This window comes from Diachasma alloeum, unplaced genomic scaffold (assembly GCF_001412515.2).
Source record: "Diachasma alloeum isolate Michigan unplaced genomic scaffold, Dall2.0 Dall_scaffold_00558, whole genome shotgun sequence".
Taxonomy (NCBI): Eukaryota; Metazoa; Arthropoda; class Insecta; order Hymenoptera; family Braconidae; genus Diachasma; species Diachasma alloeum.
In genome coordinates this window covers 179,964-235,797 of record NW_021680690.1, presented here as the reverse complement: position 1 = coordinate 235,797, position 55,834 = coordinate 179,964, and the positions used below count along the sequence as shown (strand labels likewise).

The 55,834-nt window shown below is 38.5% G+C and overlaps 11 protein-coding genes across 15 annotated transcripts; 6 read left to right on the top strand and 5 right to left on the bottom strand.

Moving 5' to 3' along the window:
• The first annotated feature begins 752 nt into the window (after nt 1–752).
• Nucleotides 753–4,276, top strand: LOC107043292 (DNA repair protein XRCC1). 2 transcript variants are annotated; one of them, XM_015264721.1, is made up of 3 exons: nt 753–1,093; nt 2,034–3,411; nt 3,988–4,276. In XM_015264721.1, exons 1-3 carry the CDS (start codon nt 1,006–1,008, stop codon nt 4,130–4,132), a joined length of 1,611 nt encoding a protein of 536 aa, XP_015120207.1. In that variant the 5' UTR covers nt 753–1,005; the 3' UTR covers nt 4,133–4,276. The 2 variants fall into 2 exon arrangements, with proteins under 2 accessions (XP_015120207.1, XP_015120208.1); XM_015264722.1 differs by having other exon boundaries at nt 1,017–1,101.
• Nucleotides 4,277–5,887: 1,611 nt separating this feature from the next.
• LOC107043340 (conserved oligomeric Golgi complex subunit 2) lies at nt 5,888–10,124 on the top strand. Its single transcript, XM_015264798.1, has 3 exons — nt 5,888–6,979; nt 8,125–9,041; nt 9,291–10,124. The coding sequence occupies exons 1-3, from the start codon at nt 6,065–6,067 to the stop codon at nt 9,559–9,561; spliced, it is 2,103 nt and encodes a 700-aa protein (XP_015120284.1). The 5' UTR covers nt 5,888–6,064; the 3' UTR covers nt 9,562–10,124.
• Nucleotides 9,903–14,978, bottom strand: LOC107043341 (alpha-soluble NSF attachment protein). The gene is made up of 5 exons (XM_015264799.2): nt 14,711–14,978; nt 13,272–13,468; nt 12,433–12,698; nt 11,883–12,056; nt 9,903–11,337 (listed from the first exon to the last, which is right to left on the bottom strand). The coding sequence occupies exons 1-5, from the start codon at nt 14,800–14,802 to the stop codon at nt 11,188–11,190; spliced, it is 879 nt and encodes a 292-aa protein (XP_015120285.1). The 5' UTR covers nt 14,803–14,978; the 3' UTR covers nt 9,903–11,187.
• An 869-nt stretch (nt 14,979–15,847) lies between these two features.
• Nucleotides 15,848–19,358, bottom strand: LOC107043339 (28S ribosomal protein S18a, mitochondrial). 2 transcript variants are annotated; one of them, XM_015264797.2, is made up of 3 exons: nt 18,957–19,358; nt 16,571–16,707; nt 15,848–16,180 (listed from the first exon to the last, which is right to left on the bottom strand). In XM_015264797.2, exons 1-3 carry the CDS (start codon nt 19,057–19,059, stop codon nt 15,926–15,928), a joined length of 495 nt encoding a protein of 164 aa, XP_015120283.1. In that variant the 5' UTR covers nt 19,060–19,358; the 3' UTR covers nt 15,848–15,925. The 2 variants fall into 2 exon arrangements, with proteins under 2 accessions (XP_015120283.1, XP_015120282.1); XM_015264796.2 differs by lacking the exon at nt 18,957–19,358 and adding an exon at nt 17,840–18,226.
• On the top strand, nt 17,804–24,708 carry LOC107043338 (male-specific lethal 3 homolog). 2 transcript variants are annotated; one of them, XM_015264795.2, is made up of 5 exons: nt 17,804–18,129; nt 18,323–18,391; nt 21,517–22,286; nt 23,320–23,814; nt 24,467–24,708. In XM_015264795.2, exons 1-5 carry the CDS (start codon nt 18,028–18,030, stop codon nt 24,540–24,542), a joined length of 1,512 nt encoding a protein of 503 aa, XP_015120281.1. In that variant the 5' UTR covers nt 17,804–18,027; the 3' UTR covers nt 24,543–24,708. The 2 variants fall into 2 exon arrangements, with proteins under 2 accessions (XP_015120281.1, XP_015120280.1); XM_015264794.2 differs by lacking the exons at nt 17,804–18,129; nt 18,323–18,391 and adding exons at nt 18,921–19,246; nt 19,440–19,508.
• Nucleotides 24,709–26,124: 1,416 nt separating this feature from the next.
• LOC107043297 (fat storage-inducing transmembrane protein) lies at nt 26,125–27,635 on the bottom strand. Its single transcript, XM_015264730.1, has one exon. The coding sequence runs from the start codon at nt 27,440–27,442 to the stop codon at nt 26,294–26,296; it is 1,149 nt and encodes a 382-aa protein (XP_015120216.1). The 5' UTR covers nt 27,443–27,635; the 3' UTR covers nt 26,125–26,293.
• A 1,606-nt stretch (nt 27,636–29,241) lies between these two features.
• LOC107043282 (eIF-2-alpha kinase GCN2) lies at nt 29,242–37,409 on the bottom strand. The gene is made up of 4 exons (XM_015264708.1): nt 37,021–37,409; nt 31,805–35,790; nt 29,800–30,573; nt 29,242–29,422 (listed from the first exon to the last, which is right to left on the bottom strand). The coding sequence occupies exons 1-4, from the start codon at nt 37,072–37,074 to the stop codon at nt 29,296–29,298; spliced, it is 4,941 nt and encodes a 1,646-aa protein (XP_015120194.1). The 5' UTR covers nt 37,075–37,409; the 3' UTR covers nt 29,242–29,295.
• Nucleotides 37,410–40,790: 3,381 nt separating this feature from the next.
• LOC107043295 (importin subunit alpha-8) lies at nt 40,791–43,787 on the top strand. Its single transcript, XM_015264728.1, has 2 exons — nt 40,791–40,912; nt 42,655–43,787. The coding sequence occupies exons 1-2, from the start codon at nt 40,862–40,864 to the stop codon at nt 43,579–43,581; spliced, it is 978 nt and encodes a 325-aa protein (XP_015120214.1). The 5' UTR covers nt 40,791–40,861; the 3' UTR covers nt 43,582–43,787.
• Nucleotides 43,788–44,857: 1,070 nt separating this feature from the next.
• LOC107043285 (ribokinase) lies at nt 44,858–48,250 on the top strand. The gene is made up of 7 exons (XM_015264710.2): nt 44,858–45,170; nt 45,771–45,903; nt 46,441–46,567; nt 46,655–46,816; nt 46,892–46,983; nt 47,489–47,677; nt 47,948–48,250. Exons 1-7 carry the CDS (start codon nt 45,121–45,123, stop codon nt 48,122–48,124), a joined length of 930 nt encoding a protein of 309 aa, XP_015120196.1. The 5' UTR covers nt 44,858–45,120; the 3' UTR covers nt 48,125–48,250.
• Nucleotides 47,484–52,295, bottom strand: LOC107043284 (serine/threonine-protein kinase RIO1). The gene is made up of 5 exons (XM_015264709.2): nt 52,091–52,295; nt 50,476–51,046; nt 49,149–49,802; nt 48,447–48,692; nt 47,484–48,358 (listed from the first exon to the last, which is right to left on the bottom strand). Exons 1-5 carry the CDS (start codon nt 52,156–52,158, stop codon nt 48,257–48,259), a joined length of 1,641 nt encoding a protein of 546 aa, XP_015120195.1. The 5' UTR covers nt 52,159–52,295; the 3' UTR covers nt 47,484–48,256.
• Nucleotides 52,296–52,391: 96 nt separating this feature from the next.
• On the top strand, nt 52,392–54,941 carry LOC107043301 (translation machinery-associated protein 16). Of its 2 annotated transcripts, XM_015264736.2 has the most exons (6): nt 52,392–52,472; nt 52,578–52,630; nt 53,581–53,672; nt 53,745–53,885; nt 53,963–54,105; nt 54,766–54,941. In XM_015264736.2, the coding sequence occupies exons 2-6, from the start codon at nt 52,628–52,630 to the stop codon at nt 54,885–54,887; spliced, it is 501 nt and encodes a 166-aa protein (XP_015120222.1). In that variant the 5' UTR covers nt 52,392–52,472; nt 52,578–52,627; the 3' UTR covers nt 54,888–54,941. The 2 variants fall into 2 exon arrangements, with proteins under 2 accessions (XP_015120222.1, XP_015120221.1); XM_015264735.2 differs by having other exon boundaries at nt 52,392–52,630.
• Nucleotides 54,942–55,834: the final 893 nt, after the last annotated feature.

The window sequence follows — 55,834 nt, the reverse complement described above, 5'->3', positions numbered from 1 at the left end:
GGGGGGTTGGTAGGAGTGGACGGATTTTGGCGGGAAGGCGGGAAGCTTCGGATGGGAGTGGGTTTTAAGCGGGAATCGATGATTCCCGCGTTTTGGAGGGGGCGGGGGAATTAATGGGGGGTTTAATAGAGATGTGGGGTTTTTGGGAGAATGATATGTAATAGGGGACTATTGCACTTGATGTCTCGGACATGAGGTGATTAGAATGGCGGTTGGTCTGGAGAAAATGGAATTCGATTTTTCTATGTAATTTATTTTCTTCAGATATTTTCTACAGAATTTCCTGAAATTTTCTAAATTTTTTTCACTATTTTTCTCATCTTCTCGTCAAGAAAATCTCATGAAAACACTTGGAAACATTTGGGCCGAGGAAATTGTATAGAAATTATTTCGAAAGAATAAATCGAATTCTTCTGACTTTTTCTATTAAATTTTTTCATGAGTGTTTCTTAGGGGAGAGCACGTATGAAAAAATTTGCGAATTCGTTGGACAATTCTATTGGATTTCTATTGAAATTTTCAATAGAAAATATTCTATTATACAGAATTATATAGAAAAAATCAACAGAAACCGATTTTTCTACACAACTTATTCTATTGAGATATTTTCTGTAGAATTTCCTCGGCTCAGTTTTTTATTTCTAATTTTTTTGCTTTATTTTCTTGATGAAAAGAAAAAATTTGTACGAAAAAAAAAATTAGGTCTTACCATATGTTTTCATCCATTCCCTTCCTTACCAACAGTGCAAAAATCGCGCGAAAAGTACGTGCCACGCAGTTCTATCAACCGTTCACCAGAAGCACCTCCAAATTCCGCATAAACAAAGACGATCCCAGAAAAAATAAGTCTTCCTTAGATCTCCAGCCCCGGGTCCCGGACACCCTTTGCACCTCCTGGAATCAACCCTGAGCCCTCAAAGGAAGAGTGCCATCGGTAGCCGAGAGGTTCGGTGCCCCTAACCTCTCTCGACCCCCCAAAAACCAAAACAATACCAGCCCTCCAAGATGATAATCCCCTTTTCAAAAATTCTGAGTTGCTCCTCGGAACACCCGGACTTCCCGGCCTCGAATCTTCTGAAGAACCCTCCACCAGGTAATCCAGTGAGTAAGAGAAGAAAGAGAAGTTTATAGGTCTCCACATCTCTGCTAAATCGCAAAATATTATTGAATACAATTTTTTAAGATGCAAATTTCTTTTTTTTCATTTAATTTCTTTTTTTGATTTTGTTTTTTAATGTATATAATTTTTTATCTAGTATAGGGGAGGTTGGGGTAACACTTGACTTTTTTTAAATGTTAATGAGGGGTTGAACTGTTGATAAAATTTAATAATTTTTTTTCAATACAGAGAACAAATTTTTCCCTTTGTGACGAGGCTAAACTGAGCTCAATTAATAAATTTGTTTCTGAGTTATGAATAATTTTAAACAAGTCTAAAATGTCCATTTTACCCCACCCTCCCCTACTAAAGAACGAAAAATGTTAGACGGAATAGCTTGCCTTCAAAAAAGGTTACAATGGATTTCTTATTAAAGAGAAAAGGGATGTCCAATCGAAATTATTATATAGAAAAAATCATTGAGAATTTCACTTTTCTATTCATATTTCTATCTCTCAATATTATAAAAATCCAAATCGACTTCCGGTGATGAAAATTTGGTACTTGAAATTAAGACTCCAAAATTGCGGCTCACAAGGGTCAAAATAAGGGTCATGAGGCTCAAAATAAGGGCCTGAGTGTCAAAAGAATGGTCGCGAGGGTCAGATTAAAGTTGACGTCAGTCGGATTGAGGGTCATGAGAGTCATAAATCCGAATAAGGGTCATGAGGGTCAAAATAAGGCCCTGAAGGTCAAAATAAGGGCCATGAGGGTCAACAGAATCGTCAAGAGGGTCAGATTAAGGGTCAAAAGGGTCAAAATAAGCATCATGAACGTCAGAATTCCAACAAAAATTCAGTAGAATTTTCCATCGAATTCCCCACATCCTCCGACATTTTCTCGTGCACGACTCACTCCCAATCCCTGTTGGCAGGCCCCTGGAAGTGCGAGAAGCCCGGAGTCCTCCTGACCTACGTAATCTTCAAGTTCTCCGAGGAGATGTGCATAACTGGCCTGGACATCTCCAACTACCGTTCCTGCATAGTAATAGTGACAGCCTCCACCGAGTCCGACCCAGACAACTGGATTCCCATCGTCAACCACCAGTTTCTCACCCACGACGAGGCAGCCAACAACAAATTCCGTGACCAGGTTCAGCTCTTCACGAAGAAGGAGCTCAATTCCGAGACATTGAAGGTCAAATTCAGCAGAGCCAAGGTGACATGCATGCAGTCAGCGAACACCAAAACCCTCTTCGGCCTGTCCTCCATCATCCTGAGGGGTGAGGCCCCCCTCTCGATGGACCTCAACGTCCTGGGGAGGTTCAAACTGAAGACCGAGGACCCCGAGAAACCCAAGAACGACTTCAAAGCAAAATTCCTGAGACTCTTCCCCGAGAAACAAAAAGACTACAGGGAGCAGATCAAGGAGAAGATCAAGGAGAATGGGGTTGATGAGTTCAACAAGCGACAGGAGGAGGGGGGAACGCCCAAGAGGAGGCCCCTGCTGGAGAAGCTGGAGGCTGGCAGGAGTGAGGAGGTCTTCGGGAAGAGAAACGTCAAGGACGAGGAGGAGACGAAAGCGGTGAAACGAACGCCCTTTGGAGACGTTATTCCAGACAAAGATAATTCCAAAAAAGATGACTCTAGCAGGAAGGGAAAGGAGACGTCCAGACGACGCAGCAGCTTCATTCATGATGATGATGGGGAGGGGGAGGGGAAATCCAGTGTGAAGGGGAAGGATGAGGAAGAGAGTTCTAGCAGGAAGACGAAAAATGAGAGGGCTGGCACGTCCAAACGACGATCTCACTTCATTGATTCGGATTCCGACGAAAATGACGAGGAGAAAAATGTTGAAAATGCGGAGAAGAAGAATGCCAATGGGAGGAAAAAGGGAACGAGTGCAGATGACAGGACGAGCACTGCATCGTCCTCTGGGAAATGCTCGGTTTGCGAGGATGGGGTGCAGGACAGGCCTTGCCAGAATTGCGGTAAACTTCCGAAACAGAAAACCGTGAAGACTCCCCAGCCGAAGAGGCCGCGAGTCGAGGGGAGACGCAAGAAAGAGTTCTCCAAGTTGATGGGGGATGTCACCTTCTCGTTGAGTGGGTACGTCAATCCTCAGAGGGACGAGATCAGGAGGAAGGCGCTTAAAATGGGAGCTCGATATGTCGCTGATCCCAATGTCACGAGCAATAAGTGCTCACATCTGATATGCGCCTTTAGGAATACTCCCAAGTCGCAGCAGCTGAAGGGACACTCGAAGATCGTGTCTCATCTGTTTGTTGAGGAGGCTTTTGATAACAAGAAGAGGTAGATGGGAATTTGAGGAGGGACAATATTTAGAATGACTGAAACATGCTGAAAGACATGTACGAAAAAAATTCGTAGAACAAGGGGGAATATTCGCTGGGAATTCTGGGGTTTATCTGCACTTTTTTCAATGGAAATGGTCAGTGGACAATGTTCTACGTTTTTTGGTCGATTTTTTCAGTGCGAAGGGAAGGAAAATAGAGTGGAAGAAACTTGGAACATTCATGTTTAGGAATTGAAAATAGTTTTCATTAAAGTAGTTTCTATTGGTTTTTTTATTTAAGAAAATGTCTATAAGAAAATGAAAAAACTGGGAGATTTAAAATTGTTTTCCATTGGATATTTTCTATAAAAAAAAAGTGCAGTAATGCTGGGGAATTCCTCAATAGAATGGGCCAAAAACAAATGATAGAAATTTAAAAAAAACTGAACTAAATTAATTTTTTTTATTAGAATTGATAGAAATTTTGATAAAAAATCAATGGATTTTTTTCTATGAATTTTTTTCGTGCGAGCAGACTTTATGGTAATGTTGAAAATGTATTTGATGATTCTCTCCCTTTTTTTGTCATCCAGATTTCCCTGGAGACGCTACGCAATGGAGAAATCCGAGCGAAAGCAGCCGGAAAGTGAAGAGGAAGTCGAGGGGACAGACTCCCCCGTGCCTCCGCCAAGTCCTTATGAGCAGCAGACTGACCCCGAGTCCGAGGAGGACTACTGAAACCCCAAATCAACTCTTTACTCATAACTAAACGAAAATCGTGAACTGGCTTCACTTGTACATATCGACAATCGAATTTTTCTACATGTTCCCCCACCTCTTCCCCGAAGAGAACGTTGTTTAAGAATGAATTTGTAAAAATCATTGTTATCTCTATATTTTTCATTAAAAAAATAGCCTCTCCCAGGGAAACCAATTGGAATGAATGAATGAATGCAACTCAGGTTAATGAAATGGTTGGGGGTTTATTGATTATGCAGTCGAGGAGACAATGCGTCTTGCACAAGAGCTCCGGAGAGGGCTTCTCGAGATCTGTTCGATGATAGACAAATGAATCGGGATTCGAAGGGGAATACGCAACAGTATGTGTCCCATATTCCGTATCCCCTCTCACTCCAAAGTGTCAGATCTTGGATTTTTTCAGGAGAAAAGTCGACTTAATTAATTTTTTCGCCGAGTGAACGTTGATTCTGTATTTATTGGCCTGTCTGATACCAATGAAACCCTCGGGGGCGACAGAAATACAGAAATAAAAAAAAAATTTCACCCGGGGCCGAAGGGTCAGACCTTGGATTTTTCCAGGGGAAAGTCGACTTTCGCCAAAATCGAATTTTTTGGTCGAGTGAAAGTGGATTCCGATAATTCAGGCAACGGGCTATCCAGAACTCTCAAAAGTATGTGCAATAAGTCAAAAATGAGAAAAAAAAATTTTTACCTGGGGCCGAAGGGTCAGACCTTGGATTTTTCCAGGGGAAAGTCGACTTTCGCTAAAATCGAATTTTTTCGCCGAGTGAACGTTGATTCCGATAATTCAGGCAACGGGCTATCCAGATCTCTCAAAAGTATGTAGAAAAAGTCAAAAATGAGAAAAAAAATTTTTTACCTGGGGCCGAAGGGTCAGACCTTGGATTTTCTCAGGGCAAAGTCGACTTTCGCCAAAATCGAATTTTTTGGCCGAGTGAAAGTGGATTCCGATAATTCAGGCAACGGGTTATCCAGAACTCTCAAAAGTATGTGGAAAAAGTAAAAAATGAAAAAAAAAATTGTTCACCTGGGGCCGAAGGGTCAGATCTTGGATTTTCTCAGGGGGAAAGTCGACTTTCGCCAAAATCGAATTTTTTGGCCGAGTGAAAATGGATTCCGATAATTCAGCCAACGGGCTATCCAGATCTCTCAAAAGTATGTGGAATAAGTCAAAAATGAGAAAAAACATTTTTTACCTGGGGCCGAAGGGTCAGACCTTGGATTTTTCCAGGGGAAAGTCGACTTTCGCTAAAATCGAATTTTTTCGCCGAGTGAAAGTCGATTCCGATAATTCAGCCAACGGGCTATCCAGATCTCTCAAAAGTATGTGGAAAAAGTCAAAAATGAGAAAAAAATTTTTACCTGGGGCCAAAGGGTCAGACCTTGGATTTTTCCAGGGGAAAGTCGACTTTCGCCAAAATCGAATTTTTTCGTCGTGTGAACGTTGATTCTCAATTATTACATCGTCAGTTTTTCAAAATTACTAGTCAACTGAGTGATCCTGAAACACTCCAAGATGCATTACATTCATCTGCTACCGAATTACAAGTGATTTACCATCGCCATTTGTTTATAAATAACAGTCTCCGGCTGTCGACCTATTGCTCCAGTTCGATTCAGTTTGTAATTCCCCTTGAATGAGAATTATCCCGCCCTCTCTTGCCCCCCCCCTTCCTCTCACCTCTCTAAAACCCCAGATCTAGTGACTTCCCTCGTTCCAGTGTTCCCTAGACGCCTCCACGACAGCAACAAATCTTGAAATCTTCCCCTGATCTGTCAAACCCCTAACCCATTCAGCGCCTTCCTCTTCATTAAAAGTGACACAACCATTACGAAAAAACAACAACATCCCTCAAAGTTCCCCCGTCTCGCCCCCGCCATAAAAACCTCCCCCCAAAGTTCCGAAAAATGTCGAAACCCCCAGAATTCGCGCTTCCCCGTGCCCCGGAGGAGCTCAGTTTCAAGTCCTCGGACTTCATCGCCCCGGACTTCGACGTCGACAACTTCCTCCACGACCACCGCAAACTCGCCACCCTCGAGACGATGCGCGACGACCTGGGGGTCTACCTGAAGATCCTGCGCTCAGCGATGATCGAGCTAATCAACAAGGACTACGCGGACTTCGTGAACCTCTCGAAGGACCTGATAGGCCTGGACAAGGCGATAGATCACCTGGAGTCGCCCCTGGGTCAGATCCGCGAGGAAGTGCTGCAGATCCGGCAGACCCTGGAGGCGGCGACGGTGGAGATGTCGGAGGGGCTGAGGGAGCACCGGAGGATCAGGGAGGAGAAGCAGTGCATGCACAGTCTGGGGAGGGTCTACAAGTCCCTGACGAAGTTGCGGGTGATGCTGGGGGGTGGGGGCGACCGCCAGCACCAGCTGGACCGCCTGGAGCGAGCGGCGACAGAGTACAATCAACTGAAATTTCACTCCTCGAGGTGCAGACAGTACCTCTCGGCGGAGGTCGAGGCCAATGTCCAGGAACTCGAGGACGCCCTGATGACGACGTTGTCGGATCAGCTGGTGGGCATCCTCCAGGAGGGGGAGGGGGCGGAGGGGCGGCTGGGGAGGTGCCTCAGGGTGTACCTGAGCTTGGGGAGGGTCGGGGAGGCCGAGGACTTGGTCAGGAGGAGGATTGTCGGCCCTGCTGTTGAGGATGTTATTGTGGAGAAGAATATTTATAATGAACCCAGGGGTCTGCAGGGACTCTACGATAAACTCCTGGAGGTGCTGAGCGGGGGCATGAAGGGCCTCATCGCAATCGAGGGGAGCTTGGAGGCCCATCAGGGGAGGGGATTCAACTTCGTCGTTAATTCTTATTGGGTATGTGAGGATTCATTTCGTGGCGTTGGGAATTTATTCTGGTGAAGTGTTTGCGGGAATTATGGGGAATTGAGGGGGAAATTCTGGTGGAAATTCTGTTATTTTTTTGACGGTTTCATGCGCAGGATAAAGTTTGGTAGAAAAAGCGAATTCAGCAGTTTTTGCGGGATTCTGTTAAAATGGTCGTTGGAAAATATTCTGTGTAAAAGTTGGTGAATATATTCTATTGAGATGTTTTCTGGAGAATTTCCTTCAAAATCTCTACGTTTTTCATTATATTTTTCTTTTCTTTTCATCACGAAAGTCAAACAAAAAAACTTAATTTTGAGCCGAGGAAATTCTATAGAAAATATCTCGATAGAATAAGTTGTATAGAAAAATCGAATGCTATTGAATTTATCTATAGAATTTTCACTATTCAATATTTCAGTAGAGTAGATAAAAAATTAATAGAAAGTTCGATAGAAATCCAATAGAATTGTTTTTTACAGTAGATCTGCAGGTTTTTTTCATTCTATTTTTCTTTTCTTTTCATCAAGAAAGTCAAACAAAAAAACTTGGTAATTTTGAGCCCAGGAAAGTCTGCAGAAAATATCTCAATAGAATAAGTTGTATAGAAAAATCGAATTCTATTGAATTTATCTATAGAATATTTTCTATAGAAATTTCTCGGCTCAAAATTTCTACGTTTTTTTTTCATTCTATGTTTCTTCTCTCTTCATCAAGAAAGTCAAACAAAAAAAACTCAATTTTGAGCTGAGAAAATTCTATAGGAAATACCTCAGTAGAATAGACCAAAAATGAATAGAAAGTTCGATAGAAATCCAATAGGATTATTTTTTCCAGTACATCTGCACGTTTTTTTCACAACAAATGTCCAATAAAAAATAAAATAAATATTCTATACACATATTTTCTGTAGAATTTCCTCGGCTCGACTTTTTCATGAGAGAAATTCCCAAGCAAACACCTCAACCGAAAAGTTGTCTCCAAACATCAAATTTTACCTATGATTTCTATAACATATTTTATTAAAAATTTATTTTTATTGCGAATTTCCAATAGAATCAGCGAAATGCTAATGGAATTGTAGATGGATTTGTAGCTAGATTTTTCCCTAAAACCCCTAACAAAAAAAATTACAGATAGAAGTGGAAGAGAAAATCGAGTTACGACTGAAATCGATCTTCGCAGCTGGCAACCCCGACCTCTTCCACCAGCGGTACAAGGAGACCCTGGACTACCTGAAGAGGATGGAGAGCCACTGCAGCAGTCCCCGGATCCTGTCCGAGCTGAGAGCTCACCCTCTCTACCTCCAGTTCCTTAAGAAGTGGAATCTCCCAGTTTACTTTCAGATTCGTTTCCAGGAGATAGCAGGGAGTGTCGAGCAGACTCTGGGGCAGTCAGCGTCACCAGGGGTGATGAAGCCTCGTGGGAGCCCTGATGAGTTCACCCTGAAGCCAACCGAGGTCGCCTGGAGGTGCCTGGAGAGGTGCTGGAGCGATGGGATCTTCCTGCCCCAGTTGCTGCATCAATTCTGGAAACTCAATCTCCAGATTTGCTCGAGGTTCAGGGTCTGGGTGGGGGGCAGCCTGAGGCAGACCTGGATCTGGAGCAATGAGGGGACGACCCAGGGGACCCCTGGAGCCCCCAGCAGACTGGAGTTCCTGGTGTATCTGCACTCTGATGTCATGAAGTTCGAGGGAAAGCTCGAGAAATTGCTGGCTTTTGCTGAGGAGAAGCTGGGGAGTCTCGTTTGCTCTGTCGAGGAGGTCCTCAGGGCCTCCGTCGAGGAGATGAGGGCAGGCTTGAGGGCTGACTTGCCGGGGATCAGTGAGCAGATCGTCAGGGAACTCCTGGGGAAGAGCCTCGAGTGCCTGAAGCAGGTCAGCGATATCCCCAGGCTATTCAGGAGGACCATGAGGGAGAGACCCACACAGGCTTGCGCTTACGTCAGGACTGCTGTCGGCGGGCTCAAGGAGTTCCGGGAGATGTACCAGGGCGTCGGACAACAGGTGGTCGACCAGTGGATGCTCATGGCGCTCTCACGATTAGCTGAACAGTAAATATCACTGATGAAAAAAAATTATTGAAAAAACTCGAAAAATTCTGGGTTTTTCCATCATTCTAGACGATAATTGCAGGGTTTTTACATGAAGATGTTCAGTGGGGAATATTTTACAGAGGAAATTATTAGAATTTGATTTTTATATGGAATTTAGTCTGTGGAAATACTTTAATTTTTTTTTTTAGAGAATAATCTCAGGTTTTTAGTTAAATTTGGTTGATTGAGTTGGATAATCTCTTTCAGGTATTTTGTTTCGGTCAAGGATGTGCTGGAGTCAGTGCAGAAGACCGAGGAGAGCCTCAGGAGGCTCAAGAAAATCAGGGACAAGTCGTCAGGTGCACCTCAACCTGAAACCCAGGGAATTACCGATGACGAGAAAATCAGGGTGCAGCTGGAAATCGATGTTCACACGTTTTGTGATTCTGTCAAGTCCTTCAATATCGATGTCTCGAGTATTGAGAAGTTGGAGGAGTTGAGATTGATTGTTGAGGCTGCTGTGAAGAATAGAAGTTGAAGGAAAGGAAAGGACAATTAATCCGAAGGATTAATTCACTAACTGTTTAGCAAATGTCTCTGGAATTTTAATTTATGCCTTCAAACCACAATTCATACGATTTAAAGTGACTGTCTTCAGAACAAAAAGCGCTATCAAAGAATATTGCGAGAAAAACATTTGTAAAATATGTTCTTCTATAGAAATTCATCTTATGAAAAATATAAAAAATCGTTTTTGATATTTTTCAATTGATCCACTAGTTTCAGAGACATTTGTAAAATTGTCTTCGACTATTTCGTTAATATCTTAAAACGAAAATTTAGTAAAACTACTGTTAAATAAAATTGTACACATTTTTCTAAATGTTAATTTATGTTTATTGTTTACGCCCGTATACAAGAGCATACGTGTGAAATTGTTCAGTGTACGAGTATAGTACATGATATATTTTTAAAATGAATATTAATAAACCCCTGGATATCAAACCCAGGCGTCGAAAGAATTCAATAAATCCCGCAAATCATTGGATTATAGCCAGTTAATTACTTATCTAATAATAAAAATTGCATTTTTAATCCTTATTCGTATTCATCATATCGTTACCCCATTGGATGAAGTTAATACAGTGATTAGCGTGATTAGTGACGCCTCATGTATCATTTGCAATATTTATACGCCTACTACGTGGCCACTACCCAAATTAATTATCTTTAATCGAAATAACACTCGCCTAATTTTTTTTCTCAATTTTTTTTCTTTTTTATAATGTATGCACTGGCATTATAACACTTGATAAATGGCTGATGATAGGATTTTTCAGTGTCTAATGAAAACGAAGAGCAATTGTTTCAATACTCAACAATTGATTAGAAATTAATTAAACATTAGTGGAGTGAAGGGGTGACACGTGCTCACTAAATCAACTTCTTCACCATTACAGGAACTAATGGCTCTGAGAGAAAATGTCAGTTAATTTTTTCCACTCATTAACGACGTAACTGCAAAATAAAAGATGAACAGTTATGAGAATTCCTCGTTAATTATTAATTCCAGATAAAAATGAGGGAATGTTTTTCGTGAAGAATAAATTCTCTGAGAAAAATCTCTCGACATTTTCCACTGAAATCACTTGTGAACGAGGTAATTTCATAATTGTGACAATTATGATTTTTTCATCAACTTAAAAAAATGAAATCATGATGTTACGTCTCACCACTTCACAACGAATGTCTTCTCACACCTAATTAACAATAAAATACATCACTCAGCAGTAGATCCACTCGATTCACAGATAATCAACGCTAATGAATACAACAACTCATAATTACAGAAATGCTATACAATAAATTAACAATCATCAGAATTCATTGTTACGAATATCGATAAACGTCTCTTTCTCTCATTCCCCAGAGTTCGCCCTGATAATGGGGGGAGGGGCTGATAGCATTTGTTATCACTGAGTATCTGATGTCTGGAAGGTGAGAAAGAGGTGATAATTCCAAAATAATGAGGTTCAACTACTTTAATTCATCATTTAATCAATGAATTGTAAATTATAATCGCAGGGTGAGGGTCAATGAGTGAATCGTAGGGGGAGAATGCCGATGATAAGGACAGCTTACGAATAATTGAAGTGTCAGGCGATCAGCGGAGATCTGGGTTATCGTTAATTTGCTTCTTTATGCGAAGGAGTATCGTTGTGTACCACTGGTCTAGTCGGGATATTGAGTCGTACTCTTTCACAGTGTCTGTGAAGCCCTCGACGTTCTGCTCCTCCAGGTGGTCGATCAGACTCTGGAGATTTGTGCAACGGTTTATTAGAGGGGAGTGATAAAAGTTTGGGAGAATTTCTTTTTACATTTTTTTTTTTCAAGAGAAGTATTGAGATATTTTCTGGAGAAATTCTTTGGCTAAAATTTTTCAAGTTTTTAGAATATTTTTTATGAAAAGGGAAGAAACGTAGAGTAGAAAAAGACTAGAAAAATTATTTCGAGGAACTGGAATGATTTTTTTTTTTTTTTAAATGATTTCAATTCGACATTTTTAAAGCAATTTTTTACATAAATTATTCTCTTGATTTTTTCTATAGGAATTCTTTCGCGAAAAAATTGTAAAAGTCATTTTCAGAAATTCCTATAGAATAACTCACTAGAGAAATCAGTACAGAAATGATACTGTCATTTAACATTTAGCTCTCGATCTTCAGCTTGTCGAGATAAATGCATAATGAACAGATTTCTGGAATTCAGTCACGAGATAGAGAACGTTATTTCCCTCGTGGTGTCGATAGGGGAACTCTATTAAATTTCAACGAGCCAGTATCGATTTAATCATACAACCTTGATGAGTTTGCACTCCCTAGAATCTTGAAATGCTGGATACTGCTCCTCGTAACGCTCGATGGCGTGTTGTGCGTTGAGTGCGTCTACACATAAATTGCACAGGGCCGCTCTGAAGAAGTATTCCTTAGCACTGTATTTGAGCAAAGGACTGTCCAGCGATGCTCCTGCGACCTACAAGACAATTCCAGAATAATTGATTTGAAAAATCGTCGCAATTGGTAATTAACTGTTGAAATGTGAAAATTGTTGCAGTCCCTTTATGCAATTTATCTAGAGAATTTTTTTTTAATCTGGAAATTTCCATAAAAAATGTGTAAAATCATTTTGAAAAATTTAAATTTAAAAATTAATGATTTTGATTTTTTTAAAATCATTTTTAAAAATTAAAAAATGATTTTAGTGGAAAAAATTCATCGTAAACCCGTTTTCTATCAAGATAATTAGACATTTAAAAAAACGAGAAAACTATGGCCTCCAGAATTTTCGCTATTGATTCGATTTATAATTAAATTCAGTTGGAAGTGGATAAAATAGTTGTTATTCTCACTTGTTCATAAATCTGAATGGCTTTCTCGTAGTTTTCGAGCTGTGCCGCATACTGAGCGACTTTGAGAAGACATTTATTGGCTGATGAGATACTCTCCTCGCCCCGAAAATAATCAGCAGCCTGTTCATAGTGGTGAACAGCGCGTTCGAGGTCCACAGCTTCACTCTCGTACATCTCCGCTATACTCTGATGATGCTTGGCTGCCATGGTGAATCTCCCCATGTCCGTGTATATCTCAATCGCCTTCTGAAGGCAATTGGCCGCTTCTGCAATGAAAATTCACGACTTCAAACGATTTTTTCCAAGAGATTTTTTTCTGTGAAATCCTTGTTAGCGTTTTAAATTCATTGCACGGTTTCTTAAACAGAAAATGTCATTTTCTACAGGAATTCCTCGACATCAAGTTTTTAAACTTTGCTTACTCCATTTTTCATTATTATTCTTCAATAACTGATATTTTTCCAGAGGGAGAGAAGAGATAATCCACACGAAATTATGATAAATTATTTATATGAAATTATTATTGAATTATTAGTCTCACAAATTGTTAATCGAATTTTATTCCTTGCATCATATTAATTATTGATACGTTTTTTAAACAGGAAATGTCTCCATGTTTAAAAGACAGGAATTCCTAGACATAAAGTTTCTCAGTTTTGCTTATTCCATTTTTACTATTATTCTTCTCTGGAGAAAAATAGCTCTCGATATGTTTTCATAATTCTCCTGGATTTAGTAATGCTTCTGCAAAATACCCTAGTCGTTTACCCCCCGAAAATATTTTCTGGACTTTTTGCTCTTATTCTGGACTCTCGGAAAAGAAAAAATCAAATCTGTACCGTTTGCATCAGTCTTCTTGTAGCAATTGGCAGCGTCAACGTAGTTGGTAGCGGCGTCGTGCTTGCTACCAGCCTTGGCGTGGAGCGATGCAGCCTCGCAGAAGGCATTCCCAGCGCTTCCCCACTTCTTCGCCATCTTGAAGAGATTTGCTGCGCGTTGATAGCATTCTACTGCCTCCTCTACCTTCGATGAACTTCTGCAAGTGTGAAAAATGGGGAAAATTATTAACTCATCCACAACAAGTTGATTTTCAACTTTTTTCTGAATTTTTCTATTTGTTTTATCATTTTTAAAAATCTATTTCTCTCTTCTTTTCTAATGATGCTGAGTAATGATAATTGTGATGATAATCAGGTGATTAATATGAATTATAAAACAAGAGTAAGAAACAGAATAATAGAAATAAACAATTAAATAAATCAAAAGATTAATTAGAAGTGAACAAATTGAAAAACAAGAATCCTATGATGAATATTAAATATGTATTTGTGAAAATTATTTTAGGTTTTGATTTTCTCTGAGGAAATTTTTTATTTTATCACTTTTTCAAATTGGGACGATGATCATGCCATTAATATAGATTAAATTAAGAATAAGGGACAGAATAATAAAAATAAACAAATGGATAAATCAATTGATTAATAAGATAGAATTAAACAAATTGAAAAATAAAAATCCTATGATGAATAATAAATATGCCTCTGTGAAAATTATTTCATATTTTGGTTTTCCCTCAGGGAATTTTTTATTTCATCACTTTTTCAATCTTCTTCTTTCCTCTTTTTCAATGATGCTGAATAATGATAATTGTGATGATGATCATGCCATTAATATAGATTATAAATGAAGAATAGGGAACAGAATAATAAAAATAAACAAATGAATAAATAAATAAATAAAAAATGAATGAATGAATAAATCAATTGATTAATTAGACGTAAACAAACTGAAAAATAAAAATCCAATGATGAATAATAAATATGCATCTGTGAATATAATTATTCTATTTCGGTTTTCCGTCAGGGGATTTTTGCACCTCCGGGAAATGCTAGATTACTTCTCCCTAATAATAGAAAATAATAAAGTCCTTCTCAATTATGTACCAGAGCCGAATCAATTTTCCCCCGAATTGAAACAGATAAATCATCATCACCCCACCGGACCCATTCTCCGTTGCATTTCGATGACACCGGGGCCATTGTTTACCTGTCAAAGTGTCACTCGCGCTTGCGTAAACACACGACATCACCCACTCCATCAAATCCATAAGTTTCGCCAATTTCCCTGAATAATTCATCCCCCCGAGCATTTCCAATGCAATAAAATCCGTGCGAATCTCACAGACGATTGGAGTGACATGCAAAAGCCACGAAATAGTGATGACGAAACATGTGGCGATGTGCGATGATCTGTGGCAAATCGATATGGCAAAACTCACCCGAACAGGGAGCTGAAGAAACCCTTCGACGAGCCGAGCTTCTTCTCAGCATCGGCCATCAACTGCACCGCTTTCTGCTCGTTATCCGCCATTTTCACTTGATTCACTTCATCAATTTGGGGGAATTATATTCGCGAATTGAATTTGGAGGAGTGATTCGGCAGCTGGCTGATGAATAACTCTCCAGGGCTGATTCTGCCGATGGATTTGTCACACACGAGTGGAGGCACTTGCGCAGCAGAACTGACGCACACAATGAACACAAGCGCAGCGTTGCCAGTCTGAAGTGAAGCGAATGTGGCAACATAATGGCATTTTGTTTGTTATTATGGCATTCGTGAAAATTTTGAAGAAAAATTAAATTTGAGTATCTATTTTGCTTTATATTTTTATTAAAATCATATATTCAACTTTCCCTTTGTGACGAGCCTAAACTGAGCTCAATTGATCAATTTGTTTCTGAGTTATGAATAATTTTGAAAAAGTCTAGTGTCCGTTTTACCTCACCCACCCCTATATCTTAAAATGAGCTGATACTTTATATTTGTTTTTTATCCTTTGGAATGCATTTTATTCGTTGCAGATCTGACTGAATTTTATGACGAAAGCTGTCAGTCTGCAAAACCGATTTCATCATCATCGCTGACCTCGGCAACCAAGTCGAAGGCACGAAAATGGTCAGAATGAGGAGTTCATAGAGGAAGTCGAGGAGGTAATGAAAGAGGACGTTGAGGATCTCGATATCATTGACGAAAATCAGCGAAGTGGTCAAACAATTTAAGTCAATTTATTCTTTAGTTGAGTTTTCCAGAAATATTTCCGAATTGAAGGGAGATAGCGAAATTTTCATAATAACCTTTTTAATAGCACTGAATTCGCTCTACAAAAAAGGTCATGAGAAAAACGTTGCTATCTCCCTTAGATTTCGAGATATTCATTGAAAACTGGCCAATCGAATGGATCTAGCCAAAATCGACTTGAACCGTTTGACCACTTCGTTATTGAATTGTCGAATAATTCACTTGCTGAGTCACTGATAGACTGAATTTAACTGAGAAATATAGTGATGTACTGAACAAAGAATAGACACCCTGAGGGCCAGTTTTTGGTTTAGCTAATGGTCAAAAATATTCGTGATTGTGATTATATCATTAATTATCTTTAATCAACGCATCATTTATTTACATTAACTTCATTAATCCCACCACAAACACCTCATCTCCAAGCAACGTTGTGGAATTTAGCTTCGATAGTGGTCTCATCATAGTAGACATTGAAGGCTTTGAATCCCTGTCTCTTTTTGGGATCTCTATTACTATTAGGAGGATTGAGGTTGGGCATGAGGCCGGCCTTCTGCGACATTGCCACGAGTTTGTTCAGTCGTTTCTGCTGAGTTCTGCACAGGCCGGTGACCCTCCTGGGCATTAGGCGACCGTCTGACCGAAGGAATTGGCTCAGGATCAAGACATCCTGCAAGGGGATGAATTCATTAATTGGGAAAATGGACGTGAAGTTCATTCACGAAAAAAATTTTTATAGAAAAGTCTAGGAAATTTTACTGAATTCTTATTCCACTTCCATTGAAAAATTCACAGCTTTTCTGCCATTGTTTTTTCATTGGGAATTGTCAGTAGAAAATATTATATATAAAAATATTAAATAATATATATAAATAATAATATTGTATATGAATATTAAATATTATGATAGAATTTCCTGTACATTTTTCCTCAATGGAAATGTTCAATGGACACTAAATGGGTGAAAATAATTTTTGAACTTCTGAAGCCTCAAAATGGTATTTCAACAGTTCACAGAGGCCGAGAGAATTGTCATTCGTTGATAAAAGTGATTAATTACGGTGTGTTTCACGTAAACTCCTGCTGAACAGAGCAGGCACGCTCCGTTACTCGCAGGCTGCAGCAGATTCTTCTCCTTCGGGTCTTCGACTATTTTTGCCTCGATGATCAATGTCTTTCCCTCCTTCTTCTCGATGACTAGAATTCACGCAGTTTTTGGGGATTAAAGTGACTGAGTTCATGCGTTTTTCTACCCAGGGGGAGTAGTTTACAAAGAAATTAACGCACGAAAAAAATTCATAGGTAAACCTAGTGAATTAGATAGAAAATTCTTTCTACTAATTTTTGGCCCATTCTGTTGAGAAATTCCTCAGATTATCTGCACGTTTTTTTAAATTTAGTCAATGGGGAAAATTCTACAGAAAAAATCAGTAGAATGCTATTTTCTCGATGCAAATAATTCTATTGGAGTATTTTCTATAGAAATTCATGTCAAGAATTCCTATAGAAAAAGTATTGAAAAAGGAAATTCTACTTTTTTTTATAAAATAGTTGCTATTGAATATTTTTTACAGAAAAAAATCTTGAGTAGAATTAGGAACTAATATTTGCTAGCGAATTCCCTAGGAAATTCTATTGTATTTCTATTGAAAATCTATCATTTTTGGCTGAATTTATTGAAAAATTCCGCAGCTTGTCTTTTTTTTTTCAATAGAACAAATCAACAGAAATCAATTTTTCTGTAGAAATTCATCAGCTCAAATTTTCTACAGCAATTCTTGGACATGAATTTTCCAGGTTTTTTCCATTCTATTTCTTCTCTTTTTACAAAAAAATAAATAAATAAGTTGAATAGGGAAGGGTAGGGTAAAATGAACACTTTTGACTTTTTTAAAAATATTCATAACTCAGAAACAGATTTATCAATTGAGCTCAGTCTAAGCTCATCACAAAGAGGAATCATTGTTTTTCAAATGAAAAATAAAATTATTCCATTTCATGAACAATTCAACACGTCATAAATATTTCAAAAAAAGTCAAAAGTGTCCGTTTTACCCTACCCTCCCCTAGAAAAATCTAAATCTATTAATTTTTGCTACAGAACATGTTCCATGGAGTCTTTTTACAACAAAAAAATGCGCAGATAATCTGTCCAATTTTTCATCAGAATCGTCGCAAAACCCAATAGAAACTTCGACATAAATCCAACAGAATTTTCTAGTTGTTTCACTGAAATTTTTCGTGCGTACAATCTCAAGAAATTGACAGACTCTAAAATATAACATTCAACAATAACGTTGAAGGTTATGTTTTCACGATTTCCACTCACACTCTTTAATCCTCGAGACATGACTGACACTGAAAGTCCTCTGGGGGTGTGACAGGACAAGACTTCGACTGAAATTGTTGATTAATTTAGTGAACAACGCCATTACGATCGCAATCAATCAGCAAAATAACTCTCGGCAGTGAGCGGACTCCGACTGCTCCGAAATCCTCTCGTGTCTGCAAGAGAAGATGGCGACGACGCGGGGGCAGAGATTTAAATTCAGCGATGGTGAAAAAGTCCTGTGTTACGAGCCGGATCCTACCAAGGCTAAAGTCCTCTACGATTCCAAGGTGAGAGCGTGAATAAATTATTTAACGGGTGCAGAGTCGTCTCCTGGGGGCGATTAGGGACGGCCGAGGGTGACAGCGAAATTGGCGGTTCAATCCTAACCCCAAAAATATCGTAAACAATCAGAGGAAATCGTGGAAAATCACGATTCAGGGGGCATTGAAGGGTCTGGAGTCACTGGGATTTCGGTTCTAGGTCTTGGATGTCATTGTGAACAAGGATCAGAGGGGCAGGAAGGCTGTGGAGTATCTCATTCACTTCCAGGTAAACCCCTAACCCATTGTTGACAGTCAGACTGTTGCTGTGACGTAATGACTGTAAACAATCGAATTTTGATTGTCATGGAGAGTTATTCGTTGTTGATGGGGTTTGTGATTGGTGGGCGCACGAAAAAATTTCATTGAACAATGTAGCGAATTCGATGAAAATTCTACTGGGTTTCTGTTGAACTTTTTTCGATTGAAGTGTTCAATAGAAAATATTGTGTAGAAGATGTCAACAGGATCAGATTTTTCTAGACAGTCTATTCTATTGAGATATTTTTTGTAGAATTTTCCAAGTTTTTCTCATNAAAATCTAAATCTATTAATTTTTGCTACAGAACATGTTCCATGGAGTCTTTTTACAACAAAAAAATGCGCAGATAATCTGTCCAATTTTTCATCAGAATCGTCGCAAAACCCAATAGAAACTTCGACATAAATCCAACAGAATTTTCTAGTTGTTTCACTGAAATTTTTCGTGCGTACAATCTCAAGAAATTGACAGACTCTAAAATATAACATTCAACAATAACGTTGAAGGTTATGTTTTCACGATTTCCACTCACACTCTTTAATCCTCGAGACATGACTGACACTGAAAGTCCTCTGGGGGTGTGACAGGACAAGACTTCGACTGAAATTGTTGATTAATTTAGTGAACAACGCCATTACGATCGCAATCAATCAGCAAAATAACTCTCGGCAGTGAGCGGACTCCGACTGCTCCGAAATCCTCTCGTGTCTGCAAGAGAAGATGGCGACGACGCGGGGGCAGAGATTTAAATTCAGCGATGGTGAAAAAGTCCTGTGTTACGAGCCGGATCCTACCAAGGCTAAAGTCCTCTACGATTCCAAGGTGAGAGCGTGAATAAATTATTTAACGGGTGCAGAGTCGTCTCCTGGGGGCGATTAGGGACGGCCGAGGGTGACAGCGAAATTGGCGGTTCAATCCTAACCCCAAAAATATCGTAAACAATCAGAGGAAATCGTGGAAAATCACGATTCAGGGGGCATTGAAGGGTCTGGAGTCACTGGGATTTCGGTTCTAGGTCTTGGATGTCATTGTGAACAAGGATCAGAGGGGCAGGAAGGCTGTGGAGTATCTCATTCACTTCCAGGTAAACCCCTAACCCATTGTTGACAGTCAGACTGTTGCTGTGACGTAATGACTGTAAACAATCGAATTTTGATTGTCATGGAGAGTTATTCGTTGTTGATGGGGTTTGTGATTGGTGGGCGCACGAAAAAATTTCATTGAACAATGTAGCGAATTCGATGAAAATTCTACTGGGTTTCTGTTGAACTTTTTTCGATTGAAGTGTTCAATAGAAAATATTGTGTAGAAGATGTCAACAGGATCAGATTTTTCTAGACAGTCTATTCTATTGAGATATTTTTTGTAGAATTTTCCAAGTTTTTCTCATTCTATAATAAAATTTCCGATAGAAACTATTCTATTGAAAAAACCAGTAGAATTTTTTTGCAAAATTTTCTATAGGAATTCCTTGACACGACTTTCCTCATTTTATTTTTCTTCTTTTCATAAAAAAAGACTTGAAAAATTGGAGCTGAGGAAATCTCTATAAAAATACCCCAATAAAACAGATTATCCAGAAAAATCGCATCCTATTGATTATTCCTACAGAATATTTTCCATTGAACCTTTCCTTCCAAAAAATCGCAGAAAACCTGTAGAATTTGTTAATAAAATCTCTGAAAACACCTAAAAACTGCCAGAAACCCCTAGAATTTTTGACTGACCAGAAAAAAATTCCAGTGCCGGCATCAGAAATTTTATTGGGGAAAATGTGATTTTTTTCCCATATTTCTGTGAAAATTTCACAGAAATCCCCAGAAATTTTAGAAATACCAAGAAATTTTACCTTAACAGCACTAGAATTTTTCTTAGCATTTGAATTTTTCTTATCAGCATTAGAATTTTTATTAAGAGCAGACGAAACCCCTTTGTCTACATCAAATTTTAGAATTGTGTTTTCTCCTACAATTATCAATTTCTATCTGTGAAATTACTTCATCGACTCGATTATCGCATTGTTGAGTCACTGAAGTAGTTTAATGAATAAAAAATAATAATTGCATGAGAAAACACAATTCTAAAGATTCCTATAAACGCAGGGGTTCCGTTTCCCCTTAACAGCACTAGAATTTTTTTGCCATTTCTCGTGCTAGAATTTGTCTAGAAAATTTCTCTCCACGTTAATTTTCAAACCCTCGATTCGGGTATTCAATTCACTAATTGCCATTGAGAAAACGAAATTTATGAGGAAAATTTAAGGAATAATGTTAATTCAGCTGAGTTTTCGAGGAATATTTCCGAAACTAAGGGAGATAACGAAATTTTTGTGAAGACCTTTTTTGTAGAGCGAATTAAGGGCTACAAAAAAGGTCCTGACGAAAATTTTGCTGTCTCACGTGGATTTCGAGATAATCAGGGAAAATATTAGAAACTAATTAATTTCTATTGTTCTTCTAAGAATTTCCTCGTATTACTTTATCGACTCGATTATCGCATTGTTGCAGGAGAAAACACAATTCTAAAGATTCATATAAACGCAGGGGTTCCGTTTCCCCTTAACAGCACTAGAATTTTTTTGCCATTTCTCGTGCTAGAATTTGTCTAGAAAATTTCTCTCCACGTTAATTTTCAAACCCTCGATTCGGGTATTCAATTCACTAATTGCCATTGAGAAAACGAAATTTATGAGGAAAATTTAAGGAATAATGTTAATTCAGCTGAGTTTTCGAGGAATATTTCCGAAACTAAGGGAGATAACGAAATTTTTGTGAAGACCTTTTTTGTAGAGCGAATTAAGGGCTACAAAAAAGGTCCTGACGAAAATTTTGCTGTCTCACGTGGATTTCGAGATAATCAGGGAAAATATTAGAAACTAATTAATTTCTATTGTTCTTCTAAGAATTTCCTCGTATTACTTTATCGACTCGATTATCGCATTGTTGCAGGAGAAAACCCAATTCTAAAGATTCATATAAACGCAGGGGTTCCGTTTCCCCTTAACAGCACTAGAATTTTTTTGCCATTTCTCGTGCTAGAATTTGTCTAGAAAATTTCTCTCCACGTTAATTTTCACCCACGTCTCCCCCCAGGGCTGGAACTCCTCCTGGGACAGATGTGTAACCGAGGAGTACGTCCTGAAGGACACCGAGGAGAACCGTCAGCTGCAGCGAGACCTGGCGCAGAAGGCGCAGCTGCAGTTGGGGGCCTACCTCTACCGTCGAGAGAGAAAGAACCGCAACCACAAGCTCTCGGAGCGCCTCTCGACGGGCATCGACTCCCGGAGGAGAGCGCGCAGCGGCGGGAGTCGAGCGACGTCAGGCACCACAGGCTCCTCGGAGGACGGAAGCTCGGGGCAGCACGACGACTACGACACCGAGGAGGTCATCACCGAGGAGGACTACGAGAGCAGTTCAGACTTCGACGAGGAGTCCACCGACGACGAGGACAGCGGCGGTGGCGGGAGCCATCACTCGGCCATCGACATCGATATCGGCAGCACCTTGAGGAGAATTCTGGAGCAGGACTACGAGTTAATCACTCACAAGCATAAATTGGCGGTTTTACCCGCACAACCGACTGTTGTGAGCATCCTGGAGTCCTGGGTGCAGCACTTCACCACTACTCAGCTGACCAACATACCGGAGAACAAGTCGGGAAGGGCCAAGGCCAATAACACGATGGAGAAGACCCTCAATGAGATCAACATATCGAGGGAAGTGGCCGATGGACTCAGGATTTACTTCGACTTCACTCTGCCGGATTTACTGCTCTACAGGGAGGAACGGGAGCAGTTCAATGGGTTCAAGGAGGCCTTCCTGTTCCCGGAACATTCCGTCGTCATTAAGGAGGAAATTGTTGAGTGAGTTCTTCGGATGTTAACGAATTTAGTGAAGGGGGTAGCGAGCAGGGATAACCGAATTTGTAATATTTTATTACGATTACTTTTGTAGCCCTCAAGGCCCGGGACTGTCTTTCGAATTTTATCTGGATTTTTTCATCTTTCGTAATACAAAAGTGTCAATTGAGTGGTACATCATGTAGAAATTCCCAAAAATTATGATAGAATGATAAAAAAATAGAAAAAATTCTGAAGGTTTTCAAAGAGAGGTTTTAATTGAGATTCAGAATGAGTTGAGAAAAGTGGAAATTACAAATATCTGATTCGCTGTGGCTCATTATCTGTTAGCTGTCATTTTCCATGGTGGATAACAAAACACTAACTCCTCATGGGAGGTGACATCTGCCATTTTTATGTGATAAAAGTGTGATTAAAAAATTCTCCAAAATATTACAATTTTTTTCAAAGAGCCTTTTCCGTAATAAATGTCTCTGTGCAGTGTGGGAAAAGATTTACGAAGTCAGTCTTCCCCCTGCATGATATTGGGTGACAGGTCGCCATTTGTCCCCGTAAATCAGATACATTTTTCAATTTCTTGTTACTCAACTTATTCTGAATATAAATAAAAAATGCTCTTTGAAAAAATTAAGAATTCCTTCTATTTTTTATTATTCATTCATAATTTCTCAAGACTTCTGCATGATGCAGGACTCAATTGACAATTTTAGATGACGAAAGATGAAAAAAAACATCGAGATAACGTTCGAAAGATAGTACTATAGGAATCTGAGTACTTCTATATGAATTCCTCGACAATAATTTTCTGTTTTTTCCACTATTTCTTCTCTTTTCATTAGAAAACGAAATAAAAAAAATTGAAAAATATGTCAATAGAATAATTTGAACAGAAAAATGGACTTTTATTAATTTTTTCTACGGAACGTTTTCCATTGACCATTTCAATTGAAAAAAAAAACTGCGCAAAAATAGAGATTTCACTACAACTCCAACAGAATATTTTTGCCCCTGCAGTACTGAATTTTAATCTTTTCAGCACTCCTGAATTAACGATAAAAGAAGAAATAGAGGACATAGAATACGCCCACCTCCCCCCATTCAGAGAGCACGAAATAGCGGAGAGTGATCCCCCGGGTAAGCCAGTGTCCTCAGTGAAGAGGAAATTGCGATCGTGCAGGGTGAGTTCTGTGGAGGACACACGCCAGTTGAGATCGTACGACGACGTGAAGCAGGAGCCAGGAAACGTCTCCAGCATAGCTAGCACGAGCTCGAGGTGCTCGAGCCCTCGAGGGGCGACCTCGAGGTATCCAGTGGTACCACCAGCCCAGATTGGAGCCCTTCTGGATGAGGCCAACAAGTGGAGGCTCATGCCAGAGGCCACCAGGAGGGACGGGGGACCCAGTCCTGCCACCTACTTTGGGGCTGTTCATCTCGCCAGATTGTTTGTTAAACTTCCGGATTTACTGCAGGCAACGGATATGCCAGCGAAGAAGATGAAATTGTTGATTAAACACTTGGACATGTTCCTCAGGTATTCAATTCACTGATTGCCATTGAGAAAACGAAATTTATGAGGAAAATTTAGGGAATAATGTCAATTCGGCTGAGTTTTCGAGGAATATCTCCGAAACTAGGGGAGATAACGAAATTTTTGTAAGGAACTTTTTTGTAGAGCGAATTGAGGGCTACAAAAAAGGTCCTAACGAAAATTTTGCTGTCTCACGTGGATTTCGAGATAATCAGGGAAAAGTGGCCGAGAGGCAAAATCGACTTAATCTGGTTTCATAATGTTATTTTTTATCATAGTATGAAAATTATTAATTAATAATCAGTGGTAGATTTTCAATCATCACTGAGTCATGCCATCAATAAAGTCAATAATTTCAATTATTGGTAAATTGATTTAAAGTAGTCAAAATTCCGGAAATTCATAATTGATTTTAAATGTACGAAATTTATCAAAATTAAATCTTATAAATTGGGGTATCCCTGTCCATTGCATGTGAATATTGAATTGTTTTTTTGTAATTTATGAATTTAAAGATTTTCTAAAGCCACTAGACTCAAAAGATATCCCCAAACTAGTCTAAATGAAACAAAAAAGTTTAGTTAAAGACATTTACACTAAATAATTGAATAATAATTATAATTATAAATATAAATATTCATGATTTTTTTTCTAGTTATCTTGAATTGCATCCAGAGTGGTTCGGCGAGCAATTCTACACCCAAACCGAGAGTCACCAGATCCCCACATGACGTCGAAGTCAAAGATCGATAAGAATTCACTGAACAAAAAGTTGACATTCAACTGTGGAATTGTAGACTGTTTCGAGTGCGAGAGGTCAATCATGTGAACGCATCCATGAAATATTCATAGTCTGGTGAGATTGTTAGTAATTAAAACAGATAGTAGACCAGTGAAGACTTCAATCGACTCAGCTGTTAAATTTTTATTCACTACTCACTCGATCATTCGTCATATAAATCAGTTTTCAACAATTAAATGTCTCTACGCGATATTCATCATTTTGTACTCCTTCGTGATGAATAATGACAAGTGTTACCACAAGAGAGAGCGTGAACACCCTGTCGCATTTTTATTACGTTAATTTTATATTAATTTATCAATAAATACAACTCCAGTACCAAAATTCATAAATACTATTTAAATAGTTACAGTGCACCACGATTATCTTATAAATATGTGTACGAATTAACACTCCAATGAATTTACAAGAGTTTTTTTATGAAAAATACCACTCCTTATAATTATTAACGATTATGCATTCACACAACCCAAGAGAAATAACAGAAACATCATGGCTGAGTTAACTAATGAAGTGGGGAGACAATAAGTAGAATTTTACATTTTTGGTGATTGTACATTCATCTCGAAAATGAGGGGTTTCAGGAGAACAGTTCAAGGGATCTTTGTAATGGATGAATTCAATTTTTTTACAGATTATTTATGGCAATGGGAGGGTTGTCGAAAAAATGAATTTTTTTTTTTGAGAAAATGAATTAATCTAGAATTTCATACCAATGATCGAAATAATGATGATGAGAAGATAATAATGAAAAAATTTAAGAAATGGAAATCTATTGACTTTCTTCAATCAAATCAGTAACGAAGCGGTAAAACCGTTCAAGTTTTCGAGAAATATCTTCGATTTTAAGGGAGATAACGAAATTTTCGTGAAGATTTTTTTTGTAGCTCTCAATTCGCTCTACAAAAAAGGTTATAACAAAAATTTTGGTGTCTGCCTTAGATTTCGAGATACTCGCTGAAAACTGGGCCATAGCTAAACCCATTTTTTTCGTTAAAAAAATCTATTGAATTGATATTGAACTTTTTATAAGTTTTTGGCCGATTCTATTGAAATTGTCTATAGAATTCGATTTTTCAGTAACTTATTCTCTTCAGATATTTTCTATAGAATTTCCTCGGCTTAAATTTTTCTTTTTTTTTCATTCTCTTTTTATTTTCTTCCCATCAAGAAAATCAAACAAAAAAATTGAAAAATTTGAGCTGAGGAAATTCTATAGCAAATATCTCAATAAAATAAGTTTTTCATCACGCTGTGACGAAAAGTGAACTTTTCGGCACGCTCCGCGTGCCTAAAAGTCTAATTTCCGCCACATTGTGATGAAAAATATTGTTCGTAACTCGTGAAAAAATGTTTTTTCGCTCGTGGGATTATTCACTCGCCTTCGGCTCGTGATATAAACCTCCCACTCGCCAAAAAACACTTTTTTGCACTCGTTACGAAATATACTATTATAGAAAAATCGTTTTTTTTACTTTTTCTATAGAACATTTCAATAGAATTAGCCAAAAAGTAATAGAAAGTTCAATAGAAATCTAATAGAATTTTCCAAAAAATTCGTCGTTTTTCTCTTGAATTTTTTCACCTGTTTTACTGCTTCGCTCATAGACTCCTAATAGAACAGCAATAGAATTCCAAAAAATTCCCTGAAAAAGCCGTCCCACCGCAAACCTCTAATTTTCACCGAGAGCCCCCTCCATTCCCAGTCCCCCTACCCTCCTCCCTCTGCGCGGTCCTCAGAGGCATCCCCATGAAGCTCGGTCCCACCCCATTCAGTGTATTCCTCCTCGTCCTCCCGGCCCCGGCAGTCCTCCTATTCTCATTATACTTGAAGACCCCATCCCCCGGCAGCAGGAGCCCCCCCTGACTCAGAGTGAACCACCACCTGTAGGTGACGAACCACATCAGCACCGCGATGATGCCCCCGACGAACTTCTCGATCATCGTGTGATAATAAAGCATGGTGGACACAACCATGACGTCCCACAGCACCTGCTGGAGCGTCATCCCCACGAAGAGTCCCCTGACATAAGGGCTCAGCCCCCTGTGCGTCATCTTCAGGAACTCGAGTTCGTTGTCCGTCAGCTCCTTCAGGGGGCTCGCACTCCTCTCCTGAACACACCTGGAGTGCTCCTCCTTGAGGACCATGTCGTTGATGCCCTCCCAGCCCACGAGGGCTGCCCCCTCCTCCGCGAGGATGAGACTGGAGTAGATGAGGATGAAGGTGTGTCCGGATATGTCGAAGCCACTCCAGAACTTGCCCGCCCTGAGGCAGCTCGTCTTCCTCTGGAGGTCGTTCTCCCTCGTCCCCAGGCACCTGCCGTAGGTGTTCTCCACGTGGAGGAAGAGCTTGGTCCAGGCGAACCAGAAGAAGCTCGCCACGACGACCCTCAGGAGGTGCCTCACGACGATCGACCTCTTCCCACAGCCTATCGTGTACCCCGTCAGCAGCACCCAGGGCACCAACACCGTCAGCAGCCACCCCCACCCCCACTTGACGAAGAACCTGTTGAAGACGTTGTCCGACCTCGCCAGGTACGTCTTCGGGGGCGGGGCCAGGTCGGCCACCAGCGAGACGACAAATATCGCGCCGCAGTAGATGGTGACCTTGAGGCGGGGATCAAACAGCAAGGACTTCTTGCAGATGTGGAGGAGCATCGTCATCAGGACGAGACCTATCGAGCTCGGGGTGGTCGTGGGCTTGGTGCCGCCCCGGTCCTCCTGCATGCCCGAGGTCGGCCGGAAGTTCAGGCGCGACGAGCGGAAGCTACTCCCAGGGGAACCACTCGGCGAGCCAGGGTGCAGGGGTCGTCTTCGCGCTGGTGCCATCACGGAGGTTTTTCACTGGTTAAAGAGAGGCGGAGACCTGGGGGAAGTCACTCGGGACCATCGGAGGGTCAGGGGTCGTGGGGAGGTGCGAGAGCTTTTTTCGAGGCTGGAGGAGATCCCGGAGAGAGCACACGCGGTACGCCACGGCGCGGAGAGAGTCGTTTACTGGGGGGTCGAGGTTATACATAGGACGGCTGAGGTTGGACTACAACCTTTGGAGTTACGTGGGGGGAGAGGGGAAGAGCTGGGGTATCGGCTGATGGTAAGTGCGAGAACAAACTCCGTGGGAACGTCTGGGGAGTGGGATTTCTATCGAATTTTATGCTGGTTGAACTGAGAAATTTTGCTTTTTTTTTCAAAAGAAATGTTTTTGGAAAATGTTCTATAGAAAAATTAAATTCTATAGATTTTTCTATAGAATATTTTGTTTTTATATTTTTATAGAAAAATCAATTCTGCAGAATTTTCTAGAGTCTATAGAAAAGCTGGATTCTATAGATTTTTTTTTCTATAGAATATATATCTGAAATTTTATTAATGCTTTGCAATAGAATATTTCAAATTTTTGTATTTTTATAGGAAAATTCAATTCTATAGAATTTTCTATAGAATCTAGAAAATTTCGATTCTATATATTTTCCTATAGAATATATTTGAAATTCTATTGGATTTCTATTGAATTTTTTATTTTTTTCTGATTGGTTCTACTGAAAAATTTCGATTTTGATTTTCGTTTCTTTTTCAATAGAAATGTTCAGTGGAAGCTATTCTATAGATAAATCTATAGAATTGAATTTTTCTACAGAATATTTTCTGTTTTTATATTTTTATAGAAAAATCAATTCTGTAAAATTTTCTATAGAGTCTATAGAAAAGCTGGATTCTATAGATTTTTTTTTCTATAGAATATATATCTGAAATTTTATTAATGCTTTGCAATAGAATACTTTTAATTTTTATATTTTTATAGGAAAATTCAATTCTATAGAATTTTCTATAGAATCTAGAAAATTTCGGTTCTATAGATTTTTCCTATAGAATATATTTGAAATTCTATTGGATTTCTATTGAATTTTTTATTTTTTTCTGATTGGTTCTACTGAAAAATTTCGATTTTGATTTTCGTTTCTTTTTCACTAGAAATGTTCAGTGGAAGCCATTCTATAGATAAATCTATAGAATTGAATTTTTCTACAGAATATTTTCTGTTTTTGTTTTTATAGAAAAATCAATTCTGTAGAATTTTCTATAGATTCTATAGAAAAGCTGGACTCTATAGATTTTTTTTTCTATAGAATATGTATCTGAAATTTTATTAATGCTTTGCAATAGAATATTTCAAATTTTTGTATTTTTATAGGAAAATTCAATTCTATATAATTTTCTATAGAATCTAGAAAATTTCTATTCTATAGATTTTTCCTATAGAATATATTTGAAATTCTATTGGATTTCTATTGAATTTTTTTTTTGACTGGTTCTACTGAAAAATTTCGATTTTGATTTTCGTTTTTTCAATAGAAATGTTCAGTGGAAGCTATTCTATAGACAAATCTATAGAATTGAAATTTTCTATAGAATCTATAGATTTTCGAGTCTATCTTTTTTTTTCTATAGAATATATATTTGAAATTAAATTTCATGTTTTGCTATAGAATATTTCTCCATGAGCGGTTCTATAGATCATACCTCCGATTATAAACAATTTCTACCGAATTCACTAGGTTTTTCTATTAAATTTTAGCCTTCGAATTTGGCACGAAAATAACAAAAACAGAAATGCAAATTTATGAAACATAGATATTTAATTCGTAATAAAGATCTATCCGACATCTCAAAAAACAATGTAAACGTTAAATTAAAAATAAGTATCGATTATCCAGGAGACTGTAGAGAACCAGAGTGGGCCGTTGTTTCTCGTTCCTTATCTCCCACATTTCGTTACATATTTGTTGAATGTACTTCTTATAGCGTAGATGCCTGAAAACAAACAAAAAAAAAACAATTAACTCAATCTATTGAAAAGAATCAAGACTCCATACAAATGTACAACTTATTCTATTGACATATTTTCTATAGAAATTCCTTGACTAAAATTTTCCTATTTTTTTTTGTTTGATTTTCTTAATCGAAAGAAAAAAAAACTCGGGAAATTCAGGTCGAGAAATTCCTATAAAACATTTTCTAATAGTAAAAGTTTTATAGAATAAATTTCTAACTTTCAATAGACATCCAATCATGTATTAAAAAACTGAATAAATAACAACAACAACAACAATAATAATAATAATAATAAGGATCTCTCAGCGATTTCATTTACGACTAAAAAATATAAATAATAATAAATATGTTCTTACTTTTCGATGATTAATTGTACACTCCTCTCAAAGTCTTGTTCCCCCTCGTCAATCTCCAAATGGCTTCCAATGGTCCTAATCACCATCATCTCCAGAAATACCCCAAACACCTGCACCTCAACCTTACAAGCTATCCTCTGCAGATGTGACGTCATCTGCGCCAGCATTGAGTTCTTGTAACTCCTCCTGCCACTCCCCGAGAGCTTATCCCTCTCCGACAATACAAAATTAACCGTAACATTGAGTGGCGTATTATCACTGGAATTTGCCTTGCTCTCAGATCTGCTCAAAACCGGCAGTGGATTATCGTTCCTCTGTCTCTGGAAGAATTCCCCCACATCATTGACACTGATCTTCCTCTCCTGATACCTGTCTCTCTCCCACGTGTGAATCCTCAGGTTGCCCTTCTCCCCGAATTTGAGAATTACAACGTGAGTTATTGAATTCTCTCTGCAGTAATCAATGACCTCGTCAGTTGTGCCGAAGTCCAGGGCAGTGACACCCAGACCTAGACTCCAGAGCTCTCGGAGGACAGCCGCCATCTCCTGGTTTCTCTTCGGTCCGTCGGTGCAACATACGGCGACAGACACGTTTATTCCAAATTTACTTAATATTAATTCAGATCCTGAGGTTTCCGAGGAGTAGATCTCCCCGACTGCGTGGACAAGTTTCTCGAGGGAGATACTTATTCCAACGCCGTGCTGTTTGAAGTCTTTACTCGCGAGCCCAGTTCGCTCGAGAAGGTGCCTGAATGATGCCAGCATTTTGTCGTACCTTGGGGAGAAACAGAAGTGGAGAATTGGAGTGAAAAATTTGGGGAGATGAAGGGTTTCGCGTGGGGAAGATTTTTTTTTTGGGGCTATAGAGAAGATATGAGGGTTTGGATTGTGACATGACTTCTAGGGGCTCTTCATGGAGTGTAGGACGCGTACGAAAACATTTCGTTTGGTGGGAAATTCTATTGGATTTCTGTTGAATTTTTTTGTACTTTTTGGGTGAATCTAGTCATGAATTCCTCACCTCAAACGCGTTTTGTCGAAGAATATTGCATATTCTATAGAAAAAAATTGTAAAATTGTAGAACTTGATTTTTCTGTGCAACTTAGTCTATTGAAATATTATTTATAGAAATCCCTCGGCTCAATTTCTTCATTTGATTTTTTAAATGAAAAGAACAGAAAAGTGGCGTGGAAAAATTGAGGGAATTCGTGTCAAGGAATTCCTATAGAAAATGACTCAATAGAAAAAATTCCATGGGAAGATGAAATTCTATAGAATTTTTTTAATGAAATGGTTTCTATTGGACATTTTTTATTAAAAAAAGTACAAAGCTGCGGAATTCGTCAATAGCACTGACCAAAAATAGTAGAATTATCTATAGCAATTATAATTCAATAGAATTTTCTATAGAATTCGCTAGGTTTTTCCACGGGATTTTGCGCATTTTTTAATAGAAATTTTGAATAGGAAAATATTCTATAGATAAAAATCAATAAAATTCTATTTTTGTATACAAATTATTCTATTGAAATATTTTCTATAGAAATTTCTCAGCTCGAATTTTCCAAGCTTTCCTTCCAATTTTTTAATGAAAAAGGCCGAAAAATGGAGTGAAAATAATTTGGAGAATTCATGTCAAGGAATTTCTATAGAAAATATCCCAATAGCGAAAATTGTATAGAAAGTTTGATTCCACAGATTTTTCCTCTAAAATAATTTCTATTGAACATTTTCCATAAAAAATCAAATGCAAAAACTACTCAAAAAATTCCCAACAGAAAAAAATGCATCAAAAATTTAAATTCCACAGATTTTTCCTCTAAAATAATTTCTCTTGAAAATTCTCGATAAAAAAATGCCACGAAAAGCCAAAAGAAATCCCAACAGAAAAAACTGTACAGAAACTGTAAATTCCCCAGACTTTACCTCAAAAATAATTTCTCCTGACGATTTCCCACGAAAAAAACGCAATAAAAAATCCCCATCGATCCAAAGAATGACTCACCTCCCTCCAGCAGCGATGACATCGTGCCCCCCCCTGCGCCTCTTCCTGGCCATCTCGCAAGTGATCTGATAAACGATTCCGCTGTGCTGCTGCTGCGTCTTGTGCACCAGCAGCGGAGCGACGATGATCTGCCACTTGACCCCGAGGGCCTCAGCATTGGAGACGACGGTCTCGATCTCCCTCAGCCCCTCCTTCGCGAGAATCGCCGCATCCGTCCCCTTCCTCTTGGTGATGGTCCTCAATACACTCGAGATCTTCGCCACGGAGCTCTCGGTATCAAACAGATTCGACAACGTCGACATGGCCTGATCCGTCAGGCACAAGCTGATGAGATGCGTCTGCACCTGGAACTTGGTGAACTTGCCGTCCCTGGCGTCGTAGAGTATCGTGTAGATGTCCTGATACTTCTCCGGCTCAATCCCGCAGTACATGAGTACCGCCTGCAGGAGAGACGTGTGATTGATCCTCACCGCGAAGTTCCTCTCCCTGAGCTCCGGCAGCTGATTGAAGATGTCCCAGACGACGTAGATGAGCTCGGCCTCAGCCATGAGATCAACACTATTACTTATAACGTCAAAAGCGCACTCGTAGAACTCCCTGGGGTGAAACCCGTGGACCTTCTTCTCGTGGTAGACCCTCTCGACGGCGTACCGCCTCATGTGAAGAATATTGTTCCAGGCGGCGTACCTCGCAAAAGGGGCGCGAAGATCCGAAGGAATAGAGACAATATTTCCAGACCTCGTCATGAGCTTCACCGACGACTCCATCTGATTGTACTGAAACTTTGTGGACTTGGGCATGAGGAGAGGCGTCACGACATTCATCCCCCCGTGTTTCCGGAACACCTCAATGACCTTGGCCTTGACGTACTCCCTCAGCAGATCGCTCTTCACGAGGGAGCAGTTGTTCTTCGAAGGCAGTAGATTAGTGTCATAAGTGATATCCTCGGCGGGCGTGACTTCCTGGCTGAAGCAGCAGGCGATCAGGTACTTGTACTCCTTGCTCTGATTATTGGAGAGCGTGTGCCTGACCATCTCCTGGAGCTCGGCCTCCTCGAGCTGCGGTGGTGGCAGGTACTCCGAGGTGAGTAGCTCCTGAGAGGTCGGACGCTGGCTGGGATCGTGATTCAACAGCCACCGGAGGAGATTGACGACATTAGTCTTGACGTTGCCGACGAACTCCTGGGGGAGGACGATGTCCTTCGACCTGACGTCAGACAGCACTTTGACCCTCTCCATCCCAGTGGCCAGGGGCACGCAGCACATCTCGAAGAGAATGATCCCGAGGCTGTACATGTCGACCTTCTGATTGTAGATGGCCTTGGCGGTCTTTGCGCTGAGCTCGGGCGCCGTGTAGAGCTCAGTGCCGACCTCTCCCGTCATCGAGCTGGGCTCGTCGGCCTCGAAGCTCGTCGTTTTCTCCACCACCTGGACCCTCCGCTCACTCGCGGTTCTCGTGTCGATAGTGGCGAGACCAAAGTCCCCGATCTTCACGTGATCGTTGCTGTCGAGGAAGATGTTGACGGGCTTGAGGTCCCGGTGGATCATCCCCTGCTGGTGGATGTGGGCGATCCCCTCGACGATCTCCCGAAACAGCCGCCAGACCCTCTCCTCGTCCTCGAAGAGGCCGTTGTCGATGGCCGTTCTCAGGGTGCTCTTCTCGCAGAACTCCATCTGAATGTACATGAACTGAATTTCCCTGAGGGAGTCCACCTCCCCAGGGTCGTTCCCCGGGTCCTTAGCCCCGATCCCCTCGTCGGCCTCCAGGGACTTGACGTCGACCCCCGACACCTGGGAACCCCCGTCCCTCTCGAACTCGATGCTGTCTGAGGAGTCGGTGGAGAGTGAAGTCCCCATGAAGAAGCCCCAGCCCTCGTCGTCGCTCTCGCTCTCGCTGTCGGACTCCTCCGAGTCATTGGACTTGGCCGCTGACGCCCTCGACTCGTACGAGAGACTCCACTCGACCTCGTGCAGGGGCGGCACCAGCTCCTCCACGTCGTCAGTGTCCAAGTGATTGATGTTGTTCAAGTGATTGTTTCCGAGATTTACCCTGTGGAGGTCGACCCCCGGAGGGCTGACGTTGGGCGTTGCCTCCCTGGTGGTGTCCCTCGTCGAGGACATGGAGTTGCTGGGGTCGTCCAACGTCGCTGATTCTATCCACGAGTTGTAGTACCTCACGACGTTCTCGTGATTGAGCCTCGACAGCAGCTTCACCTCCCTCGTTATCTTCTTGTTCAGCTGTTTGTTCTTGGCGTTTAGGGGAATCCTCTTGATCGCGTAGATCCCCCCGTCGAGCTTGTTCCTGACCTTGATGACGTCGCCGAAGGCGCCCTTGCCCAGCCACTTGAGCACCTCGAACTCGTTCTGAATCCTCGAGTTGTTGAGGGTCGCGGGGAGGTAGAGGTGAACGTCCTGAATGGGCTCCTCGGGCTCCTCGCTGTCGTGCTCGTGCTCGCGAGGTAGCTTCGGGGGCGAGAGCCCGCGCTCGATGGGGATCCGGATGAAGCTGTGCTGCTGGAGCTGCTCGGCCGACCACCGAGACCTCTCGTTGTTGTTCAGGCACTTTGACAGGAAGTCCCGCAGCTCCGGGGGGAGATTGGTCGCCCACTCGTTCGTCTGCTCCTTCTCGGAGATGATGGTCCCCTTGAACAGCGACAGGAGAATTATCCCGAACCTGTAGATGTCGAGTTTCTTGCCCCCGCGACCCTGGATCGTCGGGAAGTCGTGCTCGGCCTTGGCCAGACAGCTCGACCGATAAATATCGGAGAGTCGCCTGTTCAGGGAGTAATCGGACACCTTCACCATTCCGCATCTGTCGATGTGAATGCTGGAGTCCCGGAGGTCCCTGTGGACGATGTTGTTGTTGTGGAGGAACTCCAGGGCTGAGAGAACACCACTGGCGATGTGCCTGAGGATGTCCACCGCCACTGGAATGTTCTCGGAGAGGAAGAATGTGCAGGTTGTACCCACGACGAACTCCTCCAGAATGTAGATGACGATGTTGTCCTTGCTCTGCTGGTACTTCATGTTGAGGTAGCGCACGAGGTTCATGTGCTGGAGGCGGTGGAGGTGGTTGAGCTCCTGCTCGATGCTCGCGATCTGCTTCATCGAGTGCTGGAGGTCGGTGGCTTCGTTCGTCGTGTCGTTGTCGCTCGTATCGCGGGTGCCGGCGCTGCCGCACTTGAGGGACCACTCGGTTATGGCGAGCAGTTCACCGGTGATCATGTCAACACCTGCGTAGACCACTGAGCCCTTGAGGCTGTGGCCCAGGCACTTGCCACGGTGGACCTGACGCTCGCCCCGGTTGTTGTCGAAGTGCAGGAGCTTCGTGCCGCGGTGCTCGCAGAGGGAGGCGCCGTCCGAGGACTCCGAGGTGCTCATGCATCTTCTGCGGGAGTACGTGCGGATGCGCTCGCCTGATGGGGACGAGGGGATCGACTGCGAGAGGATGATCGTCGAGTCGTGGCAGCGACGCGCGGGCTCCTTGCGGTTCCGGAGCTCCGCCTTCAGCGCCTCCTGACGCTTCAGGATCTCGTCCTGCAGGAGCTGGCGCTCCTTGTCCTCCTTCAGCTGCTTCTCCTCCATTTCGCTTTGAATCTGCTTCGTCTTCTCCTGGTGACGCGACAGCATCTCCTCGTAGAAGGAACTGTAGCCCGGCTTGTTGTTCTCGTGGAGGAACTTCTCCACGTGCTGCGCCAGGTCGAGGATCATTACCTCGCCTTTCAGGCGCTTCGCGAGGTCCTCCAGCTCCGAGGAGAGGAGCGCGATTTGCTGGTTCGAGAGACCCCGGCTGTTCTTTAATTTTATCGAGGGGATTTGGTTCGGGTAGTTCTCGTTGCAAATTGTGTGCAGGTCGAGCTGCGCGTGCACCTCCATGGGACCGGACATGCCCCGCTGGGGGGTCAGGGTCATTGATATGTCCAGGGGGTGCCATTTTCGGTGGGGCTTGGGGCGCCGGAGGTCGCGGAGTTGGTCGCCGTAGATTGACTGAAAGGTGAAGCGGGGGTGAGACTCGGGCGCGCGAAATTCAGGGGAAAAACGGGGAAGTGGTAGACAATTCTAGGGGATTTATATGCAGTTGCGGAATGCTACAGCGGTTCACGAAAAAAATCAGTGGAATTTCAACTTTCTATAGGTTTTATATTCGGACATTTTCTATAGGCATTACGCAACGCAAATTTTTCGAGTTTTGTCCAGAGTTTTCCTTCTCTTTTCTTTTAAAAAATCAAGCAAAAATAGATAGTTTGTTGCTCAATTTTGAAAAAACGAAGATAAACTACAGATTTTTTTGATAGAATCCAACAGAATTTTCGAGCGAATGCGTCACCTTTTTCTATTAAATAGGTGGCGACGACAATCTTTCAAAGTGATTGGCAGTCGGGATTTTTTAAAAATTCTTGCGGTGACGTCTACCGCGCGGTGAATGATTATTTCGAAATTTTGCAGCAGGATTTTTCTGCTGACGCGATAGGGGATTTTATTTCAACGGTCGTAAACACTTAATGAAATAATTACACTTGAGAGTTTTTTATATCTGCAAATGCATTGTTATTTGTAAATAATTCCCTAATTCCTGTAAATTATTTCGGGGCATTCAAGAAAAAATGATGAATGTAGATCTCGTTTTATTTGCAGAAAGTGAAGCAATTTCAATGAAATAACTATTTTCAAAACCCATGAAAATTAATTAATTAATTTACTTTTTGAAATTTGAAATTTGGTTTTTTCTGCATAATTTATTCTGATCTGTTTTTTCATTAGAAATTCCTCATGTTAATATGTGGAGATGAGCAATCGATAAACCTTGACAACAATTCCTGAAAATAATTTCGGAGCATTCACAAAAAATTGGCAAATAGAGATATCATTTTATTTCGAGAGAGTCAACTTCAATACAAAAAAATAAATAGATGTTGATTTTTCCATTCTGTTTTTTCATTAGAAACTCTCGATGAATAAAAATGAACAATTTAATGAATAATAAAAATTGTCAATTGATCATGAATCGAATAATTGGAAAATCCCGTAAGAAAAAATTCAGTGAAAAATAAAATCCCCTGATTATTGATAAAAATCTGAAATAGAATTGCAAGAGAATATCAAAAGAAAACGAATAGAACTGCCTAAAGACTTCTCTGTTGAAACCCTTAATATGCGAAAACCGAACGAAATTTCGAATTTAATTTATAAACAATTGATAAACCTTAAAATTCTCACCTTGAGTACTTCGAATTCATTATTCTGTCTGTCCTTACACGATTCGACAGACATTCTGCTCCGAAAAAAAAATTGCCTCGTCCCCTCAAATGTACAATAATTATTACAAAAAATATTCTACAAATATGAATCTCGCATTCCAATGTACAATTAATTAATACAAACACGGTGTAAATATCATCGAGTGAATGAGGTTAGGAATGAAACCGCGATACTTGGTGCACAATTTTTCACAGTAAAAATCCAATACAAAATGACCCTGAAGCGAGGATACTTCATTCGAAGATGTTTTAACTCAGTGGACTACATGTTGACGATTATTTGTTTGTTCAACTCAGATATTAATATTGAAATTGTGTTCCAACTTCGACAACAACGACGCATCCATGTTTTTATTCGCACGACAATTCAATTCAACAGATTGGAGTGACAGAATGAGCAGTCCCCAATGAACGACGGGGTGATGAAAAATATTTGATATTTTCTGGGAAAATATCGTCGATGCTTTCTATTTCTTCCCTACGAGGAAGACGATATTTGAGGAAATCTAGCGAATCCGCTAGACAATTCTATTGGATTTCTATTGAACTTTCTATTAGTTTCTCTTAGATTCTACTGAAATATTCTGGAAAAAATATTCTATTGAAAAAGTCAATAGAATTCGATTTTTCTGGTTTATTGAGATATTTTCTAGAGAATTTCGTCAGCTCAAATTTTCCCAGTTTTTTTCATTCCAATTTTCTTATCATCAAAAAATTGATCAAAGAAATTATAGAATTCTATAGATTTTTTTGTTCAGTTCTATAGAATTCTATAGGTTTTTTTTGTTCGATCTGTAGAACAAAAAATCTAGAATTCTAGAATTCTATAGATTTCTTGATGAAAGAGTCGACAGAATTCGATTTTTCTGGAGAATTTATTCTATTGAGATATTTTCTATAGAATTTCGTCAGCTCAAATTTTTCCAGTTTTTTTCATTCCAATTTTCTTATCATCAAAAAAATTGATCAAAGAAATCTATAGAATTCTATAGATTTTTTTTGTTCAATCTGTAGAACAAAAAATCTAGAATTCTAGAATTCTATAGATATTCTACAGATTTCTTGATGAAAGAGTCGATAGAATTCGATTTTTCTGGAGAATTTATTCTATTAAGATATTTTCTATAGAATTTCGTCAGCTCAAATTTTTCCAGTTTTTTTCATTCCAATTTTCTTATCATCAAAAAAATTGATCAAAGAAATCTATAGAATTCTATAGATTTTTTTTTGTTCAATCTGTAGAACAAAAAATCTAGAATTCTATAGATATTCTATAGATTTCTTGATGAAAGAGTCGATAGAATTCGATTTTTCTGGAGAATTTATTCTATTGAGATATTTTCTATAGAATTTCGTCAGCTCAAATTTACAAGTTTTTTTCATTCTCATTTTCTTATCATCAATAAAATTTAACCAAAAATCTATAGAATTCTATAGATTTTTTTTGTTCAATCTGTAGAAGAAAAAATTTTGAATTCTATAATTCCATAGATTTCTTGATGAAAAGAAAAGACAATCAGAATGAAGAACACTTGGAAAATTTGAGCCAACGAAATTATATAGAAATGTTTAACGGAAAATATTCTATAGCAAAAATCCGTCGAATTAGATTTTTCAATACAATTTATTGTATAGAGAAATTTTTTTACGAAAATTCTTTGGCTTGGATCTCCCGAGCTTCTTTGGTTGATTTTTTAATGAAAAGAATAAGAAAGTGGAAAAAACGTGGAAAATTCATGTCGAGGAATTCCTATAGAAAATGTCACAATAGTTTATATATTCTAATATAATAGCCACAAAAGTTGTGTAGAAATATGAAATTCTCCTGATTTTTTCGATAAAATAATTTTCATTCGAGATTTTCTATAGCAAACGGGCAGTGAAGCTGCGGAATTTATCAATATAAATCCGACAAATTTATCTATTGACTTCCCCTTCACTTGAACATTGAAACATCTGCCGGGTTCCCCCAGAATAACTACAGTATAAAAAAAATCTCCCACAATTCGGTGGACTGCAAAAAAAAGTTCTCACAATTTCTCCCAAAATGGCAATTCTTCGAGATTATTCCACGGGTAATAAACAAAAATATTCAGTGCGAACGTTTACAATATTACCTGAAGGACCTCTACCCCTCTGTCTTCTGTGAATTTACGGTTGTTTATTATGACACCGGGTAATTCCCAGAAATTGTTTACATTTCGAGTGGGCATTTACTCGGCGCTCAACACTTCGGGAAAATGCCCCAATTGTCATTAATGGAGAAGGGATCGAACTAATCCCGTTACCTGCGCCCCTTCCAGACTAATTATTATCCTCAATATGAAAATGTCCGTTCCTCTCGCATTCATGGGCCGTCGTAAATGGAAATCTTCGAGTGAACTCGGGGGTCTTCCTGGATAAATTGCTCTCTGGGGTCATGTAAACCGGTAGGGAAGTGGTAAGCCGGTGCAAATGGATGAGTAATTCGTGATTTTAGGGGATATATTTAAGGATTTAAGGGCTTTCATCATTTTAATAGATTTATTTCGATTAATTCTGACGGAGAACTTAATCAGCTTTAAAATACCCTTGACATTTTGTCCTAGAGAATTGGCTAAAAAATCGAAAAGAAAGGTCAATGGAAATTCAATAGAATTTTCTAGACAATTCGCTGGATTTTTTCGGTAATTTTATTCGTATGCGAATAGACAAAATTAAGTGGAACGTAAATTTTTAAAGAATGGTAATGGGAAGTTCAATTGAAATGCAACGGAATTTTATAGACAATTCGTTGGATATTTCTGTTGAATTTATTCGTACACAAAAAGAAAAAAATCCAGTTGGAAATGAATTTGAGAAAAATAATAGAAATTTTAATAGAAATCGAATAGAATTTTCCGGCCAATTCGCTGGATTTTTCCGTATTTTATTCGTCTGCAAAGAAAAAAAATCACGTTGATATTTTATTTCACGTAAAATACTATTTTAATTAGTATTTAAAATATTATAAATTGATAGACATTTCGGAGTTATTGAAAATTGCAGATAAACTACTATTTAAACATTTTTAATCTGGGATACTCTATTTAAAATGATTTATATTTTAAATTCATGAATTATCCTGAATAAAATATTTGAATAGTTCTATTTAAAAAAATTACAGTACTGGATAAAAATTTCAAGAAATTATTGCGGGAATGGAGGACATGAAGTCAAACAATTTCTGTAAATTTAAAGACGTTTTTCAATGTTTTATTAAGATAGATTAGATAAACGATTTTTTTTTCGATCAAAAACTGAAAAAAAAATTGCAATTCGTGAATATTCTCTTCTATATTTATTATATTATTTTTATTTTGAAGAAAAAAATTTATTTCATCTTATAGAAATAGTCGAGATGTGAAATAAAAAAAGAAATAGAACTTCAATTCGATTTCTATAGGATAGTTCGCTTCGATTTATGAATAATTATCCAGTTTTTCTTTCCTCATTTAAACAGATGATTGAAATAATCGGGTGTTCGAGTGAAATTGAAACAAGCAATCGTATCAGATCGATGTGAATATTGAATTACGATTGAGTGCGGCAATTTTCACTCGTCCGAATTCAATAACTGGGGAGTGGAACCCCTCGGGCCCAATCACCGCTCGGGCCCATCTCTCTCCCCATCCCCCAACCCTGACCGTCAGCCTTCCGAGTGCTTATAAGACCGACCGTGACCCTCAAATCACTCAGTCGAAGCTTGAAATTCAAAGTGTAATTACGGAAATATCTGAAATTGTCTGAATCGCATTTGTGTCTATTATTTCGTTGAGCCGATGACTGATACCATGTCGACACAGGAAATAAACGCAATTTCTGAATCCAAGGTAATTAAAAATATCTATTGTCCATGGATAATTAATTATCGACAATCAGTAGACATTATTCACATCGTTTTTAATGCTCAATTGTTTCGAGAATGAGAAGAAATATCAGAAGACATTCCGAACTTTTATTGAGGATTTTTTTTCATTGAAAAACGTTCTTTAATTTTTTTAACTTGTTTTTTCAATTTTTGCTCTTCCTGAAAATAATAGCGTAATTATTGAAAATTGGAATTGATCGTGGATATTGAATTATTGAAAATCAGTGGACATTATTCACATTGTTTTTAATGCTCAATTGTTTCGAGAATGAGAAGAAATATCAGAAGACATTCCGAACTTTTATTGAGGATTTTTTTTCATTGAAAAACGTTCTTTAATTTTTTTTACTTATTTTTTCAATTTTTGCTCTTCCTGAAAATAATAGCGTAATTATTGAAAATTGGAATTGATCGTGGATATTGAATTATTGAAAACCAGTGGACATTATTCACATCGTTTTTAATGCTCAATTATTTCGAGAATGAGAAGAAATATTAGAAGACGTTCCAAAATTTTTATTGACTTTTTTTCATAAAAAAAAGTTTTTCAATTTTTTTTCTCAAAACTGCTCGCCACGAAAATAATGGCATGGTTATTGAAAATTTAATATTTCTACTGTTCAAAATACTTGATCTAATTTTAATTTTTAATTAAATAAGAATAAAAACTAAAAATTATAATTGTTTAAATTAATCATTTTAATTGATAATTTCACGAGAATACAGCAGAAGTTTTTTTAACGAAATTTCTTAAAGAATGGCAAAATTACTATAAACTTCACATTTAATTTTCATTCTCCTCACCTAATTAACCGGATAATAATTTATCTGCTTCACTTTCACTATTTTATCATTCAATAAAAAAATGTGAAAATTCCATTTTTTCCAATTACTACCCCAACAACAATTACGTATTTATTTACTTAAAAATGTCGTTCCAACAAATCTCGCTATTGAACCGTTCAAAAACACTTTTAAAATAAAAAAAAAATTAGAGAATTTAGTTTCGTAGAAGGATTAATAAACTAGATTAAAAAATCGCAATTTTTGCCACGCTTTAAAAAAATTAAGATTTCGAAAGTTTAAACAATTTACATTATTACATAATTAACAATACATAATTTAAATTATTTATTCGTTATTTTACAAACAACGACCATTTAAAAAATTAATAATTTTTATTATTCATGATTTTGCTTTCAAACTTTTCTCATGCAATTTTAATTGACACATTCGATGATTAAAAATGGTTGAACCTATAGTTTTGTTTGTACCAAACTGTAAAGGATATTTGGACATCCTTCAATTATAATGGGTAGACAAAATAAAAAATAATATCATATAATGTAATATAATATGATATGATATAATATAATATAATATAATATAATATAGGGGAGATGGGGGTAAAATGGACACTTTTGACTTTTTTAAAAATGTTGATGACAGGTTGAAATGGTGATGAAATTTAATAATTTTTTTTCAATGCAAAGAACAATTTTTGCCCTTTGTGATGAGCTTAAAGTGAGCTCCATTGATAAATTTGTTTCTGAGTTATGAGTAATTAAAAAAAAGTCTAAAGTGTCCGTTTTACCCCACCCTCCCCTAATATAATATAATACAATATAATATAATATTATAATAATATAATATTATATAATATAATATAACATAATATAATTAATGTATTACCTTCTCCCCCAGGAAACATCGATGGAGCTAGTGCAGGTGAACCACTGCAACCTCCCAGCAAAGCTCCCGAAAGTGAGCCTGCCGATGGACAGCTCCTACTGCTTCCCAACAGCCCTCCTAACGGACCTGATCGTCGACGTGATGAGGAGTGCCGACGAGACCGAGCAATTTCACGCAGCCCAGGCATGCAGACAGCTCCTGGACTGCTACACCGAGGACCCCCCCACCGACATGCTGATCGCCAAGGGCATCGTCTCCCGTTGCATCGACTTCCTGTCTGCCCACCACAACCCCGCCCTCCAGTTCGAGTCCCTCTGGGCGCTGACCAACGTCACCGCCGGCACATCCGAGCAGACGATGTACGTGATTAACCACAAGGCCATCCCCAAGCTGGTGGAGCTCCTGAAGTCCCCAGTCCCCGAAGTGGCTGAGCAGGCGGCCTGGGTCCTGGGTAACATCGCCGGGGACAGCCCCGAGGCCCGCGACAGAGTCCTGGATTACAACTGCATGCCCCTCCTCCTGAGGCTCATCAAGCCAGACACCTCAGTGGCCTTCACCAGGAACATCATCAGGACAATCGCCAATGTGTGCAGACACGACAGGTCTCCACCCCCGTTCGCAGTGGTGAGAATGGCCCTGCCAGCCCTCACCAAGCTCCTCGATCGAGAGGACCCCGACGTCAGCGCTGACGCCTCCATGGCCCTCTCCTACCTCAACGAGGGCTTCGAGGGCTGGATGGAGGGCGTACAGAACACCCTCGAGGAGTTCCAGCTGTTCTTCTCAATCGTCTTTTACGCGGCCATTCTCTACGTCTGGGTCATCTCGTGCTTCGAGAAGATCAACCCTTCGGGAGCTGCTGGGAATTATTCGAGTCCTGATGTGGGAATTCCTGGATTTGCTGCTTTACAGGAGATCAGGGGCCAAGAGTCCCAGCTTTGATGATGTGTTTAGAGGGTGTTAATGAATGCTTTTCATTTGCTTTGAGTAGATTTTAATAAATGGATTTTTGTGTAAGTGGTTGAGAGATTTTGACGAGCTGATGAATTAATTGTTTGAGTAGTGGAATTCTTGTTTTTTAATTAAAATTAATGTAAAATATATTTGATTTTTGGGAATTCAGTAACGAAGTGGTAAATGGTTCAAGTCGACTTATCTCCCGGTTGAGTTTTTGAGGAATATTTCCGAATCTAAGGGAAATAGCGAAATTTTTATAATTACTTTTTTTGTAGCTCTCAATCGGCTCTACAAAAAAAGTTATGACAAAAATGTTGCCATCTCTCTTAGATTCTGAGATATTCATTAAAAACTGGTCAATAGTCAAAATTAACTTGTAGCGTTTTACCATTTCATATGCCTCTCTTGTAAGCTTTGATGATTAGCTGTTTAGAGGATGTTAACGAATGCTTTTCATTTGCTTTGAGTAGATTTTAATAAATGGATTTTTGTGTAAGTGGTTGAGAGATTTTGACGAGCTGATGAATTAATTGTTTGAGTAGTGGAATTCTTGTTTTTTAATTAAAATTAATGTAAAATATATTTGATTTTTGGGAATTCAGTAACGAAGTGGTAAATGGTTTAAGTCGACTTATCTCCCGGTTGAGTTTTTGAGGAATATTTCCGAATCTAAGGGAAATAGCGAAATTTTTGTGATTACTTTTTTTGTAGCTCTCAATCGGCTCTACAAAAAAAGTTATAACAAAAATTTTGCCATCTCCCTTCGATTCTGAGATATTCATTAAAAACTGGTCAATAGTCAAAATTAACTTGTAGCGTTTTACCATTTCATATGCCTGTCTTGTAAGCTTTGATCATTAGCTGTTTAGAGGATGTTAATGAATGCTTTTCATTTGCTTTGAATAGATTTTAATTAGATTAATTATGTGATCGAGAGAGATATGGGGGGGGGGATTTTTATGTAAATGAGATGATGACGAACTAATAAATTAATTCTTTGAGTGGTTGAAGTCTCGTTTTTTAAATGCAAAATTAATGGATGATTTTTCCTTTTTGTTTATAAAATTATTTTCAAGAATAATTAATTTTTCCAGACTTCCATTTCAAAAAAAAAAAAATCTCTTTGAATAAAAAAATTCCTCTTCAATAAAATGTGAAATTTTTTTCTCGATCAATTGTTGAGTTTGAAATATTCTCCCAAAGGCACCGACGACCAGTCAACGGACAGCGGCGACAACAATGAGTCCGCAACGAACGACAAGGTAATGAAAAAAATACGATCAAACTCGTCGTTTTGTTTGTTTAGTATTGACAGTCGAGACGCGTGTATTTCCCTCCGAAGAAGATAAGATGATAAGAAATTTGCACTCGTCGTCTTGCACAATTTTTCTGGTATCTGGCATTACTTTGGGGATAAAAACGCCCGCAGAGTTCACTCGGCGTCCGGATCCATCGGTCGAAGCTCCTCAGAAAAAAAACTAAAAATATCATAGATCAGCGAATTTCGGAAGTCTGAGGGAAGAAATGTCCAAGTACATCGTCGTCGTCGGCTCCTGCATGATTGACTTCACCAGGTGAATTATTTCAGTTGCAGGGGGCTGGATATTTCATGTTTCATTCACAAAAAATCATTTATTCGTTAAGCCTTCATCTCTGTAATTTTTTAAAGCTGAGATTTCCCATCGATAAATTCCCTTGATGTTGCCTAGTCATTATCATAATTACAGAGGACTTCTGCAATCACCTTTTCCAAATAGTAAATTCTGAAATTAATGAGTTAAGACCTGCCTTTCTTATCTTTCGAACGTTATCTCGGTTGTTTTTTTTATTTTGATCATTTTAAATGTTCTGCAGTTGTTATTTTGCTTTACGGAGCCCTGGAGTCTCCAAAAATTATGATTGTTTGTTTTTTTTTTAAATGCACAAACTTTGTGTATTTAATTTCATCCTATACTCTTCATAAAATCTTCATAAAATAAAATGAATTGTATTTCATTTTATTTAATTTTAGTTTATTTGATGTAATTTTAATAATGAAATTAAATCAAATGATAATAAAATTAAGAAATGAAATAAAATCAAATGAAATAAACTGAAATAAAATAAAATGAAATTACAAAAACGGTCGAAAAAAAAACAAAAGAATTTTTGAAAATGAGATTATTTTCTTGCAGTTATTCACCCCGATTGCCTAAACCTGGTGAAACACTGATTGGAACAGACTTCAGGAGGACAGTTGGAGGAAAGGGGGCGAATCAATGTGTCTCTGCAGCAAAGCTTGGCGCAGAAACAGCCATTGTTGCATCGGTAAAGACAAAATTCCAAAAACATCCCAGATAAAATAACAGGATAACGTCCCAAATAAAATATTAAACAATTGGGAATCAGAAGAATTTTGCCTGCAATATCTTCCATTCAAATTTCCTGAAATATTTGTAATGAGAATATTCAAACAGTTCAATTCAGAAATTTTATTCAACTTTCAATTTTTTTTTCTCTAACATTCATTCGTGAAAAAAAAATCTACTTCATATGCAGGAAATACTCTAGTAATGAAGTAAAAATAATCAACTCGAACCAACAATTCATCACGATGAACCTAAAATCGTAGTTCCAATCAATTTATTACTATCCTAGCAAAATAATTCAATTATTGAATCCCGTTTTCGAGGAATATCTGTGAATCTAAGGGAGATATCAAAATTTTTGTTATGACCTTTTTTGTAGAGCGAATTGAGAGCTACAAAAAAGGTCATGACAAAAATTTCGCTATCTCCCTTGGATTCAGAGATATTAATTAAAAACTGACCCTTCGCTACTGAATTGAATCATTTAAAACCCCAGCTGGGTTCTGACATCTTCGGTAAGGAGTACCTGGACATCCTGAAGTCCAACAAAGTCAATACTCAGCACGTGAAAGTACGAGAGAACGTCACAAGTGGAATTGCTCACATAACAGTAGCTGAAAGTGGTAAAAATCGTGAATTCCTAATTAAAAAATTGCTTCATTCGACTACGAGGCCTCAAAAAAAAAATCTAAATAGATTATCATCCCCAGGAGAGAATAGCATAGTGATAGTCGTCGGAGCGAACGCCCTACTGAGCCCCAGCGACGTGGACGAGGCCGAAAAAACAATAAAAAATGCCTCAGTGCTGCTCGCACAATTCGAAACGAGTCTGGACACCACTCTGCACGCATTGAAACTCTACAAAGGCTGCGGTAATGTAAAAATCCTTTCCACGCAAATCAAGCAGGAGTGTCCCTCATTAATATGATCCTCTCGACTGCGTGCAGGAATTTCAATTGTCAATGGCGCACCCGCTGTTGCTAATCCCAACCCTGAGATTCTGAAGAACTGTGATATTTTTTGTGTCAATGAGACTGAGGTAATTTATTCATATTTTATGCACGAAAAAAATTCATAGGAAAACCTGGCGCATTTCATAAAAAATTCTACTGAATTTTAATTGAACTTGTATTGAGATTTTTATTAATTTTTGGTCGATTCTATTGAAAAATTGCGCCAATTTACTGGGGATTTTTTTTAGAATGTGTTCGATAGGAATGACTTTATAAAAAACATGTAGAATTTCATCTTTTTATACAATTTTTCCGTTGAATTAATTTAGAAATTTTTTTTTGTTGAAACTCGTTAGGTTTTTATATAATTTTTTTTGGTACGTCTGTAGTTGACAGAATTAATGAAAAATATTCATTACATTCTCCCCTAAAATTCAAATAATTCCATGCCAATAAAAAAAGTCATGATTCCATCATTAGAATTTTGTAAATTAATAATTAAAATTCATTAATTTCCTTAATTAATCATTATGTAAATTAATTAATGAAAATAATTGCATGAATTGATCAATTAATTTCTCTGAATTTCAGGCAGAACTCATGACAGGAATCGACCGTCTAACCCTGGAAAATGTCCAAAGTGCCTTGAATATTCTCTTCGAAAAGGATTGTAACACTGTCATAATAACATTAGGTGCTTCTGGTGCTGTTTTTGCAACTAAAATATCTCAAACCTTAACCCATGTACCAGTGGAGCCTGTCACCCCTGTAGACACAACGGTAATGTCAAAATAACACGATTAAAATCAGTGATAAAACTGAATAATTAAATTCTACAATCTTATTTTACGTTTCTCTGATTATCTCAGTGATTAATCTCATTGATTAATTAAGCATAAAATGAAAACACATTTTTTAATAATCAATTCCGATATTAATTACTATTGTCGAATATTATTCATTCATTCCATTGTCTAAAAATGAAATTAGCTAGATTAAATAACATTTCCTCATGAATTCATGAATACATTTCTTTCAATATGTTTTTAGGGGGCTGGAGATGCATTTTTGGGGGCTCTAGGGTTCTTCCTGGCTTACTACCCTCAGTTATCCCTGAAGGAACAGATCAGTAGAGCCTGTCAAGTTGCCAGACAGAGTGTACTTAAACCAGGGACACAACCGAGCTTTCCCACACGTGAACAATTGCCTAAAGAACTGTTTCTCTGAGGCAACTCCCAAGTGTACTTATAACGTCATTCTTTCTCACTTTATTTTACTCCCGTGAAGTACATGGTAATGCCCTCACCTCCATGAAGTAATTATTTGAAAAAAAAATGATAATAAAAAAAAATTTACTCATTATTTCTTCTTCTGAATCCTCTCTTTCCTCTTCTTCACGTGCTTCTTTATCTTTGACTTTCTTTTTTCTGCCTGCTGCTCTTTCACTGCTTTTTTCCTCAACTGAAATGAAAATAATTGGTGAGAAGTGATGAATTAACAAATAGTTACTGGAGTAATAGTCGAATTGTGATGGGGGAATTCTCTTTACCTTTCTGTCTTCTGGGGTTTCGTCCTTGGGCCTCGATGCATTAACGAATTTTGATTCCCCCCCTGACTCGTCACTCGACTCGTCTTCACTGACGTCTGAGTCATCCTCACTATTTTCTGAATGTTCATCAAGAATTTCAGGTTTTTCCGCTGTTTTCAAGTCTGCGCGGAGACCAACTAGGGTTTTGTATATTAAATTGTCGGTTCCAGATTTGGCTAGTTTGATATCTCGTTCTACATCGATCACCTGCAAATTTCCCACATTTTTTTGTTCAATTTTTTAATGAAAAGAGAGGAAAAATGAGTGGAAAACCATTAGAAAATTCATGTCGAGGAATTCCTACAGAAAAACTTGCATAGAAAGAACCAATTCTACTAGAAACAAAGGCCCAGTGAACCTGTGGAATTCTTCAACAGAATTACCCAAAAATTAATAAAACTTTCAACAGAAGTCCAAAAGAATTTTAAAGTAAAACAATTTAAGCAGTTTTCGACTATTGTTCAGTTTTCACTAAATATCTCGAAATCTACCGCAGATATCAAAATTTTTGTCATAACCTTTTTTGTAGCCCTCAATGCGCTCTACAAAAAAGGTAATTACAAAAATTTCGCTATCTCCCTTAGATCCCGAGATATCCCTGAAAAACTGAGCTCAGTTTTCCTTTGCAATTGAATTTCTTAACGTGATCATCAATACACCCACCTGTGCAAGATTCTGCGGAATATACGCCTGCTTGAACACCTCCTCCTCCACCTCCCGCTCGTGGTCAACCTCCCCCCTCCCCTCCCTGGCAGTCCTCTCAGCAGCAGCATCCAGGTAATCATCCATATTCCCCTCACAGACAGTGGGATCAGTGATGAAATCGAACAACTGCTTGACCGTCATCACAGCGACCCCGTTCTTCTTGAAGAACTCCGTGATATTATTGCAGTCCTTCCTGAGGAACTCCAGGGCCATCGGATGATCGTGCTCCACTGCCTGAGACACGTCGATAACGACAATGGAATTCTCGTGATGCAGCAGATTGTATTCACTCAAATCTGCGTGAACGAGTCTCGATTTATTGTAAAGCCTCCACATCATCTCCACACACTCTCTGTACAGCTTTCTGGGGGCTGATGACTTCAGGAGAACGTCCTTGAGCTTGGGAGCAGGCCAACCCTCGCTCCCAATGAAGTCCATCAGCAGAACATGACTCCTCAGCATAATTGGCTTTGGACTCTTGATACCAGCTTGATTGAGTCTTATCAGGTTTCTCATCTCCTTCTCTGCCCACGTCTTCACCATTTTCCGGGGATTGTGTCTGCAATAACCGTGACGAAACCTGAATTCACCGGTCACGTACTTGTCTCTGTCCTTTACAAGAGGGAAAATTACTTACGTTAATGTTTAATTATATGAGTGATGTTAATTACGCGTGCGAATAAAATGAACAGAAAATTCGAGATCTTCTAATTTTTAGTTTTACTTGAATTCTGTTGGATAATTTTATTGATTTACTCCGGAATTTTAGGAGAATTCATGAACAAGAATTTTCCAAGTTGTTTTTTCTTGGATTTTAGGTTGAGAAGAAAATCGAAATAGAATGGGACAATTAATTAAATTAATTCATTAATTTTAATTTGATTAAATTTTTTTTGGTGTAGTAATAATAATAAAATATAATAATGATAAAACTGAAAAAATTAATTATTTTGAAATAACAATAATTCGTTTCAGTAAAATATAATAATAATTTTTTAATTGGAAAATTTATGAATGGGAATTTTTAAAGAAAAATAAAAATCTGATTTTTTCCTATCGAATATCTCTTGACAAAATGCCTAAAAAAATTGAATTTTTCAATAACAATTCGAGTAGAACTCCAATACAATTCTTATAGACTTTCAATAGAAATTTAATTCAATTATGAATTAAACTGGATTAAATGTTAATTTAATTAAAATAATACACATAATATATTTTAATTTAAATATCAATTTAATTTATAATTGAATTAAATTACAAATAAATTGAATTTTCATCTCACCTTGAACTGCAGAATCGAAGTTTTATAAATCTTAATGGCAAACTCGACGCCAGTCTTCGACGTTGCATGATAAATATTAGCTTCTTTCCCAGTGGAGATGCAGCCATTGATCTCCATGATGATCCCCTGATTGAGCATCTTGAAGAGGATCATTCGAGTCCTGGGGTCCATCACCTGCTCGACAGTGGCACGATCGTGCTTGTCTTTGCGTCGTAATCTGTCTTTATCGCATTTCTTGTTGTTCTCGATGAGAACATTGGCTGCACCGTGGGGCAGCGAGGGGCCCTCGTACTTCTCGATATTAATTTTGTTGGAGTAGCGTCGAAAAAGCTTGTCCGAGGGCTGGAAGCTGGAGACCTTGTTGGAGGCTGCTTGAGTGTTTGAGTGGGAGGACTGGGTCCTGGGCCTGTTGGGGCCTGAGGACTCCTCGAGGTCCCACTCGTCCTCGCTGAGGTCCAGGCAGTCGTCGCCCTCGCTCGAGTTCCCCAGGCCGAGGTCTGCCATGTCTGGGGGGGCCTGGGGGTCGGGAGGGGCCTGCAGCCATGCTGGCTTGCCAATTGATGAGTGGACACTGAGAAAAAAAAGGAAATTGAGATTTTACCACTTCAGGGAATTTTTAGTGATTGGTTAAAGTGGCTCTAGCCTCCGAGCTACCTACACTCAGAAATTTTTCGAAATTTCATGGAAAATATGGTAGTAGGGGAGGGTGGGGTAAAACGGACACTTTAGACTTTTTTATTATTATTCATAACTCAGAAACAAATTGATCAATTGAGCTCAGTTTAGGCTCGTCACAAAGGGAAAGAATTGTTCTTTGTATTGAGAAAAAAAAATATCAAATTTTATCAACATTTCAAGCCCTTATTAATATTTTAGAAAAAGTCAAAAGTGTCCGTTTTACCCCAGCCTCCCCTAATTCTCACGAGAGTGACAATGACTCAGATTTAGGGGAATAATGGTATAAAATTTCACGTTTTAGGTGAAGTTCAGGGAAATTCATGACTTCTCAGTGAGAGTGACACGGAAATTTCACAATTTGGTTGAATTTTCTATAGAATAGGGGAGGTTGGGGTAAAACGGACACTTTCGACTTTTTTTTTAAATGTTAATGAGGGGTTGAAATGTTGATAAAAATTTTTTTTTCAATACAAAGAACGAGTGTTTCTCTTTGTGACGAGCCTAAACTGAGCTCAATTGATAAATTTGTTTCTGAGTTATAAATAGGGGAGGGTAGGGTAAAATGGACACTTTGGACTTTTTTAAAATTATTCATAACTCAGAAACGAATGGATCAATAGAGCTCAGTTTAGGCTCATCAGAAAGGAAAAGAATTGTTCTTCGTATTGAAAAAAAAAAGATTAAGTTTCATCAATATTTCAACCCGTCACTAATATTTAAAAAAAAGTCAAAAGTGTCCGTTTTACCCCATTCTCCCCTATGAATATTCAGCAACAAAATTACATGAATTCTCAATTTTTCCCTGAATGTTCCTGATTTTTCCGAATTTTCATGGAGTAATTGAACTGAAAAATCGAGTATTGTATTGATTCAGAAGCAACGAAGTTGCTTTATGTAATATCGTGCAACGATATTGTCATGATTTTTATGAGTTTACCTGGGATTCCTAGGGTCCTCCGTGTCACTCGCGTCACTGAACTGACTCTCACTGATTACTGTCGACATTTTTGCTAGTCAATTGATTATTCGGGGCAGTGGATTTCTCAATTTTTCAGTGAAGCCAAGTGAAGTGACTACGAAAATTCGGAGACGAGTTTTGACAGTGGAAACACGTGGGACGTGTGTTGTCCTCAATTTTGGGGTTATGTGGACACACAGGGAAGTCTCCTGACGTCATGGAGTCGATAAGGTAGTTAGTGAGTATTGAAGTACCCACAGGCCTCCACAGATGGATTTTTTGATCGTTTATTGCATGTCAGCGACTCGAAAACAACTAATTTCTCTTCTTCGGGGCCAGAGCACGTGGTCCACAGCTGCAGGTTTTGTTTATTTGCCATTGTCAATTCGTAATTCCGTTGTTATCGAATAAGTGAAGTGATTGGAACGTGATAAACTAGTGGAAATTGTAGATAATTATTTTTCAGGTTAAGTTTTTCTGTAGATTCAGTAAAAAAGTTGAGTGTATTTTCCGAAAATGGTAAGTGCGTAGACTTATTCAATTGATTATTTAATTGTGATGGAATGAATTAGCGAGGTTATTGAATTGAATTCAGGGGAAATGAAAAAATTGCGATTTCAATGGATTTTCAGAATTTCTCAAATTATGTGCGATTTTAATCGTAAACTGGAATAAAAAAATTTTTTGTAAATTCTATTGGATTTCTGCTGAACTCCTGCTGAGCTTCTGGAATTCTAGTGGAGAATTCCACAGATTTTGTGTTATTTTTTTACGAAAATGTGAAATAGAAACTATTTTATGGAGAAAATCTGCAGAATTTCGTCTTTCCATACAATATTTTTTATTAAAACATTTTTGTATAAATTTCCCATGCTTTCTCCACTTCATTTTTCTTCGATTTTTATTTAAAAGCTCAAACGAAAAAACTTGGAAAATTTAAAAAACAAATTCAAATAATTAATTTCATAGAATATATTCCATCAAAAAGTTACAGAAACAAATCGAGCAAAAGGTGATGGGAAATATAACAAAAATTCAATATCATTCACCTGAATTTTGCCTCATTTCTACTTATTCCCATGTAATAATTAAATTCCATTCATTCATTCATTTTTGTTTCCAATTAGTTCAATCACTATCTGCATGAATAATACCATGTAGGACAGGGTGGGGTAAAATGGACACTTGACTTTTTAAAAAATATTCATAACTCAGAAACAGATTTATCAGTTGACCTCAGTCTAAGCTCATCACAAAGAGGAATCATTGTTCTTTCAATTAAAAAATAAAATTACTCCATTTCATGAACAATTCAGCACGTTATGAACATTTAAAAAAAAGTCAAGAGTCCATTTTACCCCATCCTCCCCTATTAAATTGCAGAAATAAATGAATGAATGAATGAAATTAAATTGCAATTTCAGTAAATTCTCACGAACAATCTACAAATTTTCCATTCGCTGTTTCAGTCAGCAATAATGAAGAGGGAATTATCCAAACAGAAGAAAATGCTGCACCCAAACAGTCGAAAAATTCTGGCAATAGCCAAGAAGAGTAAAAAGTACGAGAGCTTTCTCCATGATTAATGAAATTTTTTACATCCTTCATTGTTACATAATCTGCGTAATTACAGAGCGTTAAACAGAGAGAATGCAAAGCAAACCGGTTCAATGAAACAGAACTTGATACGAGAAAAAATGCTGTGGATGCGTGAGCATATGGTGCCAGACGTGTGCCCTTACCCAGCAAGTCTGACTGGTGAATTGCTCGAGAAGTAGGCAAATTCAATTTCGATCTAATGAACGGTCATTACACCGGAGATCGGTGAGATTTATTGATCGCTTTCTGCAGGTACATTGCGAGACACGACGAGGAGATGGCCAAGATTGTTGAGAGCAAACTGGGAAAGAAGAATAGGAGTCACACGAGTCGAGAGGATGTCCTGAGGATGACGAAGGAGAGGGAGGTGGAGGAGTACAATGGGGCTGGAATAGGTATTTTATTCAGTTTCCAATCAGGGGGCTGGGTTCCAGGAATAATAGACAAAAGACATTTGAAGACGACTGTTTAACACGACAATTCGTCACAGAGACAACTGGACACAAATAAATTCGATGAACTTGATATCTCACATCTAATCCTCATCACATAACTCCTGTGGAAAAATATATTAAAAATATGTATAATGTAGGCCAGTTTAATACTTTCTTCGAATATATATAACATTTATATAGAATATAAATTTATATATATTTTAATAATATTTTTTAAATATATTTTATAAAATGTATATTCATCAAATATGTAAAATATACATTGATGTGTTTCATATATATTTTATAGAATATATTAAAAAAATATTATTAAGATATATATGAAATATATATATAAATTGATATTTTATATAACTTTTATGCATAAATCAGGCCAATTCCATATATAAAACATATAATTTTCAGAATATATATTTTTCTGTCTGGGACATCATCATAATATTCCTAAGCCGTATTATTGTCTAAAATTTAATATTACATGCAATCTCTCGTAGATAATATTCTATTAACTTGATATAAATATTCACAATTAATGAATTGATAATTATTTTTGGATTTGGAATTTTATGGGAAATTCAGATTTTTCATTTTTTTTTGCAGAAATTCCCAATATTCTGAATTCTGCACAATGCGAAATGCTCAGACAGTGGGATGGGGACCTTCGTTATCTCCCGAATTTCAGTTTTCGTCGATTTGGGAAGAAACACGTGGCAACTGCATAACTGGAGGTGATTGAATTATTTTTTATATTAATAAAATTGTGTACATACGACGAATTGATGGGCTGTATTTCATTGTTCCCTCATCTTAACTTTTATTCCTTATTTTTAATTTTTTTGTATGAAACCGTAACAAAAAGAATTCCTTTAAGGTTACATATTAGGTCGTGACTATTCGCACCATTGCGTGAATCACTCCCGTACACTCCATACACTCCACGCATGCGTGAAGTTTGTGTGTTTCACGCAGCCGAATTTTCATACTGCTGTGTATTTCACGCAGTTGGAGTTTCATACTACTGTGTGTTTCACGCTTTCAATTGAAAACCCGAGTTGAAAACCCGAGTTTGTAGCAAAGATGTCAGACAAGATATGAATGTTTTTTTGAGCTCAAACGAAAGAGCGGGTCGAGAAATGGCGTGCTAGGACCTCTAAAGATGGTGTTGAACCAGGGGAGACTCCTAGAACCCACTGGAAAATGTTGTCACAATTGCGCTTTTCAATTGAAAACAGACATCATCTTTAGAGAGATTTGTCATCTTTAAAGACTTCTGCACGCCATTTCTCGACCCGCTCTTTCATTTGAGCCAAAAAAAACATTCATATCTTGTCTGGCATCTCTGCTACAAACTCTGGTCATCAACTCTGGTTTTCAGTTGAAATTGGAATTGTTAATTTACACAATAATAGGAGTGCATTGACGATTTTTTCTTAACTCGCAAAAATCTTCAAACAATTTGCTACCGATTGGTGATAAAATTTTTTGGAAATAATGAAGTAGGGGGGATAACGCCTTTTTTTCAGGGGAGATTTTTCAAAAATTTATTTTAAAAAAAGTCCCAGCTAGCAAATGTTTTTTATTAGCTCGTATTTTTTTTCAAAACTACTTCAATGAGGAAAAAAATGAAAATTTGGAATATCTATACATGAGGGGCTAATTGATCGGATCT

What these genes read in the sequence shown, in the direction of transcription:
- LOC107043340 (XM_015264798.1), top strand. Translation starts at nt 6,065, where the DNA reads ATGTCGAAACCCCCAGAATTCGCGCTTCCCCGTGCCCCGGAGGAGCTC. An exon ending in TCGTCGTTAATTCTTATTGG is followed by an intron (nt 6,980 to 8,124) that starts GTATGTGAGGAT and finishes AAAAAATTACAG; the next exon opens with ATAGAAGTGGAAGAGAAAAT. An exon ending in CTCTCACGATTAGCTGAACA is followed by an intron (nt 9,042 to 9,290) that starts GTAAATATCACT and finishes AATCTCTTTCAG; the next exon opens with GTATTTTGTTTCGGTCAAGG.
- LOC107043341 (XM_015264799.2), bottom strand. Translation starts at nt 14,802, where the DNA reads ATGGCGGATAACGAGCAGAAAGCGGTGCAGTTGATGGCCGATGCTGAG. An exon ending in CAAGAAGACTGATGCAAACG is followed by an intron (nt 12,699 to 13,271) that starts GTACAGATTTGA and finishes TTTTCATTGCAG; the next exon opens with AAGCGGCCAATTGCCTTCAG. An exon ending in GGGAGTGCAAACTCATCAAG is followed by an intron (nt 11,338 to 11,882) that starts GTTGTATGATTA and finishes ACAAATCTCCAG; the next exon opens with AGTCTGATCGACCACCTGGA.
- LOC107043338 (XM_015264795.2), top strand. Translation starts at nt 18,028, where the DNA reads ATGGCGACGACGCGGGGGCAGAGATTTAAATTCAGCGATGGTGAAAAA. An exon ending in AAGTCCTCTACGATTCCAAG is followed by an intron (nt 18,130 to 18,322) that starts GTGAGAGCGTGA and finishes TTTCGGTTCTAG; the next exon opens with GTCTTGGATGTCATTGTGAA. An exon ending in AGTATCTCATTCACTTCCAG is followed by an intron (nt 18,392 to 21,516) that starts GTAAACCCCTAA and finishes GTCTCCCCCCAG; the next exon opens with GGCTGGAACTCCTCCTGGGA.
- LOC107043339 (XM_015264797.2), bottom strand. Translation starts at nt 19,059, where the DNA reads ATGGCGTTGTTCACTAAATTAATCAACAATTTCAGTCGAAGTCTTGTC. An exon ending in TGTCTCGAGGATTAAAGAGT is followed by an intron (nt 16,708 to 18,956) that starts GTGAGTGGAAAT and finishes CGTGAATTCTAG; the next exon opens with TCATCGAGAAGAAGGAGGGA. An exon ending in GAGTTTACGTGAAACACACC is followed by an intron (nt 16,181 to 16,570) that starts GTAATTAATCAC and finishes ATCCCCTTGCAG; the next exon opens with GATGTCTTGATCCTGAGCCA.
- LOC107043297 (XM_015264730.1), bottom strand. Translation starts at nt 27,442, where the DNA reads ATGGCACCAGCGCGAAGACGACCCCTGCACCCTGGCTCGCCGAGTGGT.
- LOC107043284 (XM_015264709.2), bottom strand. Translation starts at nt 52,158, where the DNA reads ATGTCGACAGTAATCAGTGAGAGTCAGTTCAGTGACGCGAGTGACACG. An exon ending in GAGGACCCTAGGAATCCCAG is followed by an intron (nt 51,047 to 52,090) that starts GTAAACTCATAA and finishes TTTTTTTCTCAG; the next exon opens with TGTCCACTCATCAATTGGCA. An exon ending in TTCCGCAGAATCTTGCACAG is followed by an intron (nt 48,693 to 49,148) that starts GTGGGTGTATTG and finishes GGAAATTTGCAG; the next exon opens with GTGATCGATGTAGAACGAGA.
- LOC107043285 (XM_015264710.2), top strand. Translation starts at nt 45,121, where the DNA reads ATGTCCAAGTACATCGTCGTCGTCGGCTCCTGCATGATTGACTTCACC. An exon ending in TGCATGATTGACTTCACCAG is followed by an intron (nt 45,171 to 45,770) that starts GTGAATTATTTC and finishes ATTTTCTTGCAG; the next exon opens with TTATTCACCCCGATTGCCTA. An exon ending in TTTGTGTCAATGAGACTGAG is followed by an intron (nt 46,984 to 47,488) that starts GTAATTTATTCA and finishes TCTGAATTTCAG; the next exon opens with GCAGAACTCATGACAGGAAT.
- LOC107043292 (XM_015264721.1), top strand. Translation starts at nt 1,006, where the DNA reads ATGATAATCCCCTTTTCAAAAATTCTGAGTTGCTCCTCGGAACACCCG. An exon ending in TCTGAAGAACCCTCCACCAG is followed by an intron (nt 1,094 to 2,033) that starts GTAATCCAGTGA and finishes CCCTGTTGGCAG; the next exon opens with GCCCCTGGAAGTGCGAGAAG. An exon ending in GCTTTTGATAACAAGAAGAG is followed by an intron (nt 3,412 to 3,987) that starts GTAGATGGGAAT and finishes TTTGTCATCCAG; the next exon opens with ATTTCCCTGGAGACGCTACG.
- LOC107043282 (XM_015264708.1), bottom strand. Translation starts at nt 37,074, where the DNA reads ATGTCTGTCGAATCGTGTAAGGACAGACAGAATAATGAATTCGAAGTA. An exon ending in GTCATCGCTGCTGGAGGGAG is followed by an intron (nt 30,574 to 31,804) that starts GTGAGTCATTCT and finishes TTTCTCCCCAAG; the next exon opens with GTACGACAAAATGCTGGCAT. An exon ending in GTACAATTAATCATCGAAAA is followed by an intron (nt 29,423 to 29,799) that starts GTAAGAACATAT and finishes GTTTGTTTTCAG; the next exon opens with GCATCTACGCTATAAGAAGT.
- LOC107043301 (XM_015264736.2), top strand. An exon ending in ACTGGTGAATTGCTCGAGAA is followed by an intron (nt 53,886 to 53,962) that starts GTAGGCAAATTC and finishes CGCTTTCTGCAG; the next exon opens with GTACATTGCGAGACACGACG. An exon ending in GTACAATGGGGCTGGAATAG is followed by an intron (nt 54,106 to 54,765) that starts GTATTTTATTCA and finishes TTTTTTTTGCAG; the next exon opens with AAATTCCCAATATTCTGAAT.
- LOC107043295 (XM_015264728.1), top strand. Translation starts at nt 40,862, where the DNA reads ATGACTGATACCATGTCGACACAGGAAATAAACGCAATTTCTGAATCC. An exon ending in ACGCAATTTCTGAATCCAAG is followed by an intron (nt 40,913 to 42,654) that starts GTAATTAAAAAT and finishes CTTCTCCCCCAG; the next exon opens with GAAACATCGATGGAGCTAGT.